We start from the raw sequence: 63,788 nt of genomic DNA, 5'->3' as shown, positions 1-63,788 counted from the left end.
AAATCAGAAAACATTTGTTTCATAGATTGAGAATAGTCTGACTCAGCTCTTTAACCCGTCAGCTCCATGGTCCGAAGTCCTTGTGACTGAGATCATGTAAGAAAAGTACCAGCGAACAATTTGCTGAATTCACAGCTAGTGAGTGGACGTCATGTTCTACCCATGCAGCTCTCTCGCCTAAACCACCAAGTATCGAGTATATCTAGTAGTATGAATGCATCATGTGAGAAAGGCCAGACTCTTCTAACACTGAGCTCATGTGCAGAAGCAAAATATTAGATTAGCTTCAAGACTGAAAACCAAAATGTCAGTTTCTCAGGCAGCGACTAAGTTCATTCATAAAAGATGGCAACGCTGATGTTTGCAAGTGGAGCCATTAGTGAAATTCCTGAGAACTGCACGTGGTAAGATAATATCCTTTGTAATTACATGGATACCTGGAAAGCCTTCTTACTGCTGCCTAAATAGGAAACATTTGAGGACATGAAGAGGAGGGAAAGCCGAGGCTGTCGATGGAGCCACCTTTAAAGATGAATGCTGTTGTTGAGCGTCAACGAGGTCAGGCATCCCACCGAGGTCCCGCCAAGTGACACAGAAATGAGGTGCATTTAAATGAAGCTCTGACGCATCGTCTCTCATTAGAGAAAGTATCTGTGTGTGTGTTTGAGTGTACTTGCGTCACTTGTGTGAGGGGTTAGCAGTTGGGATTCCAAGGGCTTTTGGTAAACTGACTGATGCTAATAGCTTCTCTAATAGCTTTAAAGCCATGTACATGAGACATAGGATCCAGTCGGGCTCAAGTGAACTCCAAAACTTTGCTCTATATCATTCTCATAGGCGCATATGCACTGAAACGCACACACACACTGGGTTGTTTTGAAACTTTAGCACCCGTCTACATCCCCAGTGAGCCCAAAGCGTCGTCCATCTGTGATGAAACCTTAGCGGGTCACATGCTGGTGTTGAAATACCCCCTGCTTGGTCCACTGGCCTGACTCTCATCATCCACATACACACATCATACCTCTCTGCTCCTCCAGGCCTCACTGTGGAGGCGTTGTCAGTCAGCGGGGAATCAGTGGCCGTTCCTCCCCAAACATCCAGGGCTTGTGTAGAATTACAGGCTGCAGTAGGAAGCGTCCCATCACCTAAATGTCACAGTTTCATGGTGTAACAGCTAAACCCGCTCCATCAACTCCTGAACCTTTTCTCACATTCTCACCGAATGACGTGAAGGGCTTTATGCCCCTTGTGAATTAGGCAACTTAACTGTCATAGCCATATTGAGCAGCTTTGATGCAGCTGCTCAATATAGTCAGCATGTGTCAAAGGAGTTTTACCTACTTATCTTGCAGCTTATCTTCTGCAATTTAATGATGAACAAAAGTGGATTTTTAACAGTCACGTACTCCTGCAGTGGTGCTTTTAGTAGACCGCTACAAGAGGAGAACAGCTATGGTTGCACGTGAGTTTGCATTATAAGTGAGTTAATAAAGTCGTAAATTGTATTTCAGTGGCAGGTTCAACACTTTTTGGATGTACTGTAGTACAGCACCCTACCAAACAATAGTCCCTGCTAGGGGGCAAGGGGACTAAGGTAAATCAGTCCTAAGAAGGGAGCTCATCAGCAACAGTCTGGTGGCTGTGCCTTGACACATGCAGCTTGAAATAAGCCAGAAAAATAACATCTGCCACTTTGTGGGCCCATCGCCCATAGGAGCAGGCACTGGGGTGGGCTGGATGTAAGGCAAAAAGAGGGGCCTGGGCATTTTGACCCTTGGTATTGCAAACTGGTGTCTTCCTTTTGAGGTTTTCAGGGAACACCGAGGTAGATCCAGAACCAACTTTCATCTCATCTGGCTTAGGAGGGCCTTGGGATCCCACAGGAGGAACTGGAAAGAATGGCTGCCACCACAATCCAGCTTTGAACAGGTATAAGAAAATGTATGTATCGATGTATGTATGTATGTATGGATAGCTAATTGCAGTTCACTTTCTTTGCTATTCTCCTGTAGGAAGAGCACCCATAATACAAGCTAATGGAACCTTCCTGCATCTTGAGATATAAGGCCACGTAAAGCAGGCTGTAAGACAGTCTAAACCCAAACCTGCTGCATACATCTGCATGTTTCAGGGTGATGAGTCCCCCTTAAGGTAATTCCTTGTAAAAATTTCCCCACAAAAACAAAGTCTAAACATCAAACCTTCTCCCCATTTCAGCACCAACACTGATCCATAAATGCCACAACGACCTCATGGGTTCAAAAAAGATAAGCTGTTTTTAACAGACTGTCCTATGTGCCTATATACCCCAAAAGGTTCATCTGGTCGTAGCGTTTTCAGTGGGAGAAACGTTTTGTCACTCATCCAAGGCAGCAAAAAATGCCCAAGATGCCCAAACCCCTTCCGCACCCCGCACTCCTCCACATGCCTGATGATGAGCTATATAAACACATAGTGAGTGAAGAAGAAAACTCACTGCATCATTACAAGCCCACAGAGAGTGTCTGTGTATTACAGTAGTCATAAATAAATAACAATAAAAATAGTAAATGCATTAACTAGTTTTCAAAACAACGCTGGTATCAGCAAGGTATTTTCACCCAGAGAAGTGGTGCTCACTGGATAGTTTCTCCTTGGTAAACCTCAGAGTTGATTGTGTGGGAAAATCCAAGCAGATCAGCATTTTTTGAAATACTCAGACCAGCCTGTCTGGCTCCAACAACCATGCCACATTGACTTAAATCACCTTTCATCCCAATTCCGATGCTCAGTTTGACCTCTGGCAGGTCATCTCAACCATATTTACATGCCTAAATGCATTGAATTGCTTCTCCCTAATAAAGTGGCCATAAGTGTATATCCTGAGCTCCAGCACAGCTGTTCGGGCATTTTTAATTTTACGTATTACATATTTGGAGTATTAAAAAAAGCAGAGTTTACTGTAAGTTGTTCACAGTGTCTAAAATGCCTAAAATGACCACATTTATGAGAAAGGCTCGATATCCCAAAACACTCAGCTGACGTAGTTAAATGTCGCCACAAAAACTTACTAATTTAACAATCTTAGTGCAATCAGAGGGGAGCTGTACAAAACATATTGAAGTCCGAGCCATACAGTTTTATTTTTTTTAAACTAATGTAACTGATCTCTGATTATATGTGTAGGAATCAAATGTAGCATTTTAAACTAATAACTTCATAGAAGTCCTTTGAGTTTGACTGCCTCCTGACCTTCGTGGCCACAAAAGCCTGCAGTTTCTTGAAGGTTGTTAGTCAGACATAATCATATTAGATTAACTGATTGCCGCTGATCAGTATTGTGCACCCTTAGGCTGAACCTCGGCACTTCACCAGGGTGCAGAAAACAAGTTTAGGGGGAAATTCCCAGCACAATTTGACACTTAAGTCATTATTTTGCCAAAGTGCAATTCAGACCGTTTTGGCAGCATGTCTTTAAATAACATAAACAGACCCAGAGGCTATCACCATCTAGCTGAAATCTTTGAGAGGCAAGCAAGGGTCAGTAACAGTTCGACTCGTAGGTGACTCTATGACAGTTTTAATTTCATCCAAGAGGCTTGGGGCATTGCATTTAAGCACTTTAACTGCTGAATATTAACATTAGATGCCTATTTATAACCCGCCAAACTGGATGCACCCATCAAGTTATGAAATAACAGCAGACAGACTATTGACTTCTTTTCTCTTCTTATTACATGATGTCAGTCAGTTGGAGTTTATCGCTGGAAATCGCTATCAACTGCACCCAATGAACTGTTTGAACTTGACACAGTGTGCTTTCGATGCTACTGAATGGTAATGACAATTAGACTTAGACGGCAAATTCGATGTCCTTAACACAGAAAATAAAACCATAAAAAACTGTAGGTTTACGATGCCTTAAGGCAGTAAAAACAGCAAAATTACACGTCAAAGACAAAGTACACACACCCATACACTATAGTGAGTGTATGTACAGATGTAATTGTTCCAAAGAAGGGGACCACAGTAACTGAAAGACCTGCCGCCGATGCCCTGATAGGTTCTATAAACTAATAGAAGGATGTTAAAGGTGTTGACCTGAGATCCAGTGAAGTGCCTTCGGTACTGAGGTGATACAGTCAAATTTCAGAGCTGGTGTTGTGATGACTTTGATAATCCAGCAAACCGAGCATGACAATAATCTAATCTTTGTGGTATGATTCATCGACAAATTTCTCAGACTCAGTTCAAGACAGAAATTTTCTAACTATTGATTTATTTTTTAAGAGATAAAACTGAGATCACTGTTCAAGATAATGCAATGTTACTTGTTTACTGTGTTTTAAAGACAGGGATGAGAAATACGAACACATTTTGCGCGTCTTTACTGCAACCGGCACTGTGAAGTCAACAACAAACTAATGACACTTTTGAAAGTTATTAAAAACCCTTCTAAGGTACTTAATGTGAGATCAGGATTTTATTAACAGTATAAAAGTGCTTTATGTAATTAGCCTTTAACCACAAAGGGACCATGAGTATGTTAAGCTATTTTCAGATGTGCGCTGCTATTTAACCCTCCGCACCCCATGACAGCAAAGGACAGCCAGGAGTTTTTGTAGGTGAATAACATCAACATTTGACAATAATATTGCTCGGTTATGATAGTGAGGTGAGCTGTTGAGGATATCTGTTGGTAGGTGCTGTTCCTGACAATGTAGCTGCTGTTAGCAGAAACTTCTATAAGCTTTGGAGGTAATGCCACCAGACTTGGTCAATTACCCAGAAAACTCTATTGCAATGTGTGACTATAATAAAACTTGGTGTTGCAATGTGTCATTGAGAATTATTTGGAGGAATTTGGAACATCCTAAAAGGATTCTCAGGAATCTGGAACATTCTAATAGAACTCTCAAAAATCCTAAAATAGCTCTTGTGAATTCGAAACGTTCTAAAAGAATTCTCAGGAATACAGGGTTAACTTTTGATACTTCTTTTTAAATACTCTCATTTCTACCTTTCCCTAGCCCATCGTTGTAAATAGGAATATCTTTGTAATAACTTACTTGGTTACCTTGTGGTACAAATGTAACACGAGTGTGTGTTACATGAGACCATGCTCTTGCCCTAGTTCCATTTCAGTTAATATCTGTTGAATACAATTTACAGATGTTCAAGAAATAAAACTCTCAAGTCCAATCCACTTCAAGTCCAACTTCAATAGAAGAATCAGAGCCTTCCAGAGACGGTCTCACGTCTCTCATGGTCAGTCATTTTGACCTTTCACTAATGATGTTGAAGTACAGATAGGCAACAATAGCTTCGGCTTTTGTAAGGCATCAGTGGAGAAGAAGATTAACAGAAGAGTGAGCAGGATATTGTTTGTTTTTAGCCTAGCACTGCCACATTTGCTGCATTCCCGGCAAACCACTTAGGATTTCCCAGAGGATTTAAAGCCAGGCCCATGCAGCAAAGCAAGATCTTGTAGGACCTCTGCTACATGTTTATCAGGCAGTGGTGGATGCAAAGGCTCGTTGATCCAATGTCCAATTATTACAGAAATATAAGAACATAAAAAAAAGCATGAGCATCACCACCTAGAATTGGGAGAAAAGGTAAACCTCTTCTAGAATGAAGTACTCAACATATTGCACCTTTAACATTTTTTTTTTCATAAAAAATGACTGTAAGATAATAAATTTAACAATTCATAATGAGTTCAACACTGGGCAAACCTGTCTTCTTACATATAAATCAGGAGGCGCAGCTGCCCTTTAACAATACAGTGGCAACAAGAATAGATTCAGCCTCAAGGTAACGAAGCTGAGAAAAATAATGCAGTCTTATGATCAAATACACTTTATTCAGGGCCTTCTGGCTGTGTATCATACAAGGTAAAAATAAATAAATGAATAAAATAACTAAAGGAGACAGTATTGCAACAGCCTTATATCAATGGACTTGGTGGTCAATTAGAAAAAGTAGCTAAAAACCTTTAAAAATGGCTTCTGTAGAACATTTCGTCTTCATGTTCTAGTATCTTTGTTCTGAAGCACTTTGTGTTATTTATTTAAAAGGTGCTATAGAACTAAACATTTTACTTACACTGTCTAACAAATTAATTAGACCACCTGTCATAAAAACACAAAATAAAATTTTAATTTAAGACTCACTGAAGACAAACTTTAAGACAAACTGAATTTACTTTTACCTCCTGAGACCCTTTTTTTTATGGCATGTATTTTTAATTTTTCTTTGCTATTTGGCCTAATTGGGCAAAACGTTGTATTGTGGTCTAGACAAACTAAAATGTGATGTCCACATATGTGGATACCAGGTCCTAGAGGGTTAAGAGACTGGTATGTGGGGGGATGTTGTTTCTTTGGTATTTTTAAAATAAAACCTTACATTTAGAAATCATATTTTAGCATTGTTTAACTTTTGGAAAATTACCAATACAGTTAATTTAGGGCAGCTGTGGCATAATCCTTACACCTGGTGGTGGTCTAACAGATTTGTAAAGCTCTTTGCTTACTTAATTACTTACTTCTAGTTTAAAAAAAATGTTTTACACATCCATTACGTTTCACTTTTGCAAAATAAAGTAGAAGGTATTGGACCAAACCACTGTGAGGCACACTATGTCCACTTTTAAAAACATTTAAAAAGTATATTTTGCACAATAATCACAAAAGATTTGAGTGCATATTGTTTTATAGTTTCACAGAAAATATTGGCTCCATCCTTGGTTGCACTGATATGACAATTTTGGGAATTAACGAATGAAAACTAATTTCAGGAAGGGCAGTAGCACCCCAGATTCCCTTCTAGCTACACTTCTGCTACAAAAGTGATCTTTTATTACAAAAGTAATTGTTGTCATCTTGGTATCCTAAAAGGCTTTGTCAGACATATAAACAATATTCTTTTTCCCTAATTTGATTCATAATGAGTCAGTGCCATTCAAAAGAATTCATCTTCGTTAGCTAATTGACTTACAAAACGTAAACCAGTGGATCAAAACTCAGCTGACCAAACCTTATGACCAAAGTGGACTTTGGTTTGTTTTGACAGTTGGACTTTGTGTTGTTGGGGCGGACACCTCAGTTTGAAAAAAGCACTTGTCATCCTTTGAAAACCTCTCATCTGCAACAAAAGCTTCAGGAATGAGGAAACAGACGCTTGTTTTCTTGTTGACACCTATCTTTTTAAAACAGAGTTTAATGGGGTGAAGGGTCAATGATTATGGAGCTGTATGCTGCGGTGAGAAAAACAACACCTCTGCAGTCACATGGCTCAATAGCAGCATGAATGTGTGTATGCATTCATTCATTCAAAACACAATCAGCAACTATTTTATGACAAGGTTTAATCTGTATTCCCCAACAATAAAGACAGAGAGATTTGAGTTTATGGCAGGACACTAAAACAATTATATCACCATATTACCAAGAGACCATGTGGGCGATGACTGAGATTAACCAAAGCTCATTCTACACACAAAAAAGGTACAAATGATTGTAAGTCTTGAACTGTTTAAAAGGTTGCCAGCTGCTTGCAGGGTTTTTGGTATGTTTGTGACAAATTAACCATCCTGTAAAGTTTGGGAAGTGCTTTGAGTAAACGTGAAAAGTTGGTTAGGGAAGATAAAGGAACTGCAGAGCACACATTGCAGGGGTCAGTAACCAGGTTCAGCCACAGGCCAGTTTTTTTCCACACTGCCTAACAGGGGTACCGTGGAAGTTACGCTCACAGTAGAAATGTACATATCTGCTCTATGATGGTTTGAATTATTTCGCTTAATACCTACAGAAAAATACTGCGTACAACTTTCTTATTGTTGACTCAAATATATATGCCTGCTTGAAATATTAACTTTTATTAATGTTGCATGCTGTATTCACTGGGATTTGACACCAGGGGTCTCAAACTCAAATGAGCCGCAGGCCACTGCTGACACCGTCATCTCATTGGAGGGCCACTTTAGTGTTCAAGTAGTACAAAAAAACAAACCAGAAAACACCCACTAATATTTCCTAAAATGTTGTGTTTTGTTTGGTTTTTAAAATTTCAAATATTGCATAACAACACAAAACTGCAAACGTGAACGCAATTTTTTCTCACTCTTAACTAACTGAAGCCTTGCATTGAACTACCATATAAACACATTGGTCCGCTCTTTCTGGCCAGACATGTAGCACCACTTTTGCTATAATTTCATTTGTATTTAGGAAATAAAAATGCAGACGTGAGAGTACACATTAGTTTTTGACTGCTAGCGAAAATTGTTTTCTTTTTATTTGTATTCTCTTGTTACCTCGGCCAGCTCTGCGGCTCCGAGCCGTAGTAGCCTCTGGCTAATATGTCGTGTTCCATGTCGGGCTCGTAGCTGAGAACTAGCTTTACTGTCTGGTAGTGGTGCCACGGATCAAAATTCTCACGGTTTGGATCGGATCAATTTTCGGATCAGCAAAAAAAGAAATGAAGTGAACAAATAACATTGGTGTCCATGTCCACATGTTAGTTTAGATGTAGCACACTGATCAAATAAGTTTGGTTCATGAAGAAATTTTCCTACTCCCTTCCAGGGTCTGGATTACACAGCTCAGGAAGTAAAGCAGGTAATCTACTAATTGGAAGGTTGGTGATTCAATCCCTAGCTGCTCCAGTCTGCATGCCAAAGTATTCCTAGGCAAGACAAGGGAAAAAGTGCTTGTGTGAATGAGGCAATCTGTATAAAGCGGTTTGACTGCTCCAGTAGAGTAGACCCACCCTTCATAAGAACCAGCCCATTTACCAGGTCTTGGGACCGATTGCAGTTTCGTAGCCTGTTCGGTTTTATTTTGGCAGGAGATGGCATGTCCCTATAATTTACTTTACAAAAAAAGGGAACAGTCCGTTACTGACACTTGTCTCTCATCACATTTAAGCATGCTTTCATTTAACACACTGAAGTTACTGTCTGGTGGGGGGGTCAGCTTGTGGGAGGCATTATACCTCCCACTGCAGGCCTACTTGTTGTTCCTAGAGTATTTTTTCAGTTTTCAGGCCCCTCTTCTGTGGAACCAGCTTCCAGTTTGGATTCAGGAGACAGACACTATCTCTACTTTTAAAATTAGGATTAAAACTTTCCTTTTTGCTAAAGCAAATAGTTGGATCAGGTGACCCTGAATCCTCCCTTAGTTATAAGGGCCCTTGCTCATGGGGTGGGAGTGGGTTAATATGATTATTGGGGTTTTCTTTGTTTTCCTTATATTATTATAGGGTCTTTGTCTTACAATACAAAGCTCCTTGAGGGAACTGTTGTGATTTGGCGCTATATAAATAAAACTGAATCGAATTAAGTTTGTTTTTTTAAGTATTTCTCTGCATTTCTGAAACTTGATGAAATTTGTTGTAACAGCAGACGGCTTATCAGTATGTTAGAGGACCTGCTCATTTCTTCATTGACCCTGCACAGCACAACGCAGACATTGTGGCAGCCCAAGTGTCAACCCAGACATGCTACACATACAGCAGTAGTTTACTATCTAGGCCATTATGCCCATGATGAATGAGTTTTCCCGTCAGTTACCTTTTTTTCACTCACAATGTTTTAATTGTTATTATCAATCTCTTCCACAGCATGTCTTTTGTCCCGTATGACTCTCCTAACCCCAAATCAGTCATGGCAGATGGCCGCCGTCCCTGAGCCTTGTTCTTCTGGAGGTTTCTTCCTGTTAAAAGGGAGTTTTTGTTTCCCACTTCCCCAAAGAACTTTGCTCATAGGGAGTCATATGATTGTTGGGGTTTTCTGTTTTCTTTGTATTATTGTAGGATCTTGTAGTGCTCTGAGGCGGCTGTTGTTATGATTTATGCGCCGTGTTAATAAAATTAAATTGAACTGAATGATGCGATTTATCCCGGAATCTCCCAGTAATAAAAGAAGCCTAACCCTGACACACAAAGGATTAAATACTTTTTAAAATATGACAGTTGAATCAATTTCTTGTTTGAAAACAATGATTTAAAAAGAGTCAGCGTGAGCATAGGTGGTCCCAGTGTGTGCTGCTTACATTTCCTCTAAATGAGTTTGGAAATTTGGCCTCCCTTTGGGGGTCAGGAGGTTATTAAAGACAAGAGGACTTATCGTAATCCCGCTTGCTGACGTCACCGGTGCATTCTTTTAGACATAATCACAGAGGTTCTCAAAGAGGTTTTTATCAGACTCCAGAGTTATCAGGGAATTTCTCAACCTCGTGGCCTTTCAGAGTGCCCAGAGGAAGAAAGAAAAAATATTTCCTTCATCAGATGGTTGAAATGATTTAGCTCACACTTCATTGGCTCCTCCGGGTGGGTGTGTCGCAGCATATTTGAGAATCACGTGCATCAGTGTGCTGAGCAAACCCAGACAAAAACTGATACATTTATTTGGGTCTTTAGTGACGTCAAAGTCCTGTTTGTGTTTAGAAACTGAACTGTTGTGTAACGTAAGACAAACACAGATCTGCAAAGAAACACTCAACCGACGAAAAAAAATTTAAACAAAATAAAGAGAGGAAGGAAGACGGCCGAGACCAGGGCAGCTACATGAACACATTTTTATTGCAATAGCTCTATCGAAAGCAAAAAAGTTTTGATAAATATAAACACTATGCCGATGCTCAAATCGCCTCCGCGTACCCCCTCCGACCCCCCTTTTCTCTCCACAAGGAAACAAAAGAGACAAGGAGAAAAGGAAGTTAAAAAAAAATAATGGGCGAGGGGGCGGGGCACCTGCCAGGCGCCAATCATAACATGAAAAAAAAGCAACAACTCAAGTTTTCCTTATTTACACAAGGAGGATTCCCACCAGTTCTCTTTCTCTCTAAATTTTAAGCTCTCTTCACACACACACACACACACACACACACACACACACACACACACACACACACACACACACACACACACACACACACACACACACACACACGACGCTGAAAAATAATGCACGTACGAAGGATACACACCTCCACAGTATTGTTTTTGAACTCTTTCCTGTAAAGCTAATGAACAACAGCATTCAACTTGGAAAAAATAAAATAAGAACACAGGTAGCGGGGGTGAGAGTGGGATTTTTCCTGACCCACGCCTTTGTCTTCTTAGTTCGCCACTGACAGCATTTTCAGTTGTTATAACTGTACTACACAGCAGCAAAAAAACCCCAAAAGAACTGTGATATAGTTACAAAAAAATAAACATTAGGCAGGTTGTAACCAATTTCTTTATACAAATAACTGCAAAAAATGCCTATGTACTCTTAACAAAAAACAAAAAACCCCTATCCTTGTGTCGCTTTGTATTCAGAGAAGCCTCTCCGATGAGACAAAACAACCAGGAATAAGATGAATTCTTCCCTCTGTAAACTAGAATATAAAATAAATCAAAGGATTAGAGGAAAAACAGAAGTTTGCATAATGATGCCGTACCCTAAGTCTTCTCTGTCAGGATTATATATATAGATATATATGTATAATGTAGGCCTTATTTCTTTCTTAATTCTCCACCCTAAACATGAAAACAGGACAGTTTTGAGGTTGAATTGTTGCCAAAATAAACAGATTCTGTGTGAATGAATTCAGTTATAACAAAGAAATAAACAGAGGATCAAATCTGACGTGTACAATTTTCAAATAAATTATGTGGGGGAAAGAAAAAAACTAGCGCTACCATTTAGCATGAAAACCCCAAAAGCAACACATTGCTGTAGCAAAGTACACAAAAAAGAAAAATAAACAACCAAAAAAGGAAAAAAAAAATTTCTCATTTGTCTCAACGGGCCACTGATTTAACTCTTTGTTCACTCAAAAAGAGAAGATGGGGTGGGGAGGTCGGGGGTGCGAAAAAAAAATCGCTTAAATTCACATAAGACACGTCACGTTTAAAAAAGAAAAACCGACCGTGCTCATTTTCAGGGGTCTGTCATCATCATTGCACGAGTCTGAAAACAGAGCCGGGGTGGTGGGAAAGCGTGGCCACGGTTTTTTAAATGTTTGTGCTAATCGAGACACGTTTGCTAATTGCAGGATGTTAGGAAGTTGAATCCTCCTGATTCTATGCTATGAAGGATCCTTGCAGACTGTGGAAGACTCGCTTCATCTTTGGCCACTTCTATCTGCGTGTAAATGGAAACGTAGCATAGCAGAAAGAGCGTGTTAAAGTGGCCCTCTGTCTCGTTTGTACTGAACACCGACAAACTTCCAAATATTGAGATCAGTGCCAGCTTCACACGGCTCGGAACGCTCCGTTGCAAACCAGCGTCTCTAGTCTTGGGTCTGTGTGATGTCACTGAGTAGAGAAACCCAATACAGCCATCTCAGACCAGAAACCCAATCCAGTTGCTCACGATGGGCAGCCAATCACACAAAAGCTAGTTGTGTCAGACAGTGGATGAAATTAGGGGCTCCACCAAGGCTTGTTATTTTGATCTGTGAATCATGCTAAGCTACTCTAATAGACTAAAAGATATGCAGCTAGAAACTAGCAGAAACAGGCTTGAAGTAGGAGAGATGTAATGCTGCTTTACACCAGCTGTACCGACTGATCCAGGCCTATCGCCTAATAAGTTTACATTTAATGAAACACGTTTTTCTGTGTTTATCCCTGTTTGCAAAGAAATCATTTAAAATTCGTTGATATTTTCGCACACCCCTATTACCTTAAATTATTTTAAACACTGATCCATTCAGAATTTCACTGCATTTAAATAGATGAGAGGAAAAGTAAGTTTAACCACAACTCCTTCAGTGAAACAAGATCAACTAGAATGCATTAAAAAAAAATGATATTAGTGACGACTACAACAAGGCTTAAGAAACAAAACCCTTCAGAACTTCAGTGAACAAAGCAAGCAGCTTTTTTATGGGACCTGCACCTGAGAAGAAGCGTCCACAGTCTGCATGGTCAAACGGCTACAAGTCAGCATCAGGTATCAGGACAATGAGAGCAAATTGGAGCAAAGATTATTCAGTTAAACTTGTCGAGGCTGCTTTCAAAACCAAAGTCAAACACGCCTTCCCTCGCTCCTGGCTCTGCTTGGATAACAGTGATGATGCATCGTTAAACAAGCAAATTCCAAAACATCAGGAAAGGTGGGATAACAAAAAAAAAAAAAAAAAAAATCATAAGAAAAAAACAAAAAAAACAAAATCAGGATGATTGCATTAAATACTGAAAGAAATCACTGAAATTCTGTGGACCAGTCTAGCTGTCAGTCTTTGAGTTTAAGCACATCGTGGGAGAGCAGCGCGACTATAAATGCTAAATACGCGCGTATTAGTGTGTGAAGGTGCCAAAACAAAAAGAGGAGGCAATTTGTGCGCCACTATAAGTGTGTGTGGGTTGGGGTGTCACAGGGCAAGTATGTCCAGTGCGCTGCACCTGGGGCTGGAGCTCCGGTTACTGGAAACCTCTTTACGTCACGCGGAGCCGCTGACGAACACCCCGGCATTCATATGTGCGAGAAAAATCCCGCACGTCATCAAGAGCCGCTCACAAAGGGCCGAAACGGAGACGCGCAGGAGGTACCCTCGACTAAAAAGGGCTGCATGACTCCTCTGTGCCTGTATGCAATATGAGGGAATGTGTGTGGAGGGGGGCACATGACCGAGATATGCGTCTTATTGACGTACGGGTTTGCGTGTGTATGTACATGCCACTGCTCACAAAGTACAGTAAATGGTTCACTTGCATTTCGTGTGTGTGTGTGTGTGCATTATTCCTGTGTTTGCATCTCAGTGTGTCAATACTGTACTTTGTGCTTTTTACCTTTCACAGCGTTTGTCTGCGTTTGCTTTGGCGCCACTCTCCCTCGCTAATCTGAACTGTGCTACGGACCGCATGAGGTAAAACTGAATGAAACAAACAAACACGAACTACTTGGATCTACTCAACAGTTATTTGTGCAGAAAACTGAGGAAGATGAACCAAGTGAAACAGCAGGGCGGGGAAGAAAAAAAACAAACAAAAACAACAAATCCGTTTTTTTGTTGTTGTTTTGTTTTTTTTCAGCCGAGTTTTTGAACCACATAATCAGATTTTCTTGCTGAGAGTTCATTAACAACACCCAGATATCTGTGAAGGCAGCTGGTTAGCTTAGCTTAGCATAAAGACCCAAAAAGAGTAGCAGACCTATCCACATAGATAAAGCCTGTGTTTAAACCGATTATATATTCTTTAAGGAACAGTCATGACATAATGGCCTAAAGCTGCTTTTACAATTTGGTTTAATGTGTCAAAGTTGATCTGTTATGCTTTTTCTTATTTTCTGTCACATATGCACACAGTTATGAGGATGAATGCTTATTTTAAATGGAACAAGGTTTCTATCCTGTGTGTATGCAGCTCTTTGAAAGTCAAAAGCTCAGGCTTCAGACTGCTCCAAATGCCTGGTTTCAGACACTTTTTTCCTACTTTTGGCTCTCCATGATGCCATGGAAACCAGACAAAAGCCCCACTTAATTGCTTCTTAAACCTATTAGAGGGGCATCCAATCAGAAGTTACTTAAATCAAACTAAAATGGCTTTTTTCTACTTTTAGCTCTCTTTGATGTCACAGAGAGAAGACATCTCTTATACAGTCATTTCAGGCACAGGAGTCCCGTCTATCTGCTGAAGGGCATCCATCAGGAGAAAGTTGGTTTAAAGGGAGCTAAAATGGGTTGTTTCAAACAGGTGAATGTAATAAGGATTATTGCTAAGTGGCTCTAGTAGAATCCAATTAACCAAAACACTGAAACAGAAATTAGCATAACAGGCCCACTTTAACAAGATGGCATGTACTGTTGTATCTCTGTATCTTTATTTATGGCCTTGCTCATATTAACAATACTTTTATATTTTTAGGTGTATTTTTTTGCCTTTTAGTGATATACATTTTCATTTTTGTGCAAGTAAAACAAAAGAACCGCTTTTTTAGTGACTTTCTGTGCTCTGTAGTGCAATATTTAAACACCTAGCCAGCATTAAATGGATATAAATTGGGTTTAAAATTTAAAGTTTGAGCAGAACACAATTTCTTTTAACTGGACTTTGTGTAAAATTACTTTTGAACACCTTTTGGCTCCTGTTCTGACTTTCTATGCTACTCCTTGCTAACCGACTGCTAGCTGTAGCTTCACTTTTAAGATTATCAGACTTCTAATGAGTGGATTGTAAATGACACCGAAAACATTGCAGTGTTCCACCAGTGGCCATAACAATTCCCCGCCCTGCTGAGTACCATCAGTCAGAAGAACAAACAATGTGAAATGTACCGAAACATTTGTACCTGCATTAACATATAAATAATCAGCACTATATAACATGAGGAGTAATGCTTTAAGGTTGCATTGGTACTCTGACAAACCCACACTGGCGCAGTACTGCAGCTGATTTTAGCCCTTTAGAGCAGGCCCGCTCAGGCAATGGGTGCTAACGTGTCGCTGAGGCGCAAGCGCCCTGCTACATGATGATCCAAAGGGTGCCGGTACTGCGTCGTACCTGGGATCAAACGCGATACTCGTACAATGCCACTCTGAAACTGAAACGGGCCCAGCCGCGAGCTTGTACCATTAAAGGGGGTTAAGGAATTAAAAAAATAAACACTTTATCCAATATGTAATAACTATACGGCATTCAGGATGGATTACACAAGGGGTTAAAGAAATTAGAATAATAATAGTAATAGTAATAATAATAAATGATGACTATTTAAATTCAAATCAACATAAAAAAAAATCCAAGTCTGTGCCGTAATGCCTTTGAATTTCATTTTCCCTTTTTTAATACTATATGGAGAAGCAGAACCATCTGATAAAAAGGCTCTGTGCAGATGCAAGGACGCCCCTCAGCCAAAGTTCACCCTCTGTTTGTTGAATAAGTACGAGCCCAACTGTCTCTGAGAGGGGGCGGGGAAGCAGCGCACGCTGGCAGCGTCGGTCAAGAGAGGGAGGATTATTTGTTAATTTAAAAAAAATAAAAAAGAAGAAGAAGAAAGAAAAAAAAAGGGACGATATGCATATAAAACAGAGGAAAAACAAAAAATGAAAAACACTTTTTTTAAAAACTGCAAGCGGTTTTTTGTGTTTGTTTTTGACATTTTGTCTGCGATCAGAAGGGAGCAGCTTCTCAGTCTCAGTGAAGGTCAGAGGGCAACGGCGTTGGAGGCCAAAGGTCACAGGCTGAGTCAAGTGCCGCGAGCAGAGAGATGAGGATGAAGAGGAGGGGGGGCTGCGGCGCGCGATGAACCTCCGTCGCTCAGTCTGAGACACAGAGAGAGGGGGGGGGGGGAAAAAGCATGTTAGTGAAAACATGAAGACAAACACAAAAACAACAAACTAGCGACAACATGACACTGACCACAGGCAGCCAAATACAAAAAAGAACAATCTGTTTGGGAGTTTGGGAAGAATGTATATTTTTTTTCTTTTCAAAAAATCAAGACAAAAACCAACAACTTCAAGAATTTACATGAAGCTATCATCAGCCTCCAAATGAACAAACAGGTTGAGATTACGCGTCGTTAAAGGCATAAACCTGTGAGGTGTGGAGTGTCAGTAAGACACAACAGCACAGGTTTACCAAGCATGGGCACCGGGGTAGCTAGTTAGGTCAGGAAAACATGACAGTATCAGTGCCAGATACTTGTAATTGGTATTAATTCATATATTTTTTACTTATTATTTGACTGACTTGTTCCTTCTTCTTATAGTAAAGGTTTTCTTGTGTGCGGGAGCAGCTGAACAACAAGAGGAACGACTTTCCTTTCTGTCTCTACACAACTGAAAGTAAGCTCCACCTAGAAGAGGCAAAAGGACGTTTGCTGTAATTATTAATTGTAACTTTCTCCTCTCCAAGTATCTAACATGCAAAATACTTTGTGACTTTTCAGCTGCCTCTCCATGGAGGACTGGATTGCAGGTTGGAGCCCTCAGCGAGTATGGGATAGCTCCACATAAACAAGTTCTAGACCTGCAGCTCACAGAGGATCCAGAGCAGAATGAGAAGCTGCTGTGCAGAAGAGGTACGTCCCGTGGACCGCCACAACAGCAGCCTGCCCGGCAAATCAGCCCATAAGAAAACACTAGACTTTCAAAACAAGAGCCAGGGTGGTTTTCCCTGCCATACTTTGGCAACTGTTAAATTCCCTGGCTATACTTCCTGAGTAAAAGTTTATTGTGTGAGGAAATGCTGTCATATATTGAAGTGAGTATCTCTGGATGTGGAACTTTTGTTTAACCTTGTAGTGTTGACACACGTGCTGCCGCGACCAAATCACATGACCGATTTAAGACGATGTAACCCGCAGAACACTGGCTCGCGAATAAATTCCGTTTTTTAAATTGTGTTGACAGGCTGAGTAAAGACAAGTAAAACCAGAGTTATGATAAACAATTTTAAAATGCCAGCTGTAAGCCCTGTGATGTGTCCTGTGTGTACACTAGGTTTAGAAATTTGCATCTTGTATTTGCATTTTAAATGATAAAAGTAATTCGTTAAAAATGTTTGTGGTAAAATCAGCCAGTTGCACACTTGACTCCAGACGGTTAAGCAAAAGACAGGAAGCTAGGGCTGCTCGATTATGGCAAAAATGATAATCACGATTATTTTCACTGAAATTGAGATCACGATTATTTGACGATATTTATTTAACCCTTTAAGACCTACTATAGAACCAAGTCCACCAGAGCTTATATTATTTTTTTTACATGCTGTAGTGCCATTTGTGGGAGCATTTCAAGTTGCTATACATCAATACAACTGTTATAGCCCATATTTTAATAATATGTATGCATTAAGTCCATAGTAATTACATAAATTGCAAAAAAGTGCAATAAACTACAAAAAAAATTGAAAATCGCTTTTGTTTTGTTTACATATATTTCTACTTGGAGAAGTTTAAGAGGTTTATCCCTCAAAACTTTAAATACAATAAAGTTGCAAAAAATAGTTTCCCACCACAGGAAATTTATTTTGAGTGTCTTCATAGTTTTATTTCGGAGATACAGCAATTTTTATATACTGCAGGAAAAACAAAAAACAATCCTATGATGCAAATTTGCAAAGAAAACAGCAGGTTCATCATTTCACTGTGGGAAGTGATAGGAACGGCAAAGCGTGTTTCTGGAATATTATGTTTTTGTTGCTGCAAGCGCTTTTTATGCAATTTTTGCAAAGCTATATGTGGAACGAAACCGTGACCGAGGACAAGCTGATGGCATAAGATGTAAGTTTCATATGCAAAACAAATTATTGCGCTAGCTTACATGGTTCCGGTTCTACAGGGATTTAAAAATAGTTATGCAAAACGGAGCGTGCTGCTTTGACCGGCTTTAAAGGGTTAACAATGACTTTAAAAAAATAATATAAAATAGTGTGCAACACCACTGAAGTTTTTTTTAACCTCTCTTTTCAACCAAATGGCAGTCACTCTCCTCTCCAAATAACTTCTGCTTAGCTTTCCGAGCTTCCCTCGGGTCCTCTTAATCAGCGGTCTCCAACCTTTTTTGCGCCACGGACCGGTTTATGCCCGACAATATTTTCACGGACCGGCCTTTAAGGTGTCGCGGATAAATGAGGGAGGGGCTAATAATTGGCTCAGTCATTTTTAATGATCGTTGAAAGCCCAGATCATAATCGTGATTAAAATTCAATTAATTGAGCAGCCCTACAGGAAGCACTTAAAAAAACAAAAAAAAACAACTTTAAAGCGTCACAAGCATTTTCACTGCTGTTTGTACAAACAAAAAAAGCAAGCTGGAAAATGAGAACAATTATAATGAGACCACGGGCTAATAGAAAAACTATTACACATTATCACAGCACACACACAGAAACAGGAATGTTTGTGGTTCACTGATTGGAAGGGGGGGGGCTGTCGATATGATCTTTTTGGACATTTTGAAGGCTAGCGGTGCCAATTTTGACTGGAACCAGACCCTGTCTGGCTTTGGGCTCAGCCCCCCAAACATTTCTCCAAATCCTGAAAAGGTGGGGGTTCTGGTGGCTTCTGAGGGGTCGTGCATTGGAAGACACTGCAGGGGTTGCAAAAACACTCGACCCTCTTCTGCCAGCTCAGGAATGGTTATCACCACGCTTAGAGGTTGCCCAACAGTTTGGTAATCTTAAAAAGGGCACGATTAATGACACAAGCCGCAGGTTTACAATCACAGAAGAAGAAAGTAGAACTACAGCAGTTGCATGGTCACAGATCACCGCCTGAGAGAAGCAGCACAAATGTGAGACATCTCTGTCGGAGGAGGCTTGGCTTGAACTCCTCGTTGTATAATAAAATCTGTTTGTCTGGTAATAAGTGCGCGTGGCCGGTGAACTTTGGATTCTGCTCGCTGCAAGCAAGCAAGCAAGCAAGCAAGCAAGCAAGCAAGCACACACACACACACACACACACACACACACACACACACACACACACACACACACACACACACACACACACACACACACACACACACACACAAAATGTTTGTTTCCTGCCCTGCTATCATTGCTGGGTCGGGCTGTCAGGTCGGTTGTTGTGGTGCGGCCCAGCAGCCCCGAATGACCCGTGGCGATGGCCGCCGTCCAGCTGGGTTATTCCGCTGAGAGCGAGCCTTTGTCTGACACAACAATGTGAGCAGCATGCCACAATACAGATGCTTTGACACTGCTGGAATGCTGCCCCTCTGTTTGCTAGCCATGGGGAGGGAGGGAGGGATGGACTGACGGAAAGGCAGGGATACACGGATAAGAGAAGAAACAACAACCTGATGCAACCAAATTACAACCAAAAAAACCCAAAAGGTGTAGCACACCCTGGAATTCTGCTATGAACAAGGCCGTCTTTAAGCTCCCTGAAAAGCCTTCGGCTGATCTAAAACACTGCAGTGAGAGAACTGACAGGACTTTCTCTTAACTGGCGCCTGTTAGATCCAGAATCAAATTTAAAATCCTCCTCCTTACACACCAAGTCCTAAATGATCAGGCCCCTTCATATCTGATATATATTTTAGTATCAAATTACCCTAACAGAGCACTTTGCTCTCAGACTGCAGGCTTACTTACTCTCACGTTTCTAAACATACAATGTCAGGCAGAGTCAGCTTTCAACAGGAGTGGGTTGGGTTAAGAGGTAGGCAGGTTTGATACAGCATAGTATTGTGATATTTTGCTCTATCGTAGCAATACAGGGGCACTAAATTTTCATATTCTATTAAAAAAAAGTGAATATTCTGGGAATACTACGAACAAGAGGGCTTATCTCATGCACAAGTCGAGAGGACTCCACTTAACTGGCTGTATTCCTGGAGAACAGGAAGGTTTGCTGAGAACACATGTAATAGTCAAATGTGAATTTACTGCAACAACTGTGACAAATCATCAAAAATCACACTAATTCAAACAGATGGTGGTATTTATGGCAGGTTTTAGTGATGGTGTAGGTATCCTCCACAATCTCACTCTGCGACTCTAACTTTGAAAAAAGGTGATAAATCAAAATATACAATATGTTATTACAATACTCAACATGTTGCAAAACATTCAAGGTCGCAAAAAATGGTATCGTGAGTTAAGCATTGTAATAACATCGTATGGTGAGGTGTCTGGTGATTCCTGCCTCTCTCCTATGGAACCAGCTCCTACATTAGACTGGGAGACCGTCTATTTTTAAGACTAAATTAAAAACTTGCCTTTTGATTAAGCGTAAAGCTGTTCCTGTCTGAGCCTGGTTGTGCATGGGGTTGTCGTGTATTTGCTCATAAGGGTGTCACCTGATTGTTGGGGTTATCGCTCTAATATCGGAGGGTTTTAAACATCTTTGCCAAATAACACCTTAGTCACAAAAGCCTAAAGAACAGCTGACAGCTGCCCGGCAGCCACTGGTTGTGTGTATATTATGCAACCAGTTGGTGTGTGGTTGCTGGAGGTTGCCAACATTAAACTCGTCACAAAGAGGTGCTGCCTGAAAACCTAGTTTATATGAAAGACTTTTGTGCAACATTTGCAAACTACTCTCCAAGCAGTGATAAACTACAGCTCAGAGTGTTAATATTTTTGCAGACAAGCTAGTGTCTGTAGTGTAAACCACAGGCGACTGTGGCAATCTGCTAGCGATCAAAGCAGTCAGAAAGAGTTTTTTTGTATAGCACCCGTCTGTGTGACTGATTTCGCCTAGTGACAGCAGCCTCCAAAAATATGTGTCACATTTTTAGTAATCATATAAGCACTGTGGGTCTGTCAAAATCCTTTGTCCGAATGAATAACACCAAGGCAACGAACAACACGTAGTGGATAGTTTAAAATAAAGATAAAACTGAATATTTAAACTAAGTTTGGTTATTTGGTGTTAGAAGTTGTACAGGTGAGATGCCGTTTCCAGTGTTTGCATAGGTACAAACCGTGTTCAAGAGTCCTACGGTAATTGATAGTATCCTGCCAGCACTCACGCTCACTTTGTTAAAGTGTTAAAAACAGCCTCACTACTCCTCCCGTGTACAGCAGAGGCAGGGCTGTTTATAGAGATCAGAGTGAGTACACTGACATAACCGCACTATTTTGTACATTTACAGAAAGAAACTGTTGCTGTAATCTATGACACCATGCTGTAAAAACAACAGCTTACTGCTGCCGAGGCCCGTTACTGGCACTTTACTGTCATTTAACAGTAAAAGCTTTCAGACTGTAGTTTTATAACTTATACACAGTAAAGTACAGAGTACACGCAGTATTATTTTCTCCATTGAATGACTAATACTCACAAATATTTCCTTTATTGAACTGCTGATTGTTTCATTCCTTCCTGAAATTCTTAACATTTTGAAACCTGTGAGTTCTGACTGCTTCTCATTTGTGTTTGTAGCAAATGTGCGTTCAAATTGTCCAGGAATTAGAGGAGTGTAATCAGACTAATATCTAAAGGGAGAAGATTTTATTTTTTTATTTTTTTTAAACAAAGAAAAAAAAAATAGCATGCATGGAGAGATGAGGAAAACAAGCTTCAGCCACCATTGGTGAACAGCACAGTTATGTGGATTTGTATCTTTTCTTTTAACTTTCTGAATCATTATACTTAACACTACATACAACAAGCTTTGGCAATACTGTATTTAATTATGGTCAACGCAAGGCTGAATCTGAATGTGGGTGTGTGTGAGAGCAAGAGACAGACAGAGAGAGAAAGTCTGAGGTCTCTGGGTTTCTCTGCAGTCCAGGCGTGGACTTTGATCAAAACAACACTCTTAGGACACGAGCCCAACTGACCCAAGATGACCTTGCTTAAACACACACATACACACACTTTCAGGGCAAAATCAGGTCATAAAAACACCTGCATTAGCTAACAGATTGTTGTGTTGTTGCAACACGCGCAGGTGCTCAGATCCGCCGCCCTCTGTCTCGTTCCCTCTGCCCTCGCTGACCCTCAGCTCGTGCCTCTCTCTGTCCCCAAACCCCATTCACCCAGCTGGGACAAGAGATGAAAGGCATCATGGGAGTGAACAGCCAGCGTAACGGGTTGACCTGACATGGGCTTGCGCGACAGCTGGACTGGCGGCCTTTCAAGTGCAGATCGAGGAACGAAAAGACGCACTTCACTTTTGTGTGTCCAGTTTGGTTCTTGTTCTGTTTTTTTCCCCCGTCTCTACCCCCACCCTTACCACAGCAGCTGCACGGAAGACAAAGAAGAGCTGTACTTGAGGCAAATATCAGCATCAACAATGCAAACGGTCAAACTGTAAGGGGTCATCCTGTTCTACAGTGTGCCCATCGATCAGACTTTACTAACCCTCGATGTCCGCAATTTGGTCCAAATGCGATAAAGGACATTTTCACATAAAAGTGCAACTGTGACACAGGGCCAACAATAGGAAGTACAAAAGGATATATCTTCTTAGTTTGAAAAGTCACGCAAAAGCGACTTAAAACTGTATTTTATTTTGGCCACTAGACTAAAAAGACTATAGAGGTCAACAGCTAGATTCCAGGTAGGGCTGGGCCATATTATACCGTTCACGGTAATACCGGTATAATGTTAGGCAACTATAGGAAAATGAAATATCGCGATAGAATATGAGTAAAACGCGCATGCGCAGTGCCTTTGTTTTCATACGCACATGGCCGATTGTAGAGTGAAACAGATGAACCAGAATTGGTTTGTAAAAATGGTGCAACTTCCGTGATGTGGAACTGGTTTGGTGTTTGTCCGTCAGATACACGACAAAGCACTTTTTTTTGCAGAACATGCAAGCGGCCGTCGTTATTGTCGTATTTGTCGGACTAAGATGCTCTTAAATCTGGAAGTAATCTGGGTCCTAAACTCCGTATGCTTCAGGTCAAACAACACTGCAGCATCACTGAGAGTTAAAAACTGTCTAAATTCTTTCATCTTTAGTAAAACGATCAGCATTGCTGCTTTACCAGGTGTAACTATAAAGTTTAACTTCCAGGCATCCATGAAAACAAAAGTTATTACATTTAACGGAGTTAGAAGTTAGCAGGAAGCTAGCGGAAGTTAGCTCGCTAGTTTCACTAGTTACCTAAGCATGATATAGCACGTTCTGACGGAGAGATTTCTGAAAAAAATCAAACGTACAGCTCTGCTATCACTTCCAACATAAATGAAGACAGGAAACTAAACAGCAGTGACGTTTGTAGGGTTACTGAAGTTGGGCTAGCTGGTATATAATGATGTGCTACGTGATCGCTAGCGACACAGCTATGTTAGCATAACATAAACAGTGAAGCTGGAGGACGAACACTAACACTTTTCCACTTATAAAAGTTAACGTGAAGGTTCTTCATGGTTAGAGACAAATGCAATCGCATGGCAGGATGCTGTAAATGGACCAAACTTCAGTCAGGAGAACAACTGAGATAATCCATCCACAATACGAGGTTAGTCATTAATATACTGCAACAACATGGGAATAGAGCAGCTGCCAGAGAATTCAACATTAATGAATCAATGGTACAGAAGTGGAGGAAGCAAGAAGAATGAGTTTAATAAAGTTTGATTTATCTGACTGCTTTGTTTCGCTTAATGTGCCTTATAATCCCGTGCACCTTATGGTCCGAAAAATACGTACTGCACACTGCAGTTTAATGTTGCAAAGCACCTCTTTTTAACTTCAGTGGATATTATACATGGTTATGCTCAGGATATGTCAGCCCATTTCTACTGGAAATGCCTTTTGGTTAAACTTTCAGCAAGGAATTTGCATTTGCACTGTTACATTTTTATAAAGCTTTTAATGTACATAAAAACCAGCTTCTTGTTTAAGTGAAAATAAATGGAAGGTTGTCTTTTTGCGCTAGTAATGTTGTGGAGTTGTATTTTGTCTCGCATCAATTATATCGTCAGTTATATCGTTATCGCAAATTTTCAAATATATATCGTGATAAATATTTTTGGCCATATCGCCCTGCTCTAATTCCAGGAGTAGAAACCACCTTCATATTTTCCATAGAGATGTGGATTATAAGCCATAATGCTGAAACCATCTAAAGCAGACTGGCTGTGAGCTACGACAGACTTTATGAACTTAACTTGTTCCTACTAGAACTACTAGTGAGACCTGCTCCGATGTTTTAGTTTGGAGAAAGGATGCAGAGCTGAAGGTGCTGAGATTTTCCTTGGGAGTCACCAGGATGGACGGGATTAGAAATGAGTACATCAGTGGGACAGCTGGAGAGGTGAGGTTGAGACAGTTTGGGCTTGTACAGAGGACGGATGGTAGACATATTGGCCAAAGGATGTTGAAGAAAGAGGAAGAGCTCAGATGAGGTAGTGAAGGAGGACGTGACACTGTGATGACCCCTAAAGGGAGCATCTGAAAGAAGAAAGACTCTACCCACAATCCCAACTTGAGAGTGTAACGCCTCTGGTTAAGGTCGCCGTTTCTGTGGAAATGTTTAAACCTGTGCTTATCAGGTCATTTCGTGAATGCAAAACTTCAGAAACCACAAGAGTGGCATCTGCAGTCAGAAAGAAAAAAAAAAAAAGCACTGTAGCATTTCTACACTACAAAATGTATACAAATTTATTATTATACAGCGCTATCATTAACCATATAAACACGAAGATGGCTGGAAGTTGTTAGCTGTGGTATTTGGGGTTTGCAGTACTTTGCCTGCCCGCCTCAGTGGTTCACCTCTCACTATTGAGATCTGTAAGCCTATGGGATAATAGCTCTCAATGGCCCTCACTCTGCGACCTCAGTAAATACTTCAGTGATGAGTTTATGGGCTTATTTGCTAGTTTAAGGTCATATTTAACAAAAATTGAAGCTCATTTTTTAAATTACCGTCAAAATTCTAAAAGAATCAGAAAGAAGAACAAACTGGGACATGCTCATCAGCACATGCCAATCACAAGTCATTACCGAATGAGTGTGTGGTTTTGCAGTCAGACCCGCCCCTCATTCAACACATCCAGTTTCCAAACACCAAGATGGCAATGTTGAAAACTAGAGGCTTCATAACAGGACATTACTAAACAGATGGATGATGTCACATCAGACAGACAAACCCATTCAAAGACAAACTAGAATGAAAATTGTTGTCCGTCTCACTCAATAATAAAACTTCACTAAAATTTCCTTCGCATTATCTAAAACTCTTAAAGTCGCTTTTAAGCTTTCAGTAAACTTTGAACTAAACAGAATGAATGTAAAACAAACTTTGACGCACTCGGGGTTCCTCTTAAATGCACGTTTGCGCACACATTCAGACTTTGACTAATAAAGCTATCTAACCTCACATTCCAGCCAGTCCAAGGGTATTCCAGTAAAATCATGCTTTATCACTACCGTGTGTCTGCAGGAGGCGGTGAAGTAGACGAAAACACTGCAAAGACAGAAGAGAAAACTGCAGCTTTTCTCTAAGTGCGAGAGCCTCAGGAACCCCGATGATTAAAGTCCGAGACCACCTACGAAATCTACGTGCAGGCCCAGTTAAAGACTCACGATGACTAGGTCCATTTATTACTGACGAGACACAACATTTCCACTTGAGTAAGCACTGCAGCTCGTTGGTCTTGTGAAGCTTAATCACTGCCTGCGACTTTATTTATACTGCATGATTCACAACTTCATTAATAATCGCCACTTTATAAATAATTTTAACCCCCCCCCCCCCCCCCCAAAAAAAAAAAAACCCAAAAAACAAAACTGTTTCCAGCTTTGACGAGTTGCAACAGCTGCTTGCAGCATGCAAAACATAGGAACAAAGCCGAAGTAGACAAGATGGAAATGACATTTGATTAGGCTTCTGTCAAGCTGTGCTGCAGCTTTCATTAAAAACCGATTTGAAAATGTTCTCAATTAACTGTTTCTCAGATGTGCAAAAATATTTTCTTGAAGCCAAATGTCGAAAAGATATTCTCCTTCATGTCACATAAGATAGAAGCATATTTCAGATGCTAATTCAAGAGCACATTTGGATTGTGTTTTGCTTAGAAAATGGCTAATAACCATTTTTCTCTGTAGGGACCAAACAAAGAGCTGCTCTAAACTGATATTTAAAGCTCCGAGAACCACATCTTTCAAATCTTCAATGTTGCGAAGTTAATTTATTAATTTCCACTCCCTATATTTATTCCTGGACTCTACTGGAGTAGCTTTTTGTGTTTACAAGTTCAAAATAATCCTTTTTTCTCTTTTATTGCAGGCTTTGGGTTTATCCACTGTTTGAAATGAGTAATTTTAGCTTGCTTTCCCCTGATTGGTGTTCAGAGGTCTGACCAGCAGACAGGTGCTCTCATAATGTGTCTTTGTCTCTAGATGCCACAGTCACCTGTAGTTGCATGGAAAAAGCCAACTTATCTGCAAACACTCTGCAACTACTTGCTAAGTGGTAGGTAATCTGAGGAATGTGACACAAACCAGAAACTGAGGCCTTTTGCCTTCAAAGTAAAAGCTGCGGCTTTTGAAAGTTGTTGGCTTCAGCAGTAGCGCACAACTTTTACTGTGGAGATGAACGTCGTTCCCCGTTCTGCATGACACGTTGTCATGCTTCACTGCCGCTCGACAAGCTCGAGCTGGTAAGTGTTTGCAGACAAGTTAGCATCTTCCACAGTAACCTGCTAGTGACCAAAGTGTTCACAAGAAAATCTCAAAGTCTTTTCTTTGGGGGAAAAACCGTTCCGTCAATACTTGGAACAGAACAAACTTTCTGGGATTTTCTGACCTGGATGATTGAGGATGCATCCAGACATCTGCAGGGAGCTTTCTGGTGCAGGCCAGTTTCACCCAGCAACCATTCAGAGACCAGTCTCTTCACCTGTATTGCTCAGTCCTGAGATGACATCCTTGCTCTCACTGACATCATAAAGAGCCAAGATTTTGACTCATAGGGCTAACCTGAACTTGTACTGATAGAAAATTATAAGTAGGGCTGTGTGATTACTTGAAATTTTATTTAAATTACAACTTGGCTTTCAACAACTATTAAAACAGGCCAGCTGAGATAAGATAGTTCATAGTTTGCAAAAAATGATGACCTTGTTTTGTCTTTCATCCCCACCTCCATTAAAAGCCTAAATTCATCACACACCAGGTTCTCTAGCTCAGTTCACATATCTCTTTCTTTCTTGTTAACTTTCAGGTGATTTACTATTGAATTTCATTTTTACCTTCAGCAAATGCACTATTTTTTACCTAAACTCTCATAACATTTGCTAAAACCCCATATTTAAAGACTTTATTGATCAATGGGAGCTCTCCAAGCAGTCATTTGCCCAAAGTTTGAGGTCCACTTCCCTGTTTCTCAACAACACTGCCAGCTTTATGTTCCCAAGCCTCTTAATGCAGGCCACCCATGCTCAAAGCACATCTATCATTTCAGTCCTGTGAATTACAGTGCTCATCAAACGGCACACGTTATTTTAAGGTTATTTATTTGCCGAATGTATACTAAAACAGGCATAAAGAGCAAAGAGTCCAGCCTCAGGGGGCTCTCAAAGAGCCACAAATACTTTCCTATGACAGTCACAATGGCAGCTTAAAATCAAAATTGCCTTGTGTGCACGCCTGATGCCTAATAATTCTAACATCTGTGGGAATACATGTCTGGCCATTTAGGATGCAGAGAGACCTCTGCCTGCAACACACAGTAAAAGAGAAGTTGGGGGGGTCCTGTTACGAGCAGAGCCTCATACCGGCCCATAAATTCATGTCAGTCTGGAAATAGACCTGTAAATATAGAAGGGCACAGACGTGGAGGTGGGAACGAGAGAGGAAAAGGGCATCTTACTCTCCCTTTCCGTCCGATAACTCTGCCTCGCACTCTGTCCAGCCCTTTACCACCTCATCGGCACTTGGCTGGGAGGCGAGAACAAGGAGAAGGAGAAAAGGGCAGCTTCCCACTGCTGTCACAGACATCTAAAAGTCACTTCTGACAGGTTTAAGGGCACATCTCTCTCTCGTGACCCAACTTTCACAGCATTTAAAGATTTGAATATGATGCATATCAGAAAAAAAAAAGATATATATAAAAATTTTAAGAAATTTAAGACCGACTTAAACCCAATTTCCCTCGGGATGAATAAAGTATTATCAATCAATCAACTAAAACTTCCTCAGGGTTAGAGACAGCTTGGTTTAGTTTCTATCGTCTGTCTGAGGCTCTCGTTGCACAATAATAAATCAATGTTGGCTTTTAATGTAGGCTGGCATGTCTAAACTGCCCGAGGTGGAACTAAAGTGCAGGCAGGTGTACGTGAGTTTACACGTAAGGTTTTAGAGGGGTCGGTGGTTATGACATACCTACAGCTTAGAGTTAACACAGACGCATAAATCCCCAGTAATACTGCTGCTCAGTTTTGGCGGAAAAATCATAACCACAAAATCTTGATTATTTAACCCTCTTTTCAGTAACAAAAGCCTTGCTGTTACTGAACGCAGGTGCCTGTTTTTTTTTTTTTTACCTTTTCCCTTTGAAAACAAAGCAATGAAGCCACCAACCAGCTCATGTTTCCCACCAGAGGGAGGACCTGGGGCTGTACTACGAAGAAAACTGAACATATCCTTTTTTATACCCATACCATCTTTTTCCTGATCGGGCTAAAATAAAGCTGCATTCAAATTCAGAAAAGTGAATGCGACTTCGAGCAAGTACAGGAGAAACAACTGCTGGTGACAGGAAGTAGACAGGCGAGCCCAGGTGAGCAACTGAAGAATGAGAGTGCTGATGAGGGTGAAGAACACTGTTGACTGACATACGACTTCATAGTAAATACATTAGAGGGTTGCCAAAGCAACTGGAGCCTGGAAGAAAGCGAAACGCAGCTTTACCCCAACATCAGCAGTCAGCGTCAATAAATCAATCGAGGCTTCAATCTAGGCTAGCAGTTCGTTTACATGAAGCGGGGAGGTGCTGGTGATATATGACCGATCGGAAGCATTGAGGCAGGGCAGCTGATTTTACAAAGCAAGAAAAAAAAACTATTATGTTAGAAAAATGTGAATAGTGGCTAAAGTAAGAGGACTCTTATAGTGTATGCACTCCAATAGCTTTGGTCAGTAAAGCCCCAATCACCAAGGCCTAGAACCAGTCAGCAATCCCCAGGCAACCACCAGTTGCTAGGTACAGATGTGGACTCCCTAACACCAACACCAAGTAAATGAACATTTGAGTTTTAGATGTTCAGCAGTTGTTTGAGGGTGCAAGGGTTTGGGGCTTGAATTGATGAGGTCGTTGACCAATTAGTTGGCCTATGTGAGTGGGCTTTAGGCTGGAAGTTATAATAAAGTTTTGCCAATTTGAAGGAAGGAAGGAAAGCCAGTCAAAATGCACCTCTATCAATAAGACATAGGATGGATTACAGCTGTTATTTGATTACATTAACCTCTTAAGCCCCAACGGGGTTTCTGAGCTTCCTGCTCGAAAATGTAATGCCCTAATTTAATTGATTATTTCTCTGCAATTACAAACTCTGTCCTTACAATCTTGGTATCAAAATAAAGCTAACACTTGTGAGATTTCATCAGAGGTGTAAATATTGAAGCAGATATTACTGTGTCAAAGTTACTGAGACTGGAACACAGAAAAAGTAAGTCGATTTTATCCTTGCCTAATCTTTTTTTAATTTTTAGCATATAACCCTTTTAAAAATATGCCTTAGTTCACATTTGATTCCAGAAATTCAGTAACCAACATATAAACATCATCTGTGCAAAGATTTATGTTTCTAAAGTGAAACAGTGAAAAATTACAGCCCTGTCAATACATGAATATCCAGACGTTGTACAAAAATGTCAAATTTTGGCACACAGTTCTTCTGTGCATTTACATAACTGCTCGTTTAGTCATGGCTTGTTTTCGATGCGTTTGGTGGTTGTAGAAATGGTTTATATGACATTTTAGCCGAGATTCAGAGGTTTCTGTGGATACTACACATGTCTGGACTTATATTTCTCACCCCGTGTTATAACCGATTAAACGTGATCTCCTTTTTGCCCCCGGTACCGGGGGCGTGGGGCTTAAGTGGTTAACATTTAGATGTGCATTAGACGGTTTTAGTGAGAGCAACTAAAGATTAAATCACTACTTTTCTTTATTGATGTTCACAAAGGAAAGAGATAAACTTCCTACTGGTCTCTAAAGACCATCCCACTACCTTTTCCTATCAATGGAATAATTTTTTTTCAAAGATCTGATTGATTGGTGACTGTAGGTGATGAGCAGATTAGGTGTGCATCATTTGTTGCTATGGTGACGTGAGTATAAGGTTAACTACCTTCATTACCGAGAAGGCTCTGAGCTTCAGATCTTGCCTCACACCACAGGATTGTGACAGACAATGAAACCTATATGAAGTTGAGATGCTGCAGAGCCTCTGGTGAACCACTTTTGATTTAAAAAAAAAAAAAAAAAAAAAAAAAAAGCATATTTGAGTTCCAGCATCGAAAATGCGATGACTTTGGTGCTGCTAAATGTGAATTTGTGGACAAAACAATTAGAGGAAATTATCAACAGATTTCCCAACTTAAGCATTATTTCCTGCAGATTTCCCTTTACCCCAGCTGATCTAAACACGCCTAATTTGAAATATTTATAGCAACATTTCACAGACGCATGCAAGACTTCCTCACCAGCTGGATGAGAACCCAGCCTGATTCTCCACCTCCTGCTCCTCCTCTGGGTCAAGGATCCAGGTGTGCCTCTATCCGCGCAACACCACAACTGAGGGGAAGCGCATTCCTGAGTGATGATGATGCGCTTCCTCTCAGCCCTGCTGTGTGTCTTGACATGCCGCTGCTGCAATTACACCACCACATCAAAAGCTGCCTGCAATGACTCAGCGCTTACAAGCACACGCGCACCTACCTAGATGCCCGGCACAGACTGTAAACAAGCCAATACACAAGACTGTGTGTCAGGGATTAACATTTCCGATTGTTACCTTGAACTGCATGAACTAACACACACACACACACACACACACACACTATTGATTAATGAACCTGCTGGCAGCAGCTGAAAACACAGCACACACAGACAGACGGACAAACTCAAATAGGACGGGTTTGAGTGTCAGTTGATCTCCCGTGTCGGCGAACACAGATTCAGCAGTGAATAACCACACACAACGACGATAAACAAATTAATCAGGCGGCGCTCTCATAGAGTCCTGACTCACGCTATTAGGGAAAAAAAAAAAAAAAAAGAACGAAAAAAAAGGAGGTGATTGTGGGAGGAAGTGGGTGCAAAAAACTGAATTAAAAGAGAAGAGGAAAGAAAAAGGGAGAAAAGGGAGATCCTCATTTACAGACATAGCCTAACTTTGTGCTCTAAGTGTCAAATGTTTTCTCACAAACTCAACCCATCATCCTGAAATCCCCTGCTAAGCATTCTCATCTAAAACCTTTCTTCTGCGGATGTTCACCTACACCTACTGGAGCTGCTTCACAAAGAGCTGTAAATATGGAAAACATAAGGACTTAACGAATATGAGCTGAATCATTACTTAATATTACTGCCAATCAACTTTTAAACAGGATGTCTGAGGACTTCCTTGGTCTATGATGACCTGGATAACTGAGAACCTTCACAGACTTTTAACAGGAACCACAGCAGGAAACAAAGACATTCACAACTGATCTGATCTTGGCTGAAAAGCTGGATCAGGTATCAATGATAATGCAGTTTGATGTTCCACGTCTACTTCACCACACAGCACACCAGTCAACAGCAGCAGAGCTAAAGTAGGTAACAGCAGAGGGTCAGCAGTAATATACCCCAAGCAGCTTTTTAAAACTGTAAATCAGTGACCAAGCTTTGGCTTCTCCCTTTTCTGTTTACTACACCCTAACCCTTATTACTATTTATTATTAATATTTACAGGAGGTAATTTTTTTAAATTGACAAGAATAAAACTGTCAAATTTATGTTAAAAAATGAAATTTTATGTAATGAAACTTGCACAATTTCCAGAATGTACATAATAAGACGCAAACTGATTACAAACAGAGGCAAATATATTTACAAAAAGAATGGGAAATTAAAGACAAAAAAAACTATAAGGAAAAAGAAGCCAAATTTACTAAAAAATAAAATAAATAAATAAAATTAGAAAATACATAAAAAAAATATCTGAATATCTGGAAAAAAAAACTTGCAAAAGGTAAGAAAAAAAATTGAGGAAACAACTGATTGATTTGATGAGGAAAAAAACAGAACTTGAAAATGAACAAGAAAAAGACATTTCTAAAAAGAAATATGAGGAAAAAAAAGGAAGATAAACTTACAGTTAAACTGACAAGAATAAAACCTTGACATTTATTACCAAAAATAGGCAAATTTTAGAGGATAACACTGGAAACCTTATACCAAAAAAGGGCAATTTTATGAGACAAAACTTTATCCAACGTTAATAAAATAATAACTAAATCAAAGCTACTACCAAAAAAAAACACAAAAAAACCCCAAAAAAAACCATTGTGTGATTTTGCAGACACTTTAAGTTACTTTGGAAAGAAAGTCAGTTACTCCCAGGGTCAATCACTTAAATTAGGGCTGCTCGATTATGGCAAAAATGATAATCACGATTATTTTCACTGAAATTGAGATCACGATTATTTGACGATATTTATTTAACCCTTTAAGACCTACTATAGAACCAAGTCCACCAGAGCTTATATTATTTTTTTTTTTTTTTTTTTTTTACATGCTGTAGTGCCATTTGTGGGAGCATTTCAAGTTGCTATACATCAATACAACTGTTATAGCCCATATTTTAATAATATGTATGCATTAAGTGCATAGTAATTACATAAATTGCAAAAAAGTGCAATAAACTACAAAAAAAATTGAAAATCGCTTTTGTTTTGTTTACATATATTTCTACTTGGAGAAATTTAAGAGGTTTATCCCTCAAAACTTTAAATACAATAAAGTTGCAAAAAATAGTTTCCCACCACAGGAAATTTATTTTGAGTGTCTTCATAGTTTTATTTTGGAGATACAGCAATTTTTATATACTGCAGGAAAAACAAAAAACAATCCTATGATGCAAATTTGCAAAGAAAACAGCATGTGCCTCATTTCACTGTGGGAAGTGTTACGAACAGCTGATAGGAACGGCAAAGCGTGTTTCTGGAATATTATGTTTTTGTTCCTGCAAGCGCTTTTTATGCAATTTTTGCAAAGCTATATGTGGAAGGAAACCGTGACGAGGACAAGCTGATGGCATCAGATGTAAGTACAACTCCTCCGGTTTCATATGCAAAACAAATTATTGCGCTAGCTTACACGGTTCAGGTTCTACAGGGATTTAAAAATAGTTACGCAAAACGGAGCGTGCTGCTCTGACCGGCTTTAAAGGGTTAACAATGACTTTTAAAAAATAATATAAAATAGTGTGCAACACCACTGAAGTTTTTTTTTTTTTTTTTTTTAAACTCTCTTTTCAACCAACGGCAGTCACTCTCCAAATAACTTCTGCTTAGCTTTCCGAGCTTCCCTCGGGTCCTCTTAATCAGCGGTCTCCAACCTTTTTTGCGCCACGGACCGGTTTATGCCCGACAATCCGGTTGTTCAGTCTGACGTCACTAGCAGTGTCTGGGTCTAAACTCCGCTGCAGGTCCATATATCAAAGGATCACTATGGCATTACTGAGAGTTGAAAAACTGTCTAAAGTATTTCATCTTTAATAAAATGATCAGCCTTCTCCTCTACCAGGTGTAACAATTGAGTTTAACATCCAGGCATCCATGAAAACGGAATTTATGACATTTAACGGAGTTAGAAGTTAGCAGGGAGTTAGCTCGCTAGCTTCTATCTAAATACAATATAGCATGTCCTGACTGCGGGGTTTTGGAAACAAATTAAAACGTACAGCTCTGCTATCACTTCCAGCATAAATGAAGACAGAAAACTAAACAGCAGTGACGTTTGTAGGGTTACTTTAGTTTGGCTAGCTGGTATATAATGATGTGCTACGTGACCGCTAGCGACACAGCTATGTTAGCATAATATAAACAAGCTAACCTTTTTTCCACTCGATAAAAGTTAACGTGAGTGTTCTCGGTGGTCAGGAACAAATGTAATCGCATGGCAGGATGCTGTAAAAGGACCAAACTTCAGCCAGGAGAACAACTGAGATAATCCATCCACAATACGAGGTTAGTCATTCATATACTGCTGCATGGGCTGGGCTGTAGTTACATCGTAAGGTTTTAAAAACTGAGCTTAAATAAATGATTAGCGGTAATAAAAGCCGAGGGAGGTCAACAGTGATCACTGACTGTTTTAGGAGCTTTTTGAGATCAAATAGAAGAAAATACAAAACATTAAACATGTTAACAACACAAAAGCCATATTAAACGCAGACTACTTTAGACCCGGAAGTAGGATTCGTCGCGTCATCACTGAACAACCGGATATTTTCACGGACCGGCCTTTAAGGTGTCGCGGATAAATGAGGGAGGGGCTAATAATCGGCTCAGTCATTTTTAATGATCGTTGAAAGCCCAGATCGTAATCGTGATTAAAATTCGATTAATTGAGCAGCCCTAACTTAAATGAAATGCTAAAAGGTTCTTATAACAAACCCATCACTGAGGCAGACAAACTGCAAGCTGATTTTCATTTAAACAAGCTCTGACCTGAGCCAACACCACAGGTCTCTGTGCAGCTGGCTTTAAGACGACCGTGCAGGAACAGCCTATTTAAATAGAATATAAACAGAATGTTTTTACAATGTTTAACCTCAGCTATTAAATTCTACTCAATTTTTAGTGCTTTCTCACATCAAGTAATCTAGTGATTATTTTTCCTGTAATTTTAAACAATCATTTGCCAGGAACATCCCTAGTAAAAACATGTTTCACCGAGTGACTGCCAGCTTACTAGACTATAAAAAAGGTATTAAGTGCATTGTGCTGCCACATTGAGTGTTCCTGTTGGCACTGGATTCCTTCGTGTTTAGTATAAATAAAAATAATTTTTCATAGATGTTGAAAAGCTTCTCATGTGACAGCCTTCCAGCAGACAAAAGAGTTTATACACCCACACATTAGTACACTCTGCATACATGCTGACACAAAGAAAACAGCGGCACGTGCACAGACAGGCAGAGAGAGACACACACACACACCACCACCACCAAGCTACAAAGACAGGAAGTCTGAGGCATTTTTGGGTGATTCAACCCACACTTGACCTCAGATAAACCCTCCCGTTCATTCAGCGAGCTAATCGTCTACCAGTGTGTTTGCACACAGCGTGCGCAGACCTCAAGATGAACTGCATATTGGTGCCACTTCCTGTACGAGCACTGTTATAGCCAAGGCTTCAGCTCCCTGGGCAGATGCCTTCAAAAGACGCGCGTGAACGCTGCCTTGTCAAGATCACAGAGACTTGATTCAAAATAGATTCACTGGAGGAGCTGCAAATTGAGACAATGCAGCTAATAATAGCATCCAGCACTCAACGGTTATTTTGGATTTCAGTGAGAGGGGGGAAAAAAGAAGAGAAAAAAAATACACTTTTACTCACACATGAAAGATCTCACACACACACACACACACACACAGTGTTTTTCCACACATAAACTTCAGGAAAGAAAGTGAGCATGTGCAGAACAGAAAGTAGTATCTATAACACTAACACAAAATCATCACTTATGCTGACTCACCCTTGGTTGTTGCAGTGACGCCGTCTGATTTGGTGAAGTCTATACTGGCGTAGGCTCTGTTCTCTGGCAGAGGCACCATCCCCCCTGCAGCCGCCACCACCGATGCCGTGCTCCCACTGCTGCTACCTGCTCCCGACGTCACAGCTCCCGTATTACTCCCATCCTCCCTCAGCTCCAAGGCGATGTAGTTGAGGCCGTTTTGATAGCCAACTGACATGTTCCTGCACATTCTGCCGGCTCCGGGCTCTGTGGAAGAGGATGCTGCTGAAGTCCTGGAGGCCGTGCCTGTTTCTGTGGTTCTTGCCGGGGCGTGGTGAGCTGGAGAGTCACCCAGACCCTCCACAGACATCCACACACTGTCAAAAGACGCCGAGCTGGCCCATCTAGACGCCTGTCCCTCCGTTACATAAGATCCGTTGGGGGCCAAGGGGTTAGCAAGGGTGGGGTGTGTGGCCGAGGAGCCAAGACCTCCACTAGGAGGCGTTGAATTAGAGGAAGAGGTGGAGGAGAATGTCTCTGAGCTGTGTCTTCTTCTGCCCTGGGGATCAGCTCGAACCACCTTGGGCTCCATCGGCTGCGTTGGCGCCCTATCTGGGCTCGTCGGGGGCAGGGGGGGAGAAATGGATGAGGAGGTGGTGTGGGGAGGGTGGCCATAACGCCCCTCTATCACACAGAGATGCTGCAGCATGGCTGTAGGGCTCGTTTGTGTCCCGTCACCTCTGCTGAGGTTAAACGTCATGTCTGTGTAGTCGTCCCCAACTGGCCTCCAGTGACCTCCGACCTGCACTCCAGGGGAGGCCACCGCCCCGGGATTGCTAGCCAGTGGTCGGATATAGCTGGGTGGGTTCCATGGGGCAACTAGGCTCGGTCTGGGTGACTGGTTTTTGCCCAGGCAACCAGAACTATCCTGCTGGTCCGCTCCTACCTCCACACTCATGTAATCCTGAGGAGGGGAGCGACAGTGGTCACCGGATCCCAGGGAAGGCGCTTCGTCTTGGGCAGAGTGAGGGTAGGCGGGTGGCTCTTGCTGGAGAGGGTAGTGATCACCGAACTCTATATTAATATACTCTCCAGGACTGGAAGGCCCTTCAGAGGAGCTGCCAGTGGCAGGGACTGAAGTCAAGGTGCCTGCAGATGCTGTTGAAGGCTCACTAATTCGCAGCGGTCCGTGGAAACTTCTTCGGCCTAAAGGGAGGCGGTTGGGCCTCACAATACGGCTGTCAGCCATTGCTGCAGTCGTATGGTGAGCGCCATAAGGCGGAGGTGGGTGAGAGGGAGTGGAGGTGCTACTACCTCCCCCACCCCTCTTTTCTGGTGTTGACACTGAAGATGTGGCGACTGATGAGTAGACTGGTTTAGCAGGAGAGCTCATAGGAACGTACTCCCCATACTCTTTATCTTTCTCTTCCCTTTCTCTGCTGGGGGCCTTATAGGAGCGAGGGAGAGAGAAATAAGGGCTGTAAGGCTTTGGGGTGTTCTCAGGTGTGCCAGTTGTATAATATCTGCTGCTCCCTTCATTTGTGACCTTGCGCCCCCCAGCACTACTGTACGACATGTCCATATATTCCCCATTCTCGGGTCTTTCTGCAATGCTGTCGCTTGCACACGCCCCAATGAGGCTGGAGCTGCTGTGAGGGCTGGGAGAGGCCTGCACTGGGGAAGGGGAGCTGCAACTCCCCCCCGGGAGCATCATCATGTAGCCGTGGGAATCGGTGGAGGATTGGGATTGGAGCTGGGGGTGATGATGGTGGGCTGAGCGTGTAGCTAAAGCTGGACTGTGAAACTGAGGAGAATGGGAGATGTGGTGGGAGTAAGAGCTGGGTTGCATAGGCATGTAGTCAGGGGGAGTGTCCCTCGGCGACACCGCCACGCCACACATCATAGGCATATAGCCGCTGTCTTCCTTGGCGGAGGAGGAGAGGGGAGGGCGCTCGGAACCGGCCTCCGTTCGGGAGAGTGTGGAGGGACGGCTCTGCTGGCTGTGTTCGGAGCAGGAGCTGTAGTCAGAGCGCAGTGAGGAAGAGGAGGACGACGGCCCCCCACGGAGCAGGCCGCTGCCAAATGGCAACACCACATCCGATCCCTCATCCAGTGAGAAGTTAGTCTGTGTCATTTTCTGATAGACTGCCACTCCGGTCGCGCCACCAGTCGGTCTGGTAAAAGAGTGCGTCCTCCTCCTCAGTGATGATGAAGAAAAGCGCTCATCCTCTGTTGTTGACGTGCTCTCATCCCGCGGCGTGTCAGCTCCACTGTTGTTTCCGGAGCCCGCATTGGTGCCAAAGACCTCCCGGTTCCAGCCCATGGCCATGTAATCATTTAAACAGTTCTCTTCTCTGATTGGTGGGGTGTTGCCAAGAGAGTCTGGTGTGTTGCTCCGCACCCGGAAGTAACGGAAGTCACCTGGGCTGGAGCCGTACTCATCTGACGAGTTGAAGCCACCGTCTGACGGGGAGCCGCATATTGAGGCGCTCGATGGGCGGGTGAGCGTGTCGGAGACGGAGCCGTGGCCGCTGCTGGAGGAGACGCTCACGGGGCTAGTGGTGGAGGGAAAATGGGAGACTGGCAACGAGGCAGAGCGGGCATGATAGGTGGATGTTGCCCCTGGGATAGCTCTGACATAGCGTCCGCTGCCGGTGCTTGTACCAGCGTTTCCTGTGGCGACGCCGCTCCCACTGCTGCCGCCACCACCGCTGCCCATATCCTGACGACCGTGATGGGCCCTCGCAGTGTTTAGGTGAACCAAACTTCCAGTGGCAGAGCGGAACGGCCGGTTCATTGTGCCCTCGCCCTCACTGGATGTCCGAAAGCGATAGCCACTAGCCATGTTGCTTTTAGTCGACGGCGGCGTGCCAACCACGGACTCTGTCCTCGACCGTCGCTGCAGCCCAGTCTGACTCGGCGGAAGGTTGCCCAGGTGGCGCCGCGTCGTGATAAAAGGCATGTGATTGGAGCCCGACGACTGACTCTTACTCCTCGGCCGAAACTCCGCAAACGCTTTCAGCGCTTTCATCGTTTCCAGGATGGTCTCATGCATGTTCTGGGCCACAACAGAGTCGTCCACCTGCATCCATATCTCCCCAGGCCCGATGGAGGAGGAGCGGCCCACCTCGATGAAAAAGAAGCTTTCTGAATGTCCGCAGCGCCTGATGTTCATCAGCTGCAAGTTGACACAGGGCGTCTCAGAGTTCAACTTAACGAGGTGAATGGTTTTGGTAGAGAGGCATAGCCGGTAAACACCTGTGAGGTTTTTGGTTTGACCCAGTCCTTTGGGTTTTACATTCACCTGCCACACCTCTTTAAACACAGTACCAGGGGTGACCGTACCATATCCATCATCTAAATCATCAGAGTCTAAGTGTCCTTTTTTGCCCTCGCTCATCAGCTCACTGATAGCCACATACCAGTCCTCCTGCTCCTGCTCATTCTCAGCCACAATGGCAAAGTACTCATCCTTGGTGTAAAGGGCAATGAGGTGTTTGTTTTTGGAATCCGCCCTTTTGTTCACGGTGAAGCACTGGTAGAGGTAAATCACTCTTTTGGGAGGAGAAGGGAGGACGGCTCCACCACTGCTGGAGGCGGAGGCGGAGGAGGCTGCCGCGGCGGCAGCAGCAGAGCGCAGGCTGTTCCTGAATTTCTTCTCGCTGTCGTAGTACTCCAGGCGGCTGGGGCCGAGGTGGCTGGCAGCCCTCAGCACGAAAAACCTCTTGTGTCCATGCTTTTGCTTTCTTAAATAGCCACACTTTCGTATATCATCCACCACGTCTGGGGTGTTTACGACGTTCACAGCTGCGTATACATGGCTGTTGCCAGCGGCGGGGTCCTCGGCGGTGTGTACCTGGCTGAAAGGCGAGGAGGAGGAGGCGGCGGTGGCTTTCCTGCCCGGAGACTCTGCGATGTTTTCCCCAGAAAGATGCTGCTGCTGCTGACAGTGATGGTGCTGCTGTTGATCCTTTGGCGGCTGGTGGTGGCTAAGGTTGAAGTGGTTTGACGGAGGTAAATGGTGGAAACGAGAGCCTCCTCCTCCTCCACCACCACCACCTCCGGCTCCTCCGCCGACATTAATTAACGGGGAAGGGGGTTCCCCGACCGAGCCGTCTCCGTTTGCGGCTGCAGCGGTGGCGGCCGCAGGTTTCGTCCCCACGTCCCTCTGCTGTGTCTCCACCATCAACATCGCTGCCTTGCCTTCCTGATAGTTCGTGAAATTTGCCATCAGAGAACACAATCAAAGGTCACTTTACTAGCAAGCTAATCCGAGCGGACCTAGACCCCATTCTTGTTTTGGGAGACGAGCTCCTGAGTCCGGCTAGGCCAGCTAACTGACTCACAAACACACACACACACACACGGCTCAGATTTGCAGCACTCACAAACCGGCTTTGCTGTTCCGTCTGAAGAAAATAGTCCCTTTTGCCCTCTCAGCGGCGAGGCAGGTACTCCAGCGTGAGCTTTGCTTTTTATTTTTTTTCACGAAATAAAGCCCACCGCGTGCAACATGACCACGTTCAGCCGTGTTTCTATAATCGGGAGGATCCAGCTAGCTCGGTTAGCACTGCTTTCCCTTCTCCTCTTGTACACATCTCTACGGGCCACAGCACAAACAACACATGACCCCCTGCGTCACCGAGCGAACGGGAGGAACAAAGGGGCAGAGACGGGCTCTGATTGGTCCGTCACTTTGACTGTCAGCCGTTGACAGAAGTCGAAACCAATCGGTGCGAGATATTGGAGTTTTGCGTCAATAACTTTGGCAAATCGCGTAGCGTGGAGTTTACTGAAGTTTTCAAAATAGGCGGTGACTTTCTCGGGCTTATCTAGAACCTGCTGTTGAGCTTTCCAGCAACTGTTTAGGTGTAGGAAACTGTTCCCAGACCAGCAGACTCGGAGTCCCCCCACCCGCGCGCTGTGATCAGACGAAATCTTGGGTCAAGTTCCATTTTTTTGGCTATTTATGTTAGATCTTATTATCAAATATTATACAAACTCAAAAAACAAGCGTAAATGAGCCATTACTGAGTAATTCTTGTAATAATCTTAAATAAAGTAATCTTGAAATAAAATAAAATAAGAAACCGAGGTTTTTATCAGTGGTATTAAAGTATAATTCAAAAACACTTGTGCAAATCTGTGGTTGTGATTCACTGTATTGTAACTGGAAATACTATATTTTGCACACCACTGTATTTATTTATAGTGAATAGCATATCTGGTTCATATGTATTTGACAGAAAAAACGTATGTTTTTAAAGAGAATACAGCATGTGGAATGATCTCCACCTTAATTGGTGGCAACACTGGCCAGCTACTTTTACAATAATGAATTCTTAATAGTGAAAATGCATTTCTAATGTCACTGTGTTCGCCTGTTTATAATCTTAGGAAATGTTATCATATAGCAAATTTCACGCAGACGTGCAAATTATTTTTGCTTTAGAGTTGTTTTAAAAAGACAGATGTTCAGAAAAGTGGAGGAGACATTTCAAAGCAATGTGAGAAACAAGAAATTAGGCATTTAGTGTGAGTAACGTGAATGCAAAGAACAAAATTCGCTGAACATACTACACCTGCTGGCACCACACTTGCATTCCCTCTGACCCGAGATTGATCCTAAGATTTTTGCCTAAAGGCAGCAACTTGTCACTAAACGCTTATTAAGAGAGCATGCATGTGTGACAGCAGAACTTTAAGCTCCTGCAACAAACTTAGATAGAGTAATCAAGGAGGACTTTCCCCCTACGTCCCAGGGGCGGTATCTGTGTTCTTACACACTGCGGAGAATGCCACGCTCGGCTTTCTTAGCCTCTACTACACTTTGCATGTGACAATTTGCTGGAACCTTTTATCCCAAACACCTTTCAGTGTCATGAGCGGGATCATGTTTAGTGCAGCTGGCCCTGGTGGGAATCATACCCTTAACTCTATGCGGGGACCACCTGTCGGCCTCTGAATGCATCCCTTTAAATGGCAAAGACCTAAAGAAAACTCATGCTGCAACTCTGCTTTTGATTTTACAATAAAAAAAAAACAGAAAATATTGGACCTGTGTATATCTACAACATGTTTACTGTCACACATATCTCTTTAAACATCTCAAAACGATGCAAACACATTTTGAATATTCACCTGTTGCATTTGGTCAAATCAAACCCTTACAAACGCACTGGTGTAATCTATCCCCACTGTATGCCAGGTGCCATAATATTAATTAAGTAAAGTCTGTTTTTATAGCACTTTTCGGGGCTAAGAAAAGTCTTCATAGCAGTCACAAGAAGCTCTAAAGAGCCGGCTTGAAGAGAAGATGACATGCTCTAAACCTGACAGGGAGACAGTGCAAAAGCTTTAAAAGTTGGGTTATAAGTGAAAACTTGTGAGAGTTCCTTGAAAGCCTTAAAGCAGCATGTTGGATAGATTGAAGGTGATTAATCCAAGCGAGAGGAGACGAAGGCATCGACACGCATTCCCAGTTTACTTTTCAAGACAAAGGCATACAATTTAGTAACACGGCTGAACGTGGTCATTTAATAAATGGAAAAACAGCAAGAGCTGATCAGAGTTAATGGGAGAACACACAATGAAAGTTGTATATTCTCCCATTGATGTATATAAATTGTAAATAAATTGAACATGCAGATCCATCTGCTGTAGACCTTGAGACACAAGGGAACAACTGGAAGTACCTTCTGTCATTAAAAAAGTTTGATGTAATGAAGTAATCCTTGACAATGTAACTATTAAGCTTCTTTTTAAAAGTATTCTAAATTTTAAAATGATCACAATTACTCATAAGTTGTAATTTAAAGCTTGCAATCCTGATGAAATGCTATCAATTACTGCTCAGCTGGAGCATGTAAACAAAGAGAACTCTTCTTCTTGTTTAATGTAATTTTTATGTTTCATTTTTAATCAGGATCATCAAATTAAAATGTTTTTCTGCTATCCGGTGTGATTCCTGCATGTCTGCAGTTTCATGCAAGGTAACATTACATGGTTAGCGGTCACCGAGCTGGAATTAAACCTGCCAAATCTTAATTCTCCCAAATGAAAGAAAACTTGAGTACAGCTTGGGTACCTGAGCAATAAATTATTCTTTAAGCTGTGTTGCTAAAGCACTGTGCTTTCACCCTCTTATACAATCTATATGTGGAGGCTTTGGTCTTTCATTCTTTCACCTCTTTAACCTTTTGTTACAGGAAAGAAGCTGGACGGCATTATGACAGCCAAAATATCAACCTGCAGTCTCTCGCACAATGGGGGCTAGCTACCACTCGAGCCTACAGGCAACCTAACTCTTCCCTGGGGAAATATCAGCTGCTTTTCAAAGGAAGGCCGGTTCTGCTAACCTCTGTCTGGCATGAGACCAGTCAAACCTGTGAAAGCCTCTGAACCCTGTCAACCTGTTAACTCTGCAGCTGTGAGAACACATGAACTTATGTAGCTTTACACTTTTTGCCCTTTTTCTGACTCATATACAACACAGAGGGAGGAAAAATTTAGATCCTGCTACCTCTGAAATTCTCCAGAATCTCAAACGTTGTTTATTTGCCTCTCAAACACACAAAGTTCTCTTTCAGTTAAGGGTAAGAACATGAACATTCATGCACTGTGGCTGAGTAATGTTCCAGATAAAAGGTGTGGCCCATGAGTTTTAAGTAAAACAAGCTGTTTTGCAATTTTTTTAAAAGTCAATTTGCATGCATCTATCTGCAGAAGGCAGATGTTGTGTGGGACAACAAAGAGACTTTTACAGGTATGCTTTTGCATGCGCACAAGTGTCAGTCAAACCAGAAGCCATTGTGTCACGTTAAAGATGCAAATATTGCCCATGTGCTTGCATCAGGGAGTTTATTTAGTTCCTGCGCTGACGTCAGTTGTCTGGGTTTGCAAATACACGCAAAAAGGAGATTAGAAACTACGGCAGGAGTTGATTATTTCACACACAAGCAACCTTCCCCTGAATAAGTTTAATAGGGATAAGAGGCACCAATCTAAGTGTTTTAATAGAAATAAATAATAGTAATAGTAATAAATATTTGGCTCAAATGTGGCTATCATCTGTTGTTTTTTATGGGCTACATAAAAATATGCGAGGTGAGTCTGGCTGTGTAGACTCAGCCACAGGTCCACCTTATGTGGACCAGATGTCAGATGTGCTGTGACTAAAGCTTTATTTATACTCCTTTGAATCGTTGCACAGCTTGTGTTTCAGATCATGACATACGTTTTAGCATTACACAGAGATAACCCAAGTATATACAAAATAGTTTTTAGATGTGGATTTCATTCATTAGTGGAAAAATGCTATTAAAACCTACCTGGCCCTGCATGGAAAAAATAGTTATCAGTCTCTGACAAAGTGAATTAGGCTAAAAGATCTTAAAAAGCATGCCGAAACTGGGGCACGAGGGCCAAAATTAGCCACGATTTGTGGGTTTTGTTTTGTTTTTTAAAATTTAATCTCTATCTATACTAAATAGTTATACTCGAAACCGAAAGGTTATTTGCACTCAATTTTTACATGAAGAGACACAAAACCCATAGAGGGCATCAAGCATAAAAAATCTGCCAAATCTGCTGTGGTGACTCCTTGTGATTAAAGGAGGAGCAGAAAGTAGCTTTCTTTTTGTATTTAAGGGTATTTTTTTTGTTTTTGATTGTTCTTTAAATGATTGATTAGGTTTATTAAGTGTAATAACAAACGCGACAGTTGCTTCCTGTTCAAACTATCCTTTCTTGGGTCTTTTTGGGGCTGAAATGATCAATAAATGTGTCATGCACATCTGGTAGAGCAGTTTATTCATCCCTGCCAAGTACAAAGTGCTGTGTGGCAAGACGCTGAACTCCATGTGTTCCCGCTGACAGGTGAACAAACAAAGGAAAGAATAGGACGAGCACAAACAACTATTTGGCTTGTTATTAAATGTAGAAAACATCGAAGCATTCAGAATAACAGAACTGTGTTGAAAATGTCCTTCATCATAAATCTGTAGCTTAAATATCGGTGCCTGCTTTGTTTCTCCTGTTTCTACCCTCTTGATGACAGGCTGAAGTGCTTTGTCTTGATTGACAGTTACCGTGACGGAGCTCCCTCTGCTGGACAGGACTGCACCCTGCAGTAAATCCTCTGCCGCTATTGTGGTTGTAACAAAGGAGCAGAGCCAACAAAGCTGAAACACACACAGAGGAAACACAAAGGAAAGCATGCTTCCCTTTGTTATCATCTCAGCCTGTTATTTCAGAACAAGCACAGTTGCGACATTGCTGCTGCTGCTGCAATTTAAACAGACACAGAGTCGGTGTATTAACTGAACTGGGAGCAAATTGCTGATATTCAGTTCTGCTTGCTTTAATGCTGTTTTGTGATATAAACAGTTGTGTCAAAGTGGTGGCAACTTAGTGTGAAGATAATGCTGAAAGTATAACACATTGGACCTTTCATCTCTGTGGGGTCCTGTTCAATGGAGACATAAACGTTCTTGCTCTGGTGCCTTTTAAACAATCGAATAAGAAAAAAAAAGCAGCCAAGTTTGCTGATTAAATGTGCTTTTATTTTTATTGTACTGGCATTTCAACACTTTTCCTTCTTTCTTCTTTATCACTCCAACTTCCTGCACGTCGTCCTTCACCACATCCACAAACCTCCTTTGTTCCTCTTTTCCTCCTGTTTGACAGCTACACTTTCAACATCCTTTGTCCACAACCCCTCCTCTGCACATGTGCAAAACATCTCAGCCTTGTCTCCTTAATTTGGTCTCCAAACCGTACATCACAGCAAATTGTCAGTAAAGTGTCGGAAAATAAAGACAATGCGTAACAAAACTGCGGTTCCTCTACTGTCCACTAGAGGCTGGTTCCAGAAGTGCATCATGTCCACCGACTCTCATTCTAAAATGCCCAACTTTACAGCGGAAAGGAACATTACATTTACAGCCTGGTTTGTGCTCTACACTAAGTGTTTTTTTATATTATTTGTCCATTTGAATGCTGGAATAAGAAAAGATTCAATATCTGATTTTAAAAAAAGGACCTGGGCTAAACTAGCACGCCATTTATTTGGAGTTCGTACATCAAAAACTGCTCAAAAAACAAAAACAAAACATTTTTCAGACATTCTAAGAGATTTTTGCAGATGGGGAACTTCAGATAACAGACACTGGAAATATTACTGAGTCTGGTTGCACTTGATCTTCAGCAGCCTTTCCTGTGCTACATCACATATTATTCACAAAAGGCTCCTGCTAGTGCTAACAGACACTTTACAAACCAGTGTGTGTCTATGACTTTGACCATTCTCAACAGACAAATTGTTGCTTCTTTGGAATCACACTGTTGTCCAAACTGTTGTCTTTTTCCCCAAACATCCCTCTGTTCCACATTTCCATGCTTTTGCTCAATGTTTTGCAGGATTTTCACTGACCTGATGTCAGTTACCCTGTGAGATAAATTTCCCTGGGGGAAGTGAAGCTTCTTGGTGTTAATCAGAATCAGAATACTTTATCGATCCCTGGGGGAAATTATTTTTTGTTACAGTGCTCCATTATAAACCAACATTAAGACAAGACAGACAATACATTAACTAAGAATATTACAATATATACATATATATATATACATACATAAGTCACTCATAAATAAATAGCTGGAAAAGAAACATGTGTAGCTGTAGCAGTAACCAGTGTGTTAAGTGGATGCGTTGTACAGGGAGATGGCCACAGGCAGGAATGATTTCCTGTGTCGTTCAGTGGTGCTTTTCGGTAATCTCAGTCTCTCACTGAACGAGCTCCTGTGGCTGACCAGCATGTCATGGAGTGGGTGGGAGGTGTTATCCAACATTGTCTTTATCTTGGACAGCATCCGCCTCTCCGACACCACCTTGAGGGAGTCCAGCTCCATCCCCACAACATTGCTGCCCTTACAGATTAGTTTATTGAGTCTGTTGGCATCTGCGACCCTCAGCCTGCTCCCCCAGCATGCAACAGCATAGAGGATCGCACTGGCCACAACAGACTCATAGAAAATCCTCAGCATTTTCTGGCAGATGTTGAAGGACCTCAGTCGCCTCAAAAAATAGAGACGACTCTGGCCCTTCCTGTAAAGTGCTGTGGTGTTTTTAGCCCAGTCCAGTTTGTCAGTGTATACTTTGAGGTATTTATAGTCCTCCACAATGTCAACACTGACCCCCTGGATTGAAACAGGGGTCAAGTGTTTCCTGGTCTTCCTGAAGTCCACGATCAGTTCCTTGGTCTTTGCCACGTTGAGCTGCAGATGATTAATGCGTGTTACTATCAAAGTGAGATCACACCGTTTCCGCAAAAGAGTTGTGGCACCTTTGAGCGCAGATAACGGATTAAGTTCAATCCTCAGTACTGTGAACACAAACAGGAGATTATGTGGATCCCTGAATTATTATTACACTAATTATTTTCTGACATATTATTTGAACTCTAGTTTTTATTTATATTTAAGGTTTCTGGGCGACTGTGGCTCAGGGGGTTGGGAATCGCATCTGTAACCGGAAGGTCGCCGGTTCGATCCCTGGGCTCTCTGTCCTGGTCGTTGTGTCCCTGGGCAAGACACTTTACCCTACTTGCCTACTGGTGTTGGCCAGAGGGGCCGATGGCGCTATATGGCAGCCTCGCCTCTGTCAGTCTGCCCCAGGGCAGCTGTGGCTACAACTGTAGCTGCCTCCACCAGTGTATGAATGTGAGAGTGAATCAATAGTGGTATTGTAAAGCACTTTGGGTGCCTTGAAAAGCGCTATATAAATCCAATCCATTATTATTCTGAAAATATCCCTCTGGATTCAAGCATTTCATTGTATTCTATATATATATTTAAACTTAACATGACGTGGCTTCTACCAAATCATAGTTCTCAACAATCATAGCTTTCAGCAACCATCTACTGCATGATAGATGCAGTAGATGGGCCCATTACATGACTAATCCTGGTCTGGTCCTGGTAATCTGACCATCTCCCATTCCTCAGTGTCCTCTAATCTTTCCAATCCACATCTCTCCTCATTCTATATTACTATACCATAATCTATAAAAACGCCTCCGTCCCCCACAAACAAACAAACAATCTATAGCCTGGTATATAACAGCAGCATGCCGGGTAGTCTTCGCTGTCTGATGGAGGAATCGAAAACACACATGCATACATGAACAATACAACATCAGACACCAAGAAAAACTTACATTAAACCGACTCAAACAAAAAAACTGCACTGGACACACTTAGGTTGACGAAGCTACTTTCGAATTCAGGTTACCCAGAGCTTGAGGGTGTTGCGCACTCACAACCACTTTTGACTGCAAGGTGATTGCAAAGGTCGCTTGACAGGAGGCAAGCTTTCTGCAAACAGTTGCAGTCTGACTCAGGCTGACTGCAGTCACAGATTCCAACATGATTTCATCAGCCTGAAAGAGCCTTATATTGATGAGAACAACTTGAAGCGACTCGACTCAACTGGCTGCCAGCTGGTTTTATTCCTACAGAATGTATGAGCTATGAAGACCGCTACAGATTGGGATTTTTCAAGATTTGTCACCGTTACTGAAGTGAAATGAAGTCAGATAACGTAATCTTATTGGATAAAACAGACAAAGTTTACAGTTTAAAAAACAATGTGATAAATCACAATACATGTTATTTCAATGCTCAGCATGTTGCAAAATGTTAAGAATCACTATCTAATCACAGTGAAGTATTGTGATAATATACTGTGGGGTGTCTGGTGGTTCCCTCCTCTAATCTAAATCAATAAAATGAAGGGGTGACAGCAGCTCAGTCCAAAGGTTTTGAGCCACTGATACTCAAAAAGCCTGATGAGTACAAGAAACCAGCTGGAAGTGTAGGTCGGTAAAGGTACTCGAGATAAATTGAGATAAAATTATTACATTTTGTGCATTTGTTTTCTCATTTTGGATCCGTTGTAAGAACTGTGGTGATACACCGACTTTTCATTTACTGAAAAAATCATATTAGTACTTTTTGTGATTTTTTGTGATGTATTAGCAAAGCTAACCACTGCCTATGAAGTTTCAAAGAACTGCAGAGATTGGCTCACCAGATATCAAAAAAGTAAATGTAGGTGGAAGGGTGTGCTTGTGTGGGACAATCTGGGGCATGTTACCAACGCTGTGAAGTAATTCTGATACTGGTACTGCGCAAAAGTCTTCTGCCACACCTTATTTCTTTATATTTTTCTATCAAAATGTAAAATACATGCAGGAATATACGGAAAAATCACATGGAAAGTGTAGTATATAGGGTAAAAGCAGAGTTTACAATTGTAACCAGATTGAAAGTCAGTATTTGGTATGACCACCTTTATTTTTCTACACAGCCTGAACTCTCTTGGTGAAGATTTCTTCTATTTTTTTTAAGCAGCCTTGAGGAATAGTTCTCCAGGTTTCTTAAAGGACATTCAAAGCTCTTCTCTGGATGTTGGATGCCTTAGATCCCACACTGCTTCAATAATATTGAGGTCTGGGCTTCAATCCATGACTGATGCTGTTTCACTGTGTGTTTTTCTATCCAGGTATGCTGTCACTGCTCTGCCAGTGTATTTGGGATCATTGTCATGTCGAAAAATGAAGCCACAGCCAACTAGGCACTTTCCAGATCCATTTATAATTGAATCAAATTCAACAAGATCCTCAACACCACTGGCTGAGATGCAGCCCCAAACCATAACATACAGTCATACATCATATGACTGTATTCAAACCATGAATGTCAGGAACTCCTGCTGTAGAGTGATTATAGTGACGTGTGTGTGTGTGTGTGTGTGTGTGTGTGTGTGTGTGTGTGTGTGTGTGTGTGTGTGTGTGTGTGTGTGTGTGTGTAAAGAAGTGGGAGTGGCAAGCTGTCTAACAATTTATGGATTTTAGACCACACATGCACAGTGAGGATGAGCGAGGATAATCCTCCAAAGCCTCCAGGACACCATCTGTACTATCGCTTAAAAACCCTTTGAGTTTATGCTACAGTGGGCCACTAGAGGGCACTGTAGGCTTGTTTAAAAACACATATGTCACTGATTGACAGAGCGATTTCCTGTGTGGGCAGGATATACCAAAACTCACAGAGCAGTGTGAGTAGATGCTGAGGTGCATAGTGTGTAGAGGTTGGCAACTCACTATAGAGTTAAATGCTACAGACCTCCAAACTTCATGTGGCCTTTGGATTAGCTCAAGAACAGTGTGTAGAGAGCTTCATAGAATAGGTTTCCATGGCCAAGGAACTTCATACAAGGCTTAGCATTACTGGAGGCCAAGGTAATGCCATCCAGAGTAAGAGTCTGGTTAGATACCATATTTCTAAGATTTTCAGGGCCGAGTACAATAACCTCAGTTTTATCTGAATTAAGAAGCAGAAAGTTAGCGGCCATCCAGGTCTTTATGGTTTCCAGGCCATTGTGCATCCAGGATAGTGACAGTTCTCCTCACAGACTTTACAGCTGACAGCTCCTTCATACCCAGCCAACAAGCACCACCACCCAACCTCGATATCTTCTCTAACTTTGTAGACCTCATCAATAAGTTGGATGCAGGGGTGTATGGCATGCATACACTGGACTCTAGAGCAGTGGAGATGTACTCATCTGACTGCATTGTGTCAAGTGCAAAGTTTGGCCGAAGGGGTATTATGGTGTGGGGTTGTTTTTCGGGAGTAGTTCCAGTAAAAGAAACTCTTAACAGATAAGCACACTGAGACATTTTTCGTACTCCCAACTTTGTGGGAATAGTTTGGGGTGGGCCCTTTCTGTTCCACTGTGTTCCAGTGCTCAAAGCAAGGTCCATAAAGACATAGATGAGCGAGTTTGTGTGGAAGAACTTGACTGGCCTGCACAGAGTCCTGACCTCAACACCTTTAGGATGAATTAAAGTGGAGACTGTGAGCCAGGAAAACTTCCCATAAACACTCCAAAACCTTGTTTAAAGTCTTCCTAGAAGAGCTGAAGCTGTTACAGGTACAAAGGCTATGATCATAGTAAACCCTGTATTCAGGATGAGGTGTCCCTCGAATTCATATTCCTGTGAAGGCAGACAAATGAATACTTTTGGAAATATAGTGTATGTACCTATTTAGAAGCCATAAAAACTTTATTGGAGTCACTGGGTTATACAAATGTGATAGATAAAAGTCCAGTTAACACTGGTTTTAGATATGACCACAAATTAAACTGTAAACTGAACTTGAACAAACATATGTAACATTTATTTCAGGAAAACTCTGGTAAACAAAGGGAAACAGCTTCAAGATGGAAAATCTCAGAAGAAGAAGTAGTGCATGCCAACATAGTGAACCCTGCATAGATTAAAACTGATCGTAACAACTAAGGCAGTGCTCGACTTAACTAACGTAGACATTTACCTTTAAAAACTACATGCAGCATCATTGCAATCACCACACTCAAAACAATATTTATGCCCAAAATGTTGACTTTAAGCAATTTGAGTATATGTAATTTTTTATTAGAAATGTATAATGTAAAACATTCAATTTAAAATAATCTGGTCAAATGATGTTGGTTCAGTGGTTTACATTCAGTTTCTACCAAGCATATTGTCCATATTAGAAATTACTGTTTATGAGGGCCAATAATCTTTTCTGTGTGTGCTCTAGTAACCGAAGGTAAACCAGATGTTGGAGGTGGGCATTGGTACTGCAATAAGCATTAGTAAAGTTTTACCTCACATTATTTAAGACACCAGTAATTGGTGATTTGAAGGGTAAAATCAGCTAACATGGGCAATATCTTTTTGTAGTTAAGTAATAAAAGCTGCCTCTGAACTCTTTTGTAGGTTATTCTTTTTATAAGCTAATGGTGATAAACATTGGTTGGAGGGGCACCAACACACTACAGAATCACCATTGCTCCTTATCCAGACTTTTAATTTTAGGAGTGTTTCCTTTGTAACATAAGATTAAATTAATAATTTAAAATAATCCAAATCCAAGTGTTTCCTAGGTTTTTTTATTGTAACTTTAATATCTTTGGGTTTTATATTAGCAGTAAAACAAAAAAAGTGTTTTTAAGATTTAACCTTTAACTACCTTTATATGATTTTGGTGGAAAATTTTTTTGGAAAAAAATTGAAAAAAATCAAATAATCTGCCATTGCTGACAATGACTCACTTCCTTTCACTTTTCTAATTACAAGTAGGGACTGCAAGTACCTAAACATAAGTATTTATTCAAATACAAATGCAGGGTTCTCCTCATCTCTTCCTCCTTCAGACAGAAACCAAGGAATGGGATGTTTGGATTAGCTCTGCCCCTCAGCTGCTGACAGACAGCTTCTGCAGATCCCTGCTTTGCTGAGTCTAGACTTGCTGGCCTCTATTCATAGCTCCATATTGGACTACATCTCCTGGCTCAAGCCGCTAATGCACACAGACTTAAACACAATCTGAAATGATACTTTCACTAGCCACATCCTCCTCCTGTCAACTGCCCTCTGTGGAAAATCACCATCAAATTTTAGTGAGGATATAAAGAGTTTCATGTTTTATGTCCCTGGAGGTTCAAGATGGTAATCGTATCCATTTTCTCTATTGCTCTTCCCCACTGGAATAGCGCGGAGGCTGGAGATACTGTCCGGTGTCCAGTTGAGGCAAAGTCATGAGTTACAGGTCATTCAGTGATGCGTCATCATGACGTTGTCGTCGTCTTCTTGCATGTAGAGCTGCGTCACGACACGGACGTGCGAGATTTTTTTCACTGCCTTGTGAAACATTAGCTTCATGTCCTTCGACTGCTTCCTCGGAATGCAAATGCTGGTGCTGAGAGGAAGAGGAGAAGCAATCAAAGGGGGAAGAAAAAGGAAAGATGAACAGAACATTAACGCAAGATGGGAAAAGATTACTTCTTTTAATGTTGGAATTAGCTTCAGCTATGAGTAAATTATTACAAAAAAGATATAAAAGAAAAAATGAAACATTTTGGGGAATACGCTTCTTTAGTTTCTCGCTATGACGACGAAATCACTAACACTCGTATCCATATAAGACCTATAGTCAGGTAGTGATTAGCATAGCTTAGCTTTAGGTCTGGAACCAGAACAAAAACTGTTTTATTAATTAAAACAGCCAAATAGATGACTTTTCGAAAGTTAGGCAAAATTTTCATATCTTTTAATATCTGCATAGCCTAGCAAGTTGTTTAGCTCACTTTAGCTAACCAGATATTAGTTAGCTAAATTGCTAAAGTAGCATTAATCTGACTTTTTAACAGGATGTTGAACAATACCTTTAAAGGTACTTTATGCAATTACCATCTGCAAAATCTAATTACTGTTATGTGTTTAGATGTTTTTGGGTGTGTACTGCTGCTTTTTTTAACTTTAACTAGCTACACCTATTTCCTTATTGAGGCTTTGTTATGCTGCCATTTTAAAAAGCAATGTGCTCCTAATGGCTTAGTTTGAATTCTAGAATTACAAACTGGTAATACGTGAAAGCATAGGCCAACCCCAGTTCAACCTGTATCTATATATCTTCAACACAGTAGAAACTTTGAGCATGAAGTTATAGTAACTGTTTCTTCACAGTCTCTTGATGGCTTTAGTTCATTTTGGAAGGTTTGAAACACAGGAATTAACAACAAGTACAATCATGCGAAACAGAAAGTTTTTACAGGACTCTCTGAAATCCTGCGACAAACTAAGTACACTGCTTCCAATGGGAAGTATCAGAGAGCGGAAGTTTCAGTAGTTTGGTGGTCTGGAGTATTCAGGTGCTTGTTAACACAATGTCATAGTCTTCCCAGGAGTCGACACCCCATCTAATTCACCTCAAGGTCAGATCATGTTCAATGTTCAAAGAAACTGCAAAAAATCCAAGAGCTACATCTCAGACTCTACAGGGCTCGGTTAGTTCAAACTTAAAATTCACGACAGCACAATTAGCAAAAGACTCAACATGTATGGCTTGTTTGGAAGGGTTGCCAGAAGATACCTTTTCTCTAAAAAGAATAGCTTAAGTTTCCAAGTCGAGTAAACCACAAGACTTCTGGAACAATGTCCTTTGAACAGATGAGACCAAATGAGGAAATATTTGGCCATAATGTACAGTGCCATGTCTGGAGAAAACCAAACTCAGCACATCAGCATAAACAAGCTTATACCAACTGTCAAGCACGGTGGTGGAGGGGTGATGATTTGGGCTTGTTTTGCAGCCACAGGACCTGGACAGCTTGCAGTCATTGAGTTGACCATGAACTCCTCTGTATACCAAGGTATTTCAGAGGTGTCAGGAAATCTGTCTGACAAATAAAGTTTGGCCCTATATGGATAATGTAACAGGACAGTGACCACAAGCAAAACATAGATTTCACACAACTGCATAGACTCCTGTGAAAGCTTTCTTTTTCACATGACTGTACATTTAAGAAAAGAAAAAAAGGAAGTAAACATTGGAAATAACATCTATACAGACAAGGTCATAAATACAAACAATTATATAGACATTCGTGGTGTTTCCTCAGTACATAGTCAATTTAGAGGTGCACTAATGAAAATAAAACATCTGTACTGTAGACATGTATGAAGAAGCACCATGACATATCAGATTTCACATTTCAGCCCAGGTCAGTTGGTGTCGGTACATCACCACATTAAACGAAAAGCTTGCTTTGGGAATATTTCCCTCTGATGGGGTAAGAACCTTAAACAGATGAAATTTTAAAAAATTACGTTTATGATTAGCTCAAACATTTCGAGTGACAACAGTGATGTGGTGAATGGTCCACATGTGACATTTTCATTTTAAAAACTTGTAAAGTAGAAGAACTGAGTTTTGTCAGTGATAAAAAAAAGAGGACTTTCTACAGGGAGTGCAGAATTATTAGGCAAGTTGCATTTTTGAGGAATAATTTTATTATTGAACAACAACCATGTTCTCAATGAACCCAAAAAACTCATTAATATCAAAGCTGAATGTTTTTGGAAGTAGTTTTTAGTTTGTTTTTAGTTTTAGCTATTTTAGGGGGATATCTGTGTGCGCAGGTGACTATTACTATGCATAATTATTAGGCAACTTAACAAAAAACAAATATATACCCATTTCAATTATTTATTTTTACCAGTGAAACCAATATAACATCTCCACATTCACAAATATACATTTCTGACATTCAAAAACAAAACAAAAACAAATCAGCGACCAATATAGCCACCTTTCTTTGCAAGGACACTCAAAAGCCTGCCATCCATGGATTCTGTCAGTGTTTTGATCTGTTCACCATCAACATTGCGTGCAGCAGCAACCACAGCCTCCCAGACACTGTTCAGAGAGGTGTACTGTTTTCCCTCCTTGTAAATCTCACATTTGATGATGGACCACAGGTTCTCAATGGGGTTCAGATCAGGTGAACAAGGAGGCCATGTCATTAGTTCTTCTTCTTTTATACCCTTTCTTGCCAGCCACGCTGTGGAGTACTTGGGCGCGTGTGATGGAGCATTGTCCTGCATGAAAATCATGTTTTTCTTGAAGGATGCAGACTTCTTCCTGTACCACTGCTTGAAGAAGGTGTCTTCCAGAAACTGGCAGTAGGACTGGGAGTTGAGCTTGACTCCATCCTCAACCCGAAAAGGCCCCACAAGCTCATGTTTGATGATACCAGCCCAAACCAGTACTCCACCTCCACCTTGCTGGCGTCTGAGTCGGACTGGAGCTCTCTGCCCTTTACCAATCCAGCCACGAGCCCATCCATCTGGCCCATCAAGACTCACTCTCATTTCATCAGTCCATAAAACCTTAGAAAAACCAGTCTTGAGATATTTCTTGGCCCAGTCTTGACGTTTCAGCTTGTGTGTCTTGTTCAGTGGTGGTCGTCTTTCAGCCTTTCTTACCTTGGCCATGTCTCTAAGTATTGCACACCTTGTGCTTTTGGGGACTCCAGTGATGTTGCAGCTCTGAAATATGGCCAAACTGGTGGCAAGTGGCATCTTGGCAGCTGCACGCTTGACTTTTCTCAGTTCATGGGCAGTTATTTTGCACCTTGGTTTTTCCACACGCTTCTTGCTACCCTGTTGACTATTTTGAATGAAACGCTTGATTGTTCAATGATCACGCTTCAGAAGCTTTGCAATTTTGAGACTGCTGCATCCCTCTGCAAGATATCTCACTATTTTTGACTTTTCTGAGCCTGTCAAGTCAAAGGAAAGGAAGTTGCCTAATAAATATGCACACCTGATATAGGGTGTTGATGTCATTAGACCACACCCCTTCTCATTACAGAGTTGCACATCACCTAATATGCTTAATTGGTAGTAGGCTTTCGAGCCTATACAGCTTGGAGTAAGACAACATGCATGAAGAGGATGATGTGGACAAAATACTCATTTGCCTAATAATTCTGCACTCCCTGTATTTAATGGACAAAATCCCCACATCTCTCCCTTGAACTGTCTTTAGATATTGCCGTTTTTGTTTGCATTTACTTGTCTCTTGACCGACTTCAAAATCCCACAGGAAATCTTTTGTTTAGTTTAAGCTGCAAGAAACTTCACATCAGATATGAGTAACAGTGTAACGGTAAAATGAATGAACAGAAGAAATTTATTCAAACATTAGATTTCCTAACCACTTTTTCATGTCTGCAGGCTTTTTGTATGATCAATAATTCTCAAGTAATAATGATTGGCATAATAAATAGGCCCCAGTAAGGACTTGACAAATTAGAAATTGGGACCATAAGTTTCTCCTTTTGAAATATGCTGGTTTCAGTGCTAAGGCACAACTTATTTTTGAAAGTTTCATTACTGTTTGGTGGTTTGTTAAAAAGTGTTTGCAGTTACAAGTTGATGAGTTCCATGTAACTATGGGTTGCCAACCCAACTATGGGTAACCAAGGCAATCTGGTAGTGACCAAAGCAATTGCAAGGAGGTTATTGGCAGAACATCATCTTTAGGACCAGCAAGCAAGCTCCAGCAACCGCTCAACAGCTGGTTGGGAAACATATATGTTGGCTCAGGCCTTTTTTTGAAAAAGCTCAAAGAGCTATTGTACCAGATTCCCATTTATATGACAAGCTGCTTCATGCTGTGGCTAAGATTTCTTGTGTAACTTTGAAGGTGTCACATTTAAGACCCAATCAAATGCAAACAAACTGCACTGAGACAGTTCATTCCCCAACATATGTTTGCCCAATGATGAGTAACGTTGCCAACCAAGCCAGTAATGTTATACATTTTTTTTACAATGCATAACATTACCTCAGTTTTTCTTCTTTGCAAGTTGTTCTTGTTGTTGTTTCTCGGCTTTCTGTTTCTTGTACTGGGCTATCTCGGCCATCTGCAGCCCATGGGCCATTTGCCTGTTGAGATGAAGTGAACAGCGTGATGACAGCACACACATACGCACACAGTGTAGTCCTGCAATGGCTTGGCTTTCTCTCCAAAGAACAGATTAGCTGACAGGTGGATTTATAGTAATAGCCACTGCTTAGGTCCACAGCTTTATTCTGTAATGCTGTAAGGCTGAAATCTTGTGCTCAGTGTACAGTTTAAGTGAACAAGGCACACCAAGCCATTACCAACAAACTCACAGCTGTAAATGGGAATAAATGTGAATGTGTAAAAACTTCTATAAAACTACGTACTCCAAAAAGTAAGCGTTTTTTTTTTTTCCAAATGTCTGAAATGACCTAAATGTGTTGTAAGTTATAAGTTGTGGTTTTGTTAGTAGCAGTAACACAGTTGCAATATTAATTCTGATGGATACCTGCAGTCAGTGTTTTCTCCTTTTAACTCAACCTTTCATCCAGTTTTTGCATCTAAACTTAACCACCATGGACAGAAAACATTAGTAATTATGTTTGACTTTTCAGATTTGATGAAATGACATTTAAGAGTATGTTTGGAGCAACTCAGTTCCCCTACCTGCTTTTCCAGCCAGAATCTAAACACTGTTCTCAGTTTTTCCTTTTTAAAGAGCTTATTTTGCTTTGTTCGGATGGTTCGGGTTCTCACATTCAAACTTTTAAGAAAGTTGAGGAAGGAATCACAAATAGAAGATGGGCCTGGAATCAAACTAGGAGCTGCTAACAATGAGCCTAAACACATTTTGACTGATCTCACATGATGATAGGACCCTTTAAAATATACGTTTTGAAGTTTTCTCCAGTGAATTATCAGAAATCCGATAAAGCATCCCAGGGTACCAGAAGTAATTTCTGTTCTTCCGCATCAGAGACATTAAATTGGTGCCGTTTTGCTGTCGAAATTATGAATTATCCCATGATGATACTCGGAAATGGTTAGAGAAAACAATCTTGGTGGAGTGGGTGCAACCTTTGTCATAATTTGTGTAAGGTTGAAGACATCTGCAAACACATGTAGGATAGGGAAGCCAACACATTTTATTCTTTGCTGTCCATTTTTAAAGAAAGCAGCTTTAAAAATAAATTTCAGCTTCATACTTTTGATAAGTCTGTGGAATTATTTATAATGTAGATGGGCAAGGTTTTTTTTGTTTGTTTGTTTTGGGTATTTTTTGTTTTTGTTTTGCTTTAGCTGTCATTAATAACTACTTGATGTCATTTATTTTGAAAATCTGATATATTTCTGTAAACTTTTCAGAACAAACTAGGAGCTGTTATTTTGAAAAATTCCCTCCAAATTAACTGGTTCCTGTTGTAGTCTTTAAATTAAAATAACAGTAGCTCAAAAGGTCAGGTAGGGTTTGACCTGCACTTCTTACTATTATGGTCATGGCGCATGTCTGTATATGTCTTTATGTAAACTATTTGCTCCCCAACAATTGGACCAATCTTAAAAAAGCTTTACACAAACGTCATCACACACACAGCAATTAATAACTGAAAGGGTTTTTTTTAAGTTTTATTATAAACCTGAATTATTTGGATTGTTCTATATGTTGTGTTTATTTCATCATCCCAAATGCAATGTTACATTCCCTATTTGTGTTTGTTTAATTTTTCACATTCAACAATAACCATCTGTACATAATTTAATGGTCACTAAAATTTCTATCTGTGAGAGAATTTGGCATGATGTGTTGCTGTTTTTACACTAAAACAAGCATGGGAATTGTTTTTAGTGGATGGACCAGTGCAGTACTCTTGAGGGTAAAAAGGAAGAGGCAGAGTAACACAGGAGAAGGAGAAAAGTCACTTATCCCTACCCAGACTTGAGGTCTGGAGGAACAGGCAGGGGTTTGGTAAACCCATCTCTCCCTACGAGCCAGTAGGTCTCCTCTATTCCTTTCCCCTGAGAAAGATATAGAAAGAAACTATAAGAGGCTGTATTTTCACTTCATCTGATCATAATGGTGAAACCCATATTTTGTGTTTAAGGGCTGTACCCGGACTTCTGTCCTTCCTCTCAACTCCAACTTGTAGCCAAGATTTAGTTCATGGAGGACCTTCACTGTACTCTGATGAACATGGATCCTGTAAGCTGTAACAGATAAATGTTTAAAAGATACATTTCCAGGTGAAGAAAGGTGACTTCACAACAAGTCCACGTTCATGTCTGGCTATTTCATCCATCTACTGATTTTTCCGTTTATAGATTAGCAACTTACGCATCCCGCTGGACTCCATACGAGAGGCAGTGGTCACTGTGTCTCCAAACAGACAGTAGCGAGGCATGGTGAGACCCACAACACCTGCTACGCACGAACCTACAACACATACGTACACAGCAGGTCAACTTGACAATTTCTCCTTGTCTAAATGTGTTGAGTTGCTGCCACATGATTGGCTGATTAGATATTTAACCTAATAAACTTGCCAGTGAGTCAGTTAGTACATTTTTTTGTGATGAGTTTATGACTTCAATTTGAAGTCTCACTGAAAATCATATAATTTATGGCTCAGTTTGGACTAAAATAATAATAAAGGAGGGTCCTCTTTTACATATGTCTACCTTGATGACAAGTTGGCAACAGCCAAGAGGTTCAAATTGAGGCTTCAGAGGGAAACTTGTGTGACAGCAAAGTAGCTGTATCCATATTCTAAATGGTTAAAAGTCAATGGCTTTGGGTTTCGGGTAGTTTATCGAATTTTGTGCCAATAAAAATGCTAAAAATCATTGACACATCATATATGCTTACATTTTAAATAACCATGAAGTGTACATTACTTCAAATTACTCTATACTGACAACTGTACAACTAAAAACCCTCCTTCACATATTGCACTAATGCTTTAATACCTGTGTGAAGTCCTATTCGTATCCTCACTGGAACATCAGGCATGTGTCTCATTTTAAAGGTCCCCACAGCACTCAGAATGTCAAGAGCCATGTTGGCTATTTCTGTGGCATGTCGGATGCCGTTAGGAACTGGAACACCTGACGCTACCATGTAAGCATCGCCTATTGTCTCCACCTGGAGGAGATCAGAAATGAATAAGCATCAGTGTCATGTGATGAGATTTAATACCAGAAGCCACAGTACGACTACATAAAAGATTATCACCTTGTAGACATCATGGTTTCCTATGATGGCGTCAAAGAGGGTGTAGAGGTCGTTGAGGAGATCGACCACTTCAATGGGTTCGCTGTTAGCTGAGATGGTGGTGAAGCCAACAATGTCACTGAAATACAGTGACACCTGGTCAAAATATTCTGGTTCAACTGTCCCGCCCACCTTCAAAGCCTCTGCCACAGACCTGGAAAAAAAAAGTGAAAATATGTGTGATTGTGGCCAGGTAAACAGGAGGAAAGAGCCAGGTATCAAATAACGTGTAAAGGTAACAGCATTATCCTCATCTTTATACCATTGAAAATAATTACTTACGGAGGCAGCATCTGAGTCAAAAGCTTCTCTGTCTTCTGTTTTTCTATCTCCAGCTCCTCTGTCCGCTCTCTGATTAGCTCCTCCAGGTTAGACGAGTACTGCTCCAGCATCCTCAGCATAGAGTCAATGATGTTGGTTTTCTTCCCCTTGTTGATGTTTTTGAACTGGAATGAGAACATCGACATCCTCAAAACCCACCAGAGTTCTCCAAGAAATTATTTCTAATATTATTTCAAACATATTTTCTCAAAATAAAAATGTATATTTTGTAATAGCCCTACCTGGTCAAAGATTTCATCAAAGACCGGCCGCTTGTCTGGCTGTTCATTCCAGCACTGTTTCATCAGCTGGATACATTCCATTGGAGCATAGTCCGGACTGACCACTGGACGGCACAGAGGAGGAGGCTTACACAGCTTCTCTATTATTTCTAAAACACAGAAACACCAGTTAAATGAGGATGCCAGTACTGGTAAGTAAACTGATCCAGAAGGAAACAACTTTGATCAACTTTACACCTCCCCCATTTGGCTAAGAACATATGTGCAGTGATGTATTGAAACATCTGCAAACATACATAGAAATACAGTATATAAGAAAGAAACAGAGCTTGTACAGTTCTAACCAGCCTAAAGGTCAGTATTTGGTATGAACACCTTTATTCTTCAACATAGCCTCAACTTTCTCAGGCAGCCTTCTTGTCATTTCTTTAAGTAGTTTTCAGGAATAGTTTTCCAGATCTCTTGAAGGACATATTAAGCTCTTCTTTTGGATGTTGGCTGCCTTTAGATGATCCCAAAATGCTTCAACAATGTTAAGGTCCAGGCCCTAATGACTAATGACTAAATCCATGACTAAGGGTGCTCCACTGTGCGTTTTTCTATCCAGGTATCATTTTTACTGCACTGACAGTGTGTTTGGGATCATTATCATGCCGGAAAATGAAAATGTTGCCATTTTAATGTTTTCCAGATAGTATTGCATTGTGGTCAAAATCTGAATGTACTTTTCTGCATTCATAATTCCATCAATTTTGACAAGATCTCCAAATCCACTGGCTGAAGTGCAGCAACAAAGAGCCCCTACTGTGTCTTATAGATGACTGTAAACACAATGTGCTCCTCTCTCCTGACCTCATGTCTTTTGAATTTTTTGTACATTCAACCAAAGAAATGGGAACAAACTAAGCTGCTAGTACCCAAGCACCCAAAGATACAATTTAAAACTGGTTCTTTGCTAAGTTGCATGTTATGTTCACAGGTTCACTCTAGATTTCTGCCTGCTGGAACCTTTAAATTGGAGGAATCTTTTCATAGAAGAATCTAATCTTGTCAAGAATTGAAGCTGTCTAATCTCTCTGAGTCTGGACTTGTGCGTTTCTACTAGCTTTGGGAGGTTTATTATTGTGAAGCTATTCTCTTGCCTTTATCAGACAGGTCCAGCATGCAGAATGGAGGCCCTCTCACCACCACCTCCTGCATGATGATGGCGAAGCTGTACACATCACCGGGTAGAGTCCCGTGTAGTCCTGCCTGGCCACTCCTCAGGATCTCTGGAGCAGTCCAAAGTAACTCTTGCACAAAGATGAGGGCATTATTTTAAAAACAGGTTGGTAGTGCTTTTTTCAAGTAACTGTTCCTGTTGCATAGTTTGTCTCACCATCTGCATGTGGCTCAATATAAGGGAACCTCTGAGCCTCTAGGACCTCATTGTAGCCATAATCTGTAACCTTCAGGACAAACCGTCCATCCACCACACAGTTGCGAGACTTTAGACGAGTGTGAGACACTCCACGGTGATGGAGATACTTCATACCCTTAAAAGTATAACATTTTAAAAATCTTTGATTAATCCTGACTGCAGACAAGGATATGTTCCTTGTCTAAAAAAAATACCAAAAAATACTCGTGTTCCTGCTATCTGCCTTTCACCTTAATTAGATCCAGCAACAGAGATGACTTGAACATCCAGTCGAGCTTGACGTCTTCGTTTAGGAGCAGGTCCTCGAGGCTGCCTCTGGAGCAGAACTCAGTCACAATGGCGAACACGCCACAGTCATGAAAAAAGCCAAGGAAAGGGTTGACGTTCTCATGACGCATGTCCTTCATCTGCAGACAGAAACATCTTGATTTTCACGTTTTTGGGCTTATAAGACCAAGGATTACAACAAGAAGAAGGTATAACTGAATCTGTCTCTGCAACAAAACACCATGTCATCAGCTGAGAACCTCATACTCATGTTCATGGTGGTAGTGAGTGCACTGACATTTTTTTCTGGTTCTCGGTAAAAATGTATGACATTATTTAAGTCTTTACTCCATGAAAGCCTACTAAGAGAAATCCCTGAAGCTGGAAACCCAGAAACTACTCTAATGGACGCCAAACCACGACTTTAATCATGTAAACTAAGGTTTTTTCAAAACATGTAATTAAGGATACATGGGAGGTTGTCAGATGTTGTCTTTATGAAAAAAGTAGTTAAACTAAAAAAATATCTACTTTGTCATGTAACAATATCACGTACCAGTTCAAACACATCACTTGTTTTGGGATTGATGCTGCTAAATGTCCCATAAGGAAGTCTCTTCAGCCACGCCCAGTCCCCCTAGTGGAGAAAAACACCAAACAGCGCAAATACTTAGACATCTTTTTAGGCTTTTAAGCCATGTAAATCAATTTAATTTTAGTATTTTTTGCACATCCATGCTGGACCAATGCTGCATGAGTTACATGGAGCAATCTGTAACTGTTTTATTTCTGTATAGTTTCGAAACTGTTGCACTGCAGCTCATAAATGGATGGCCTTGCCTCAAAAATTACAACGTTGGAGTTTTCGTAGGTGGCTGGCGATTGGGTGGAAATCGTTGAGGCAAGACTGCGTTCAGACGTGCTCTTCAT

The 63,788-nt window shown here is 41.2% G+C and overlaps 2 protein-coding genes across 3 annotated transcripts in view; both read right to left on the bottom strand.

Moving 5' to 3' along the window:
- Positions 1 to 16,040: 16,040 nt before the first annotated feature.
- Positions 16,041 to 41,055, bottom strand: irs4b (insulin receptor substrate 4b). The gene is made up of 2 exons (XM_026162578.1): positions 36,116 to 41,055; positions 16,041 to 16,247 (listed from the first exon to the last, which is right to left on the bottom strand). Exons 1-2 carry the CDS (start codon positions 40,323 to 40,325, stop codon positions 16,243 to 16,245), a joined length of 4,215 nt encoding a protein of 1,404 aa, XP_026018363.1. The 5' UTR covers positions 40,326 to 41,055; the 3' UTR covers positions 16,041 to 16,242.
- A 10,255-nt stretch (positions 41,056 to 51,310) lies between these two features.
- The window catches only part of gc2 (guanylyl cyclase 2), a 20,067-nt gene continuing 7,589 nt past the window's right edge, over positions 51,311 to 63,788 (bottom strand). Inside the window, exons 12-25 of one of the 2 annotated variants that reach the window (XM_026162577.1) lie at positions 63,699 to 63,788; positions 63,415 to 63,495; positions 62,822 to 62,998; positions 62,550 to 62,706; positions 62,314 to 62,463; positions 61,172 to 61,320; positions 60,891 to 61,054; positions 60,570 to 60,762; positions 60,305 to 60,479; positions 59,673 to 59,771; positions 59,451 to 59,545; positions 59,271 to 59,356; positions 57,341 to 57,441; positions 52,847 to 52,906 (exon numbers count right to left, since the gene is read on the bottom strand). The exon at positions 63,699 to 63,788 is cut by the window's right edge and continues 33 nt beyond it. In XM_026162577.1, the coding sequence (XP_026018362.1) occupies positions 57,342 to 57,441; positions 59,271 to 59,356; positions 59,451 to 59,545; positions 59,673 to 59,771; positions 60,305 to 60,479; positions 60,570 to 60,762; positions 60,891 to 61,054; positions 61,172 to 61,320; positions 62,314 to 62,463; positions 62,550 to 62,706; positions 62,822 to 62,998; positions 63,415 to 63,495; positions 63,699 to 63,788 (1,716 nt within the window). In that variant the 3' untranslated portion in view covers positions 52,847 to 52,906; position 57,341. Of the gene's footprint in view, positions 52,907 to 57,340; positions 57,442 to 59,270; positions 59,357 to 59,450; positions 59,546 to 59,672; positions 59,772 to 60,304; positions 60,480 to 60,569; positions 60,763 to 60,890; positions 61,055 to 61,171; positions 61,321 to 62,313; positions 62,464 to 62,549; positions 62,707 to 62,821; positions 62,999 to 63,414; positions 63,496 to 63,698 lie in introns of both variants that reach the window. The other variant, XM_026162576.1, reaches the window with a different exon arrangement.

Source organism: Astatotilapia calliptera, chromosome 3 (genome assembly GCF_900246225.1).
Source record: "Astatotilapia calliptera chromosome 3, fAstCal1.2, whole genome shotgun sequence".
Taxonomy (NCBI): Eukaryota; Metazoa; Chordata; class Actinopteri; order Cichliformes; family Cichlidae; genus Astatotilapia; species Astatotilapia calliptera.
The sequence above is the reverse complement of the archived record's forward strand: the minus strand, read 5'-3'. Positions and strand labels throughout refer to the sequence as shown.

Excerpts from the sequence above, each read along its gene's own strand:
- irs4b (XM_026162578.1), bottom strand. The coding sequence starts at position 40,325 with ATGGCAAATTTCACGAACTATCAGGAAGGCAAGGCAGCGATGTTGATG.